Source organism: Mobula birostris, unplaced genomic scaffold (assembly GCF_030028105.1).
Source record: "Mobula birostris isolate sMobBir1 unplaced genomic scaffold, sMobBir1.hap1 scaffold_1640, whole genome shotgun sequence".
NCBI lineage: Eukaryota > Metazoa > Chordata > Chondrichthyes > Myliobatiformes > Myliobatidae > Mobula > Mobula birostris.
The window spans coordinates 7180-79268 of NW_027274683.1; the positions used below are offsets into that span (position 1 = coordinate 7180).

The following is a 72089-nucleotide window of genomic DNA, read 5'->3' on the forward strand; positions in this document are numbered from 1 at the left end:
TTATGCAATTGCTGTCTTAGATTCAGAATGTATGGGATTTGATGCCCAGTACCAGCAAGTAAAGGTTGGAACACTCCAAAAGAGAGCTGATATCCAGCTAAGTCCTCTTATCCAGTCAATGCAGATCGACCACATGGGTTTTCTCCATAATTTATGGGCCATGGAAATACAAATTACCAATGAACAGAATCAGTCCTGCTGTCACCCAACAGAAAAATTAGTCATAAAACTGGACGAGCTTTCAAGGAACAGTAAAGGCAATGGAGAAGCCTAATGTTCTCCTAGGAAAGAGCCATGCCTCAAAAGGAAAAGTCTGCGTTCCTGATTAATTTCCCTTCTGACCCACTGCACATGTTCCAACACAAGACCACTGTGGGATGAAAGGGTACAAGAGCGAGATATATCAGCTAGTTAACTGGTGTCACAGCAACAACCTGGCACTCAGTGTCAGTAAAACGAAAGAGCTGATTGGGGACTTCAGAAAGGGTAAGACAACGGAACACACACCAGTCCTCAGTGACAGATCAGAAGTGGCGAGAGTGAGCAATTTCAAGTTCCTGAGTGTCAATAGCTCCGAGGATCTAACCGGGTCCCAACATATTGATACACCTATGAAGGAGGCATGACAACAGCTATATTTATGACTGAGAAGATTTAGTATGTCACCAAGAGCACTCAAAAATTTCTATAGAGTACTGTGGAGAGCATCCTAATTGGCTGCATCACCATCTGGTATGGTGTAGGGGTGGGGGGGCTACTGCACAGGATTGAAATAAACTGCAGAGAGATGTAAAATTAGTTAGCTCCATCATGGGCACTAGTCTCCATAGTATCCAGGACATTTTCAAGGAACGGTGCCTCAAAAAGATGGTGTCCCCATTGCTCAGATAATGGCCTCTTCTCATTGTTACCATCAGGGAGGAGGTACAGGAGCCTGAACGCACACACTCATTGATTCAGGAACAGCTTCTTCCCCTCTGCTATATAAGCTAGTTAGCAAGTTATCTACTGGCACTCAGTAATTCAGTTCCGGCAATATGATGGCAAGGAATAACACAAAAGAAAAGGAGATAAAATAACAGGTGAATATAGCCCCACCCTGGTTTAGAAAAGGAAAGGGTTGGTAACAGATAAGAAGAGTGTGTGGCAGGGGGAAGAGGTGGATGGCGGAGAGGGGGAGGGGGGGAGAGGGGGAGAGGGGGAGAGGGGGAGAGGGGGAGAGGGGGAGAGGGGGAGAGGAAAAACAAAGGAGATGAAAAGGGAGAGGTGAGTTTGCAAACACAGAACGACGATCTGGAAATGGATACACACTGCAGAGAAGCCATGTTGGTTAATGGCTGGGGATAAGTAACGGTGAAACCATGTGGGCTCACCAAGTAAAATAGAACACACAGAAACAACATACAAAATGTGGGAGGAACTCAGCATGTCAAGCAGCATCTATAGAGGGAAATGAACAACCGACATTTTGCACCGTGACCCTTCTCCAGGACTGGAAAAGGGTAGAGGCCAGAATAAATGTAGGAGGAGGAGCACAAGCTGGCAGGTTACAGGTGAGTCCAGCTGGGGGGGGGAGGTAGGTGCATGTGGAATGGGGATGAAAGCGGATGATGTGAGAAACCTGGAGGTGTCAGGTGAGTCCAGGTGAAAGGAGAAGGTAAGTGTGTGGGGAATGGGAATGAAAGGGAAGGATGTGAGATGCTTGGATGTGACAGGTGGAAGAGGTGAAGGGCTAAAGAAGAAAGAATTTGATAGGAGAGGACAATGGACTGTAGGTTACAGGGAAGAAGGTGGGATCTAGAGGGGGGGTGTGGGACGAGAAGAGAGAGTTGAGAGGAGGGGACACAGGAACGTGGGGGCTGATTGAGTTCCTCCAGCATTTTGTGTGTGTTGCTCAAGATTTCCAGCGTCTGCAGAATCCCTTACTTTTACATTCACCACTTCACTTACACAGCATGATGCATAAGAACCCAATCAACTTCTGCTGACTTCTTTATGATGTGTAAGACGGCAGCCAGGGCATGGTTATTTTACAATGGCAGCTTGATTTGTACTGAATCTCTATTAAGTTACCCTGAGGTTCATTAAACACTCTATCAGGCATCTGTAAGTGGTGGTGATAATTCATTACAGGAAACTTGGCATTATAGAGCATATAAACATAGTGGAGTAAGGCAATATAGTGAACTGGAAATCCAGGGCCTCAGATAGTCATTCGGAGACAGAAGTTAACATCATATCACAGAAGCCTAATTAAATTTGGAATTTTAAAAAAGTGACACCATAATTCTAACCGTGAAATTACGGAATGATAAATCCTAACTGCTTCAGGAATGCTGTTTAAGGAAGAACATTTGCTAGTGTGGCCCATTTGGCAGCTCTGTACCACTTGTGCACTGTCCATCAAGCCCTGATGTGGCCAAAGCACAATTCTGCTCAAGCTGGATTAGTCATGGTATAAAACGCTGGCCTCACTAGCCACAGACACTTTACACGAATGAAAATAAAACATCATGAGTAACTCTGGGAGAGACTGTTAACAACAACAACAAAAAAAAAGGCACTAAATCACAACAACATATTAGATGTTGAGAGATTCAACAAAAGGATTCATTTTAAGAAGAACTTTGAAAAGATATGGGTAAATAGAGTCATTTTTGGCTCATCTAGTCCATGTTGAGCCATTTAAACTGCCCATTCCCATCAATCTGCATCAGGACCATAGCCCTCCATACCCCTACCATCTATGTACCTAGCTATCAAGATGAAGGCTATTTATTCCCCACATTCTTTGGTGTTTTGGCAAACCTGATCTAATTTGATGACCATTTAACAAGGAAGATGGCTGGAGTGACCACAGCGGCACAAGAGCTGTGTGTGGACCACACTTGCACCATACACAGAAACACCCAGAGCACTTCATATCTGCACCTGCAATTGAGAGGAGAGAGGAGTCCCACAGTCCAGCCTCTGCTTCACCTTCATACTCCACGTTACATAACTTGATTCGTCAAAACCCCATTCCCAGTACCTTCAGGCAATTACACCTGATGGTAGAGGAATCAAATGAGTTAGACAAGCTGCAGAGAGCATGGATTCACTCCTGCTATGATTAACTATGCTCCCCAAGGCCAGGTCAAACTGGCTACAGATTCTAATCAATCTGTGGACTGACAGAAGACCTGGGCACATTATCATCCACACCCAAGGCGACTTTAGTTCCCGTGTCACCACTTGCTGGGATTTTCACTCATCTTACACCCAGATCTAACTCCCAAAGGCTTCGTTTGGTCCAAGTTGATTAGGCAAGCATTAAATACAGACTGTATTTCTGATCAACTAAAGGCTGTCAGAGAACTTCCTGCACCACATGGGGTCTGGTGGGTTATTTATTTATTGAATTATTGATACATACATACAGACAGTACGGAATAGGCCCTTCCAGCCCTTTGAGCCACACTGCCCAGCAACCCCCGATTTAATCCTAGCCTAATCATGGGACAATTTACAATGACCAATTATCCTACCAACAGATATGACTGTGAGAGGAAACTGGAGCACCGAGGAGACCCATGGGGTCACAGGGAAATTGTACAAACTCCTTACAGGGAGTGGCAAGAATTGATCCCGGATACCTATACTATGAAGCATTGTGCTAACCTCTACACTACCATGCCGTCTCACTACACTACAGTGCAAAATTACTATTGTCAGAAAAGATTTGACTTGATTGGCAAATACATTATACAGAACCCTGTAATTACCGTGAAGCAGTTTGCTGAGTCACCAACTTTGTAATGCTTTCTTGCCTTCCTTATGCCTGTAGATGAAGTGACGGTGCCCTTCCTCATGGATCTAGACATGCAGGCAGCTAGAAGTGTGGCACTGTGTGCACTGAGTGCACTGAGCCGATTGAACCCCATGCACTGAACTGGAGTGGAGCTTTAGTTTACTATGCCTGCTACAAGGAGACTGCTACTAAACCTTCTTGAACAGTCATGGCAAAGTTGCCTTCCCACAATAGAATACCCAAGCTGGAGCTAGAACATAGAACATAGAAATTTACAGCACATTACAGGCCCTTCGGCCCACAATGTTTGTGCCGACCATGTAACCTACTCTACAGATTTCCTAGGATTTCCCTAGCACATAGCCCTCTATTTTTCTATGCTCCATGTAACTACCTAAGAGGCTCTTAAAAAGACCCTATTGTATCTGTTTCCACCACCACTCTCTGTGTAAAAAACTTACCCCTGACATCCCCTTGGTATCTATTTCTAAGCATCTTAAAACTATGCCCCCTCATGTTAGCCATTTCAGCCCTCGGAAGCATCCTCTGACTATCCACACAATCAATGCCTCTCATCATCTTATATACCTCTGTCAGGTCACCTCTCATACTCCGTCGCTCCAAGGAGAAAAGGCCAAGTTCACTCAACCTATTCTCATAAGGTATGCCCTCCAATCCAGGCAACATCCTTGTAAATCTTCTCTGCACTCTCTCTTTAGTATCCACATCCTTCCTGTCGTGAGGTGACTAGAACTGAGTACAGAATTCCAGGTGGGGTCTGACCAATGTCTTATATATCAGTAAGAAATCATCGCTCTTGTGGGACCATTTTTGCAATTGCTGCCTACAGAGGGGAATGAGCCATTGTCCTGCAAAAACAGGTCCATTTTTATCTTATTTCCGCATCCCATAATACTGTAAACAATGCACATATCAAAGAATGCAACCTTTGAATCCATTGTATCGACCCACTGGTCAATCTGGAACCTGGTGATTTTCCTTTGTAAGGAAGTGTCCAAGCCCAGAGTTTGCAAACTGGCACATTCTCAGGTCAGAATTACTCACTGAAGTTCAGGGTAGCCACCACAAAGGCTCAGTTGGGAAGCAGTAAGACCCATGTGGAAAATTGTTCAGCGCACCATTCCTGAAATGTGTGCAAGAACAATTGATATAATTCTCTGATTTGTGTGATGTTTTGAAAGATGATACCACTTTGTCATACAGTATTTTATGAATAAAGTGTATTTTTGAAAAAAATCCATCTACAGCTAATACCCTAAATTTCACGGTCCTTTCATCTGCCAATTTATCAATTGTAATCAAGTAGTTACTTAACAGAGCCCGTTTGTGAATAGCTTACAGCGAAGCTTGGTGCTTGTGCAATACTTAGCATGCCCGTACATGTTCATTTTGGTAGTGATCCAGCTTCACATTCAAACTAATTGCTCACTTGAATCTTTCCATCTTGTTTTTCCCAGTTACTTGCTGTGTTTCACTTGACCTCTGCAGCACTCACTTCATACTGTGACTTTCTCCTTCCCTCACACTGCCTGCTTCCCCAGCTCTCTCAAGTTCTCACGTTGGCTGTAGCTGCTTTCTTCACCTCATCTTTCTCTCTTATTTTAGTCAGTCAGACCAAAGAGTTGATTGTAGACTTTAGAAAGGGTAAGATGAAGGAACACACACCGGTCATCATAGAGGGATCAGAAGTGGAGAGAGTGAGCAATTTCAAGTTCCTTGGGGTTTATATCTCTGAGGACCTAACCTGGTCCCAACATATCGATGCGACTCTAAAGAAGGCAAGACAGCAGCTGTATTTCATTAGGTGTTTGAAGAGACTGGGTATGTCACCTAAAACACTTGCAAATTTCTACAGACGTATCATGGAGAGCATTCTGACTGACTGCATCACCGCCTGGTATAGGGGTGGGGCTTCTGCACAGGATCGAAGTAAGCAGCACAGAGTCGTAAACTCAGTCAGCTCCAAGATGGGCACCAGCTTCCATAGTATTCAAATCATGCTCAGTGAGCGATTCCTCAAAAATGCAGCGCCGAACACTAAGGACCCCCGTCACCCAGTACATGCCCTCTTCTCATTGTTACCATCAGGGTGGAGGTACAGAAGCCTGAAGGCACACACTCAACCATTCAGGAACAGCTTCTTCCCTTCTGCTATCAGCTTTCTGAATGGACATTGAAACCATGAATATTCCATATTTTTTTCTGTTTTACACTACTTATTTAACTGTTATATATATTTTTAACTGTAATTCACAGTTTTTTTCAATATTATCATGTATTGCATTGTACTGCTGCCGCAAAGTTAACAAATTTCATGACATAACACCGGTGATAATAAACCTGATTCTGATTCTGATCCTGTGCTTTGCTGGGGTGTTTTCTTTCGACCTCTCTCTCTTCTACCTATCTCCATCTACTGCTCTCACCCATGCACTCTCCCAAACTCGATTTCGATAAGCTTGCATTGAAATTTACACCTACCCATTCACCTCCTCCCTCACCTCAAATCAGGGCCCGAAACAGTCCTTCCAAGTGAAGCAGCATTTCAGATCTGCAGGGGTCATCTATTGTGTCCAGTGCTCCCAATAAGGCCTCCTCAAATTTGGTGAGAACTGTCATCAATTGAGGGTCTGCTCTGTCGAGCACCTCCATTCCATCCACCAAAAGCAGAACTTCCCTGTCACCAAATATTTTAACTCTGCTTCCCACCCCCATTATGACATGTTAGTCCATGTGCCAAGATGAGGCTGCCCTCAGGGTGGGGGAGCAACTCCTTATATGCCATCTCTGTAGCCTCCAACCTGATGGCATGAGTATCCATTTCCCCTCCCAGTAAAATTTTTTCCCCATTCTCTCCCCTCTTCTTCTATGACCCACTCTGGCTTTTTACCTCTTTTCATTTGCCTATCACCTCCCCCTGGGTCCCCTCCTCCTTCCCTTTCTCCTGTGGTCCACTCTCCTCTCCTATCAGATTCCTTCCCCTCCAGCCCTTTACCTTTCCCACCCACTTGGCTTCACCTATCACCTATCACCTTCCAGCTAGCCTCCTTCTGCCCTGCACCTTTTTACTCTGGTGTCTTCCCCTTCCATTTCAGTCCTGATGAAGGATCTTGGCCCGAAACATCAACTGTTTATTCATTTCCATTGATGTTGCCTGATCTGCTGAGTTCCTCCAGCGTTTTCTGTGCGTTGCTTTGGATTTTTCAGCATTGGCAGACTCTCTAATGTGATTCATCCAAATTTACGATTTTTTCTACCTATCTCTGTCTATTCCTTTCTGTTTTACCCACATGAAATAATCTCTGTGCCCATAGCTCTCTTTATTCATCCTAGATCTACATCACGGAGAAACCTAACGGATCAAATAGCAAAGAGACCTCAGGATTAAATTCCTCAGACATGCTAAGTGTACAGAATTCCACTGAAACAAGCCTTGTTTAAAATTCCAGCAAACACCATCCACTTGTTTCTCTCCCCATTCTAAAAATATTCAACAAGAACAGATATTTTCTTCTTCTCTCATCACACAGAATCTTAAAATCAAACCGCCCCCATTCACCACTCCTATTACAAGGGATAATAGCTGTTGAGAAAAACTCCATTTAATAAAACCTCTTCTCATTCACTCCTGATATCACTGGGCAACCATTTTTTTCGAAAGTGTTACTTCCTCAGAATTTTTTTTTGTTTATGGTAGACCGCTTGAAGCTGAACACAAATATAAATTTAAGACTTCTTGCATCAGATAGGAATTTGGAGAAACAAGAGATTAACTTTTATTGAATATAATGCATTTTATTGCATAACAGTGCTGATGCTTTGCAATAGTTCAACTAACAGCTAAAAATGTTTTGTTGATGACTTTCATTTGTAGTCAAAGTGTCTGAGGCTTCTTGCTTTAGTGTCCAACAATAATCAGCCAGTATTGATGGATTCCAGTTCCCCTGATACTGTTTCTCCATGACCGCAATGTCCTGGTGAAACTTTCACCATGCTCGTCACTGACAGCACCAAGACTTGCAGGGAAGAAGTCTAAATGGAACGCAGAAAATGAATCTTTAGTGGCAGGTTGCACCTCATGGTTTGGTATCTTTGAAGCATGCTGTCATCCAGCTGCACGAGTTGCTCTGAAGATGCCATGATTTTCAACAACATCCTTGAATGCCTTCCATGTGATTTTCTCCAGTCCCACTGGAAGTTATTTGAATTGCCTGTATTGATATGACCTGTTTGATTTGTGGACCAACCAAAATGCCTTCCTTAATATTGGCATCAGTTATTCTGGTTCCATTATTTGATCAGTTATTTTAGAGTACATTTATGGCACCATCTACAACTCTGATAGTCATTTTCCTGTGGACATACTCAGCAAACCTACAGAATAGTAACTTCAAAAGGATCAATAAAAGATCAACCAGAGTGCAGAAGACAACAAACTGTGCAATTGCAAATATAAATAAATAGCAATAATTAACAAGAACATGAGCTAATGAGATAAAGAGTCCTTAAAGTGAGATCATCAGTTGTGGGAAAATCCCAGTGGATGGGCAAGTGAGTGTAGTAATCCCCTTTTGTTCAAGAGCCTGATGGTTGAGGGGTAGTAACTGTTTTTGAACCTGGTGGTGTGAGATCTGAGGCTCTTGTACCTTCTACCTGATGGTGGCAGTGAGAAAAGAGCATGGCCTGGGTGGTGAGGATCTCTGATGATGGATAATGTGATTTCCTACGACAACATTTCACGTAGATGTGCTTAATGGTTGGGAGGGCTTTACCCGTGATATAGTTGGCCAAATCCACTAGTTTTTGTAGAATTTTCCATTCAGAGGCATTGGTGTTTCATGCCCCAAGGTCAAGGAGTTTAGAGCAGATCAACTGTGCTCGAAGCACCATTAATCTTACTATGACAGCCAATCCATGCACAACAGGATCACACAAATACCAATGAGGCAATGGATCAATTAATCTGTTTTTTAGTTGTGTTAGTTGAGAGAAAAATGTCGCCTTGATCAGAAGGGAGCACTCTCTGCAATGTAGTTGCCTTATTTCACCTTCCGGAGGGTGCAAATATGCCTCAGTTTATTGTCTTATTCCAAAAGGGAGTGTTTCCAAAGTTGTAGTGCTCCGTTAGCACTGGCATCGACCTGTATTCAATGTACAAACTTCAGACCCTCCTCAGCATTTAATGATATTTTGATTAAGCCATGAACCAGACCTCTTATATGTTGCAAAGCTTAGTATGTTAGGATGCTGGATTATCACGAGTTATATGTCGTCTATATATCCACAATTACCCTCAAGTCGCAATTAAGAGCTGATTGGATGCTTGCCTGAGCAGGCATCGACTGCTTCTGTGCTTCATGCATATATGATTGTTCAACACTTTCAAGATTCTGTCGTGTACCAATCAGCTAGGTCTTCTAATATACAGAAACAAACTACAACAAATTGAGGGGGAATCACATTATTAATACATTAATTAGTTTACTTGCAAGGGGAGATATATTTCCAATTGAAGTTTGTCTGGAAAAATAGCTTCAATCTTATTTTTCAACCAAAGCACTTTTACACATTTTATTAATAAGAACGGTAATTAGGTTGCTCCATTCCATAACATTATATTCCTCTGTTATCTCATTCTCACATGTGCTTTTAGAAGCTCTATCCTGTTTACTCTGTGGTCAAAATATCCTCACCAGCCATAAAATAAATCACTTGTCATAAAACAAAATAGCTTCCTCCCATAAAACACACACATACTTGTAAGTTTTCTCATCCAAACCAGTAAAGTACCTTGGGATCTCATGGACTCCATTTTGTCACATTAGATTTTACAAAAGCTACTAATTCATAAAGACTTCAGAGTTACATATATATTTCCATAAGTCCAATAGATTTTTGAACACAAAAGTTAGGAGATATAAGGGTTAAGTCGAAAAGACCTTAAGACTATAAGATATAGGAACAGAATCAGGCCACTTGGCCCATGGAGTCTGCTCTGCCATTTCATCATGGCTTATCCATTTCCCTCTCAGATCCAATCTTTTGCCTTCTCCCTTCATGCCCCAACTGATCAAAAATCCATCAACCTCTTCCTTAAATACACCCAATGACTTGGCCTCCACAGCTGCCTGTGGCAACGAATTCCACAGATTTACCACCCTCTGGCTAAAGAAATTGCTCCTCATCTCCGTTCTAAATGGACGTCCCTCTATTCTGAGGCTGTGTCCTCAGAACAGAGGGTGAAGGGATAGCTAATGTTGCAGTTTGGCCATGGTACAGAATAACATGTTTTTGCTTCTATTTCTGAGGTGGGGTGGGAGTGTGAATGTCAACATAGAAGGCTACAGCACAGGAAAAGGCCCTTCAGCCCACAACGTTGTGCCTTACCAGCTGAAAAGCAAATCAAAAATACCCAAACACGTACACCATGTCTATATCCCTCCATCTTCCTCACATTTATGTGTCTATCTAAGCATCTCTTAAAAGCCCCTAATGTTTTTGCCTTTACCACCATAACAAGCAGCACATTCCAGGCATCCACCACTCTGAGTAAAAAAAACTTATCCCTCACATCCCCCTTGAACCTATCCCCTCTCACCTTCAATGCATGCCCTGTGGTATTAGACATCTCAACCCTGGGAATCAGATACTCTCTGTTCACCCCATCTATGCCTCTCATAATCTTATAAACCTCTATCGGATCTCCCCTCAGCTTCCGACACTCCAGAGAAAACAACCCAAGTTTGTCCAGCCTCTCATGATAGCAGACGTGCATAGTTCTGGAAGACTGAGTACAAAGGATGGGATGGATATTTTGTGTGTATACCCCTGCCCATTCACCTCCATTCAGGACCCCAAACATTCCTTCTGGATGAGGCAACACTTCGCCTGCAATCTGCTGGGGTCGTCTGCTGTGTCCTTTGCTCCTGATGCAGCCTCTGCCTCTACATTGGTGAGACCCTTTGTAAATTGGGGGACTACTTTGTTGAGCACCTCTGCACCATTCACCGTAAGCAGGACTTCCTGGTGGCCAAACATTTTCATTCCAATTCCCATTCTGACATGTTGATTCACGGGCTCCTCTTGTGCCAAGATGAGGCTACCCTCAGGGTAACGGCATGACTCTATGTTCTGTCTGGGTAGCCTCCAACCCAATGACATGAATATCGATTTCTTCTTCTAGTGAACAAAATTTGCCCTCCTCCTTCCTCTATTCACCACTCTGACCTTTTACTTCTTCTCACCTGCCTATTACTTCCCCTGCATCTCCTCCTCCTTCCCTTCCTCCTATTGTCCACACTCCTCTCCGATCAGATTCCTTCTTCTCCAGCCCTTGACCTTTCCCATCTACCTGGCTTCACCTGTCACCTTCTCCTCCCCTACCTTTTAATTCAGGCATATCCCCCCCTCTCCCTCTCAGTTTCCACAGATGCTGTCTGACCTGCTGAGTTCCTCCAGCATTTTGTGTGTGTTGCAAACAGGACTAGCTCAGGTAGGCAACTCTGTCGGCACAGACAAGTTGGCCCATGGGACTGGTTACATTCTGTATAACTTTTTGACTCCAAACTGCAAATGCCTCAGCCTCGCTGACCACCTCGGAAAGATCAAGGTTTGAGAGTAGTATCAGAGGGGGTTTTTGATTTTCTTTTTACCTGGTTCGGCACCACATTATGGGGTGGAGGGCCTGCTCCTGTGCTCTACAGTTCTCTGTTCTACAACACAAAATGCTTCCAAAATCAGCTCAAATGATGGTTATAAAAGTGGTAGGGAATAATGATGAGACAAACGATAGACCAGGAACAAAGGCTGCTGCTGGGAGAGAAAAGGTTAAATCTCTCTGCAGATTCATAAGATGAAAAGCATCAGTAACTCTATGTCTCTCACAGCTCTTCTGTTCCTAAGTGCCCAGAGGAAACACTGCAAGTTTAAACAAGCAGTTATTAGGTGATGCAGCAGTCACTGCATCCTGTATCAGACAGTGCTTTCAATATATTTCCAGTAAATGAAACATCTTAATGGCAGCATAATCACGAACGATGACTTGGAGCAATTATTAAGGGGCACAACAACCATTATGCACTCGTGATGGGTCAGAGAGATTAATTTGTACAGCGCCATCAACCACTTAACGTTTTGACAGTAGTGGGATTGAAAACAAAAACAGGAAATGCCAGGAACACTCAGCACCCCTGGTAGCATCTGTGGAGTGAGGAGTACATTCAATCATCAGGAACAAGAAATCAAACCTGCTCTAAAATGCAGGGAGAGGGGAGGGCTGAGAGAAGGGAATGTCTGTACCAGGAGCAACACACACAAAATGCTGCAGCAACTTGGCAGGTCAGGCAGCATCCACGGAAAAGAATAAATAGTCCACGTTTCCAGCTGAGACCCTTCTTTAGGACTCAGAGGAAAGTGGGGGGTGACGTCTGAATTAAAAGGTGGGAGGAGGGGAAGGAGGCTCGTTGGAAGGTGAAGAGTGAAGCCAGGTGGGTGGGAAAGGTAAAGGCTGGAGAAGAAATAATCTGATAGGAGAGAAGAGTGGACAAGAGGAGAAAGGGAAGGAGGAGGGGACCCAGGGGTCAGGACAAGCCATGCAAGACTAAGTGACCAAAGCGCAGTGGTACCTTCCGGGAAAGGGTTGTGGAGGGCTGCAGACTACTGGTCTCCAGGCATAAAGAGAAGAATTACCGCGGGCACCACGGTAGTGTAGCAGTTAACATGACACGATTACAGCTTGGGGGGGGGGGGTTGTTCCAGAGTTCGAAGTTCAATTCTGGCGCCATTCTGTAAGAGTCTGTGGGATACGTGGGTTTTCCCCACGTTCTCTGAGTTTCTCCCACAGTCCAAATACATACCAGGATAGTTAATTGGTCATCATATATTGTCCCGTGATTAGGTTCGGATTAATTGGGGTTGTCCGGTGCTGCTAGGGCAGGGTGACTTGAAGGGCCAACTCGTGTTCTATCGCTAAATAAATAAGGTGAATGAGAGTGAAAACATAAGCTGAAGGAATGACACGTCACAGCCCTCAGGACTCAATAACCAATTCAAGAAATCGGATAACCGGCATGTACAATTTGCTTCAGTATTCACCAGCGAGAGGGACCTTGCCAAATGCGAGGACAGTGTAAAACAGGCTGATACGTTAGGGCATGTCAATGTTAAGAAAAAGGATGTGCTGGGGCTTTTGAAAAACATTAGGATAGTTAAGGCCTAGGGGCCAGACAGGATATAACTCATGGCACCATGGGAAGTGAAGGAAGAGATTGCTGCACTTTTCACAATGATCTTTGTGTCCCCAGTGGCCACAGGAGTAGTACCAGATGATTTGTTCATTCGTTACGTGCCCTGTCGTATGACGAGGGTGATCATGGTCTATATCCATGACCATGATTGCTGTTGGCAAATTTTTCTACAGAAGTAGTTTACCATTGGACACTTCTGGGCAGTGTCTTTACAAGACAGGTGACCCCAGCCATTATCAATACTCTTCAGAGATTGTCTGCCTGGCGTCAGTGGTCACATAACCAGGACTTGCGATATGCACTGGCTGCTCATATGACCATCCACCACCTGCTCCCTCGGCTTCACACGACCCTGGGCTAATCAGGTGCTACACCTTGCCTACGGATGACCTGCAGGCTAGCAGAGGGAAGGAGCACCTTACACCTCCTTTGGTAGAGAGGTGATCCAACCACCAGATGATTAGATGGTGTAAATGGTCTTACTTTGTTCAGGAAGGGAGTACAGATAAACTTGGGAACTATAGACCAGTGAGTTTTCCTTCAATGGTGGAAAATCATTGGAGAAGATCCTTAGAGACAGGATTTATGAGTATTTGAAGCACAGTCTGATTAGGGTAGGTCAGCATGCCTTTATGAGGTGCAGGTCATGAGTCTGATTGAATTGTTTGAGGATGTGACAAAGCACATTGATGAAGGCAAAGTAGTGGATGTGGTGTATTTGGGATTTTGGAAGACGTTTGATAAGGTTCCCCAAGGTAGCGTTATTCAGGAGGCATAGGATCCAGGGAAGCTTGGCTGTGTGGGTACAGAATTGGTTTGCCCATAGAAGGCCATACAAGACATGGAAGTAGAATTAGGCCATTTGGCCCATTGAGTCTACTCCGCTATTCAATCCATTTTTCCCCTCCTCAACCCTACTCCCTGGGCTTCTCCCCAAAACCTTTGATGTTGTGTTCAATCAAGAACCTATCAAGTTCTGCCTTAAATTCACCCAATGATCTGGCCTCCACTGCTGCCTGTGATAATAAATTTCACAACTTCACCACCCTCTGGCTAAAGAAATTTCTCCGCATCTCTGTTTCAAATGGACGCTCCTCTATCCTGAGGCTGCGCCCTCTTGTCCTAGACTCCTCTACCATGGGAAACATCCTTTCCACATCTAGCATGTCAAGGCCTTGCAACATTTGAAAGGTTTCAATAAGATCCTCCCGTCATCCTTCTAAAAGCAAGTACAGACCCATATAATAACCATCGTATAATAACCCTTTCATTCCCAGAATCATCCTTGTGAACCTCCTCTGAACACTCTCCAATGCCAGCACATCTTTTAGATGAAGAGCCCAAAACTGTTCACAATACTCAATCACAAACAAGAGAAAATCTGTAGATCCTGGGAATCACAACAACACACACAAAAACACGAGGAATTCTGCAGATGCTGGAAATTCAAGCAACACACATCAAAGTTGCTGGTGAACGCAGCAGGCCGGGCAGCATCTCTAGGAAGAGATACAGTTGACGTTTTGGGCCGAGACCCTTCGTCAGGACTAACTGAAGGAAGAGCTAGTAAGAGATTTGAAAGTGGGAGGGGGAGGGGGAGATCCAAAATGATAGGAGAAGACAGGAGGGGGAGGGATGGAGCCAAGAGCTGGACAGGTGATTGGCAAAAGGGATATGAGAGGATCAACTCAGCAGGCCAGGCAACATCAATGGAAAAAAATACAGTTGACATTTTGGGCTGAGACCCTTCAGCAGGACTGAAGAAAAAAATAAGAGGAGTAGATTTCAAAGATGGGGGGAGGGGAAAGAGAAACACAAGGTAATAGATAAAACTGGGAGGGGGGGGAATGAAGTAAGGAGCTGGGAAATTGATTCCTTAAAGAGATACAGGGATGGAGAAGGCGTATCTGATAGGAGAGGACACAGGCCACGAAAGAAAAAAGAAAAGGGGGGAGGAGCACCAGAGGGAGGCGATAGGCAGGCAAGGAGATAAGGTGGGAGAGGGAAAAGGGGGCTGGAGAATGGTGAAGGAGAGGAGGGCATTACCAGAAGTTAGAGAAATTGATGTTCATGCTATCAGGTTGGAGTCAACCTAGACAGAATACAAGTTGTTGTTCCTCCAACCTGAGTGAGGCCTCATCACGACAGTAGAGGAGGCCAAGGATTGACATATCCAAATGGGAATAGAAAGTGGAACTAAAATGGGTGGCCACTAGCTTCTTCTGGCGTACGATACTCAAGGTGAGGCCTCAACAATGCCTTATAAAGCCTCAGCATCACATCCCTGCTCTTGTATTCTACACCTCTTGACATGAATGCTAACATTTCATTTGCCTTCCTCACCACCGACTCTACCTGCAAGTTAACATTTAGGTCATTCTGCTCAAGGACTCCCAAGTCCCACTGCATCTCAAATTTTTGGATTTTCTCCCCATTTAGAATATAGTCTGCACATTTATTTCTTCTATCAAAGTGTATGATAGTTCATTGCCACTTTCTTGCCCTTTCTCCTAATCTGTCTAAGTGCTCCTGCAGCCTGTTTCCTCAACACTACCTGCCCCTCCACCAATCTTCGTTTTTTCCGCAAACCTGGCAGCAAAGCCATCTATTCCATCATCTAAATCATTGCTATACAGCATAAAAAGAAGTAGTCCCAGCACCAACCCTGCGGAGCACCGCAAGTCACTGACAGCCAACCAGAAAAGGATCCTCTTATTCCCTCTAGCTGTCTACCAAAAGGCAGTGGGTGGTAGGGTGGAGATACGTCTAATAAACTCTGTTAGCCCACAATTGATATATTGTGTTCAGTCTGGTCTCCTCATTAAAGGAAAGCTGTGGAAACTTCAGGAAGAGTTCAGAGGAGATTTACCAGGACACTGCCAGAATTAGAGAGCATGTCTCATGAGGAATAATCCAAAGAGCTTCTACAGGTATATTAAGAGCAAAAGGATAGTAAGGGATAAAATTGGTCCTCTTGAAGATCAGAGTGGTCGGCTATGTATGGAACCAAATGAAATAGGGGAGATCTTAAATGGGTTTTTTGCATCTGTATTTACTAAAGAAACTGGAATGGAGTCAATGGAATGGTTGAGCAAGCTAGGGCATTTCTCTCTGGACTTGATAGAGGTGTACAAGATGCATAGATCATGTGGGTAGCCAAAGACTTTTCCATTGGTGGAAATGGCTAATACAAGGGGTGGTGGTAAAGGCAGAAACACAAGAGGCACATGGATGATAGAAAAAAATTGAGGGTTATGTGGAAAAGAGGGGTTAGATTGATCGTAGGGGAGGTTAAAAGGGCCTGTACTGTGCTGTAATGTTCTATGTTGTACATATCAAAGCTGGTCAATACTGATGAAAGATCAGCTAATATCAACTGTTTTCTCTCCACAGATGCTGCCTGACTTGCTGAACATTTCCCGCATCCCCAGCACCTACATAGGAGCTATGCTCCTCATAGTTCCAGTATTGGTTTCTTACCCGCTTTCCTGTCTCCATTCATCTCCAATTGACATCTTTTCCAGACAAACCAACACTAATTAACAAGTGTTTTTCTCTCTCACAGCAGGCACCACTTCAGTCTTCCTTCATTCCCCAATCTATCTCGGGCATTCCCACTTGCCCCCTCCAGTTCCCACCCTTCTCTGCAAACTTTAAATATTTTGATTTCTAACATTTCCTAATTCTGGAAATACTGGCTCCAATGTCTGATCTTTTTTTTCACATTTTGGGAAATAGGAAATCAGAATCAGATGTAATATCACCAACATATTTTGTGAAATTTGTTGTCTTTGCAGCAGCAATACAATGCAATACATAATAATAGAGAAAAAACTGAATTACAGGAAGTATATATATTAAGTAGTTAAATTAAATAAGTAGAGCAAAAATAGAAATAAAAAAGTAATGAGGTAGCGTTCATGGGTTCAACGCCCATTCAGAAATCTGATGGCAGTGAGGATAAATCTGTTTCTGAATTGTTGAGAGCCTTCAGGCTTCCATATCTCCTCCCTGATGGTAGCAGTGAGAAAAAGGCACGTCCTGGGTGATGGGGGTCCTTAATGACGGATGCCCCTTTTTGAAGCATCGCTCCTTGAAGATGTCCTGGACACTACAGAGGTTACTACCCATGATGGAGCTGACTAAGTTTACAACTCTCTGCAGCTTACTTCGATCCTGTACAGTAGCACTCCCACCCCCACTGCCATACCAGACGGTGATGCGGCCAGTTAGAATGCTCCCCAAGGTAAATCTGTAGAAATTTTCAAGTGCTTTTGGTGATATACCAAATCTTCTCAAACCCCTAATGAAATATAGACACTGTCATGCCTTCTTTGTAGTTGCATTGATATATTAGGTCCATGTTAGATCTTCAGAGATATTGACAGCCAGGAACTTAAAATTGTTCACTCTTTCCACTTGGGCTCCCTCTATGAGGACGGGTGTTTGTTCCCTCATCTTACCCTTTCTGAAGCCCATAATCAGTTCTTTTGTCTTACTGACATTGAGTGCAAGGCTGTTGCTGCGACAGCACTAAATTAGCCGGTACATCTCACTCCTACACACCCTCTCGTCACCATCTGAGATTTTGCCAACAAAGGTTGTGTCGTCAGCAAATTTATAGATGGCATTTGAGCTGTGCCTAGCCACACAGGTTTTTAATTCCTGGCTTCATCTTCAATTAGCTGTAGTGGCCAACTGTCAGTAAGCCTTGGTTGCAAGATCTGAGACATGCATTTATCTATACAGTCCAAAACTCCCACCAAGGGAATGCAACACTTTCGGTAGGGTAGGCTTTAGGATACGACTTTAATCTGAAGCCTTGAATATTCTTTAAGGTGTATGTGAAAGATCCCACATCCTGCTGTTGCAGAAAAGTAAATGAATTTGCCTTGTATTAAGTGCAGTCGGCCAGGTTTGCATAATGGAAACATGAAGAAAATCTGATAAAACCTCACCGCAGAATCAGTCAGGAATGGAGTGGCAAAGTTAACAGTTTAGTCATTTAAACTACACTCATCCTGAACAACAAACACCCACTTTGGAGATTAAGGAATCTATTTAGTTACAGGCCAAATGCTCTTTGACACCAATGTTTCTAGTAATAGATTTGAATGAAAGCCAATAAATATGTCTAATTATACTCAGAACATGAATCCTTTCCAGTTAACAGTCATGTCCCAAATCATTGGCTTGATGCTTTATAGATCTGAAGTCGACCAACAGCCCACTTCTTCACAGATATGGACCTTTGTTAGATACCTGCTAACCAAAGTACACATGGCATTTCCAACTCCCAACTAAGACACAGTCCATGTTTGAGGATAACTGGGTTCGTGACCAAAAAATGAAATGGATTAGATTTTTACTTCAACGGAACTTCATAATACCAAAAGACTGAAGATAGATGAGCACTAATCATTGTCACCTCTCTGTAACCACTGCTTACTCGACGCTCTTTGACTGAAGCAAAACACAAAAATAAGATGAAGGAACTCAGCAGGTCAGCAGCATCTATGGAGGGAAATGGACAGTCAATGGTTCTGGTCAAGATCATTCATTAGGACTTGAGAGGAGGAAAACTTCTTCAAGGTGGGCAAACCTTGACGGAATTTTGCAGCCGAGTAGCAAAATAGATACACAAGAGTGCAAAAGAGCTGAAACCTGGAGTAAGGCATTAAAAGCTAAAGGAACTCAGCAGGTCTGCAGGTAAATGAAGTCGGTGCTTTGGGTCAAGACTAAATCTCCATTGATGCCACCTGAATCACGGTAGCACAGCACTTAGTGCCACACTTCGGGTCGAGACCAAGTGTCCAATGATGCTACCTGAACCATGGTAGTGTAGCGGAAAGCACCACACTTTGGCTTATGACCAAGTCTCCATTGATGCTACCTGAAGCATGGTAGTGTAATGGCTAGCGCCACGTATTACAGCCCAAGGCATCGGAGTTTGGAGTTCAACTCCGGCACCCTCTGAAAGAAAGTTTCCATGAGGATGTCGGCATCCTCCGGGTGCTCTGGTTTCCTCCCACAGTTCAAAGAGGTACTGGGTAGTAGGTTAATTGGTCATTGTAAATTGTCCTGGGATTAGGCCTGGGGTAAATAGATGCATTACTGGGCAGTGTGGCTCATTGGGCCAGAAGGGCCTGTATCTCTAACTAAATAAATGAAGTGCTTGATTCAGTTTCTTCAGTTTTTGCTGGCTTGCTCCTGATTCCAGCATCTGCAGTCTCTTGTGTCTCCTCTTTAAAGGTAGCAGACTGCACTACAGTGAAGAGAACTTAAACGCAAACAACAGGAATTCTGCAGATGCTGGAAATTCAAGCAACACACATCAAAGTTGCTGGTGAACGCAGCAGGCCAGGCAGCATCCGTAGGAAGAGGTGCAGTCGACGTTTCAGGCCGAGACCCTTCGTCAGGACTAATCAAAGGGTCTTGGCCTGAAATGTCGACTGCACCTCTTCCTACGGATGCTGCCTGGCCTGCTGCGTTCACCAGCAACTTTGATGTGTGTTGAGTGAAGAGAACTGCTGAACTGTTCGGGTTAGAAACCAACTGAAGTAGCAATAAGAACGTACCTGACTACCTTTGCACCTCAGATTGCAATCGTTGATCCAAACACTGAGCCGCAGTACAAACAGTAGGAAACACAGAACAGTCAAACACACACAAAGCACAGATAAGAGCTTTTATCTTCATCAAGATCCGTTGCACTTTGATCAGCTGAGTATTAAAGCCAGCTGATCAGGAACAAAATGTATATGGGGAGTCCAGATTGTATTATAGAATAACACAGCACAGGAAAAGATCTTGGTTACTCACTCGCTAGTCTCACGTTTCTCTTTCCCATCCCCAGATGTCAGTCTGTGGCCTCCTCTACTGCCACGATGGAGCCACACTCTAAGATTGCAGGAGCAACACTTTATATTCCTTCTGGGTAGCCTCCAAACTGATGGCATGACCATCGATTTCTTGAACTTCCGGTAATTGGCTGCCCACTCCACCATTCCCCATTCTTGATCCCTGTCACACTTCCTAATCTTACCTGCCCATCACCTCCCTCTGGTGCTCCCCCCTTCCCATTCTTCCATGGCCTTCTGTCCTCTCCCATCAGATTTCCCCTTCTCCAGCCCTTTATCTCTTTCACCAATTGACTTCCCAGCTCTTTACTTCACCCCTGCCCCTCCCAGTTTCACCTATCTCCTGCCACCTTGTACTCCTTCCTCCTCTCCCCCCAGCTTCTTAGTCTGACTCCTTCCCTCTTCCTTTCCAGTCCTGGAGAAGGGTCTCAGCCCAAAATGTTGACTGTTTACTCTTTTCCATAGATGCTGCCTGACTTGTTGAGTTTCTCCAGCATTTTGTGTGTGTTGCTTTGGATTTCCAGCATCTACAGATTTTCTCGTGTTTCCTTTTTCCCCTACCTTTGGTGTAATTTTTTTCTGCCCTCGGTTGGGTCTCAGGAATAAAAGGAAATGCTTTCACTTTACTCCAATGCCAGCCATGACTTAATGAGTTCAGCTCTTGCTGAGAGAGACTATGGCTTCAATGTCATCACCAGAGGTGAACACGAGATTCTGCAGATGCTGGAAATCCAGAGTAACACATACAAAGACCCGATGAAGTGCCTCAGCCCAAAAGATCGACTGTTTAATCCTCTCCAAAGATGCTACCTGACCTGCTGAGCTTCCCCAGCACAACGTGTGTATTGCTCTAGATTTTGCTTTAGATTTAGCATCTTCATTACCTCTTCTGACTGTTTATTCCTTTGCATAAATGCTACCTGACCTGCTAAGTTCCTCCAGCATTTTGCATGTATTATACCAGAGGTTGAACTCCCAATGTCAGGCCTAAGGGAGTATTAAATTATTAATCCACTTTAGGAGGAGACTTATTTGCCCTCGCAACAGATCCCAAAGTTAGTATTTCAATCATAAAAGTTCACCTTAGTATCCTAATATCCTGGCCAATCCTTGGCCTTGATAGAGTGGATGTGGAGAGGATGTTTCCTATGGTGAGGCAGTCCAAGACCAGAGGACACAGGCTGAGAATAGAGGGGTGCACATTTAGAATGGAGATGAGGAGGAATTTCTTTAGCCAGAGAGTGGTGAATCTGTGGAATTCGTTGCTGCAGGCAGCTGTGGAGGCCAAGTCACTGGGTATATTTAAGGCAGAGATCAATAGATTCTTGATAAGTCAGGGCATGATGGGATATGGGGAGAAGGTAGGAGATTGGGGCTGAGATGGAAAATGGCCTTAATATCTACACATTAAACAGAATTACTTAAAAAGCAGATTATCTGGTCGTTATCACACTGCCCTACACTCAGAGGCACACCTGTACACCTGCTTGTTAATGCAATTATCAAATCCGCCAATCATGTGGCAGCAGCTCAATGCATAAAAGCACACAGAAATGGCCAAGAGGTTCAGTTGTTGCTCAGACCAAACATCAGAACGGGGAAGGAATGACCATGGAATGATTGTTGGTGCCAAACGGGGTGGTTTGAGCATCTCAGAAACTGCTGATTTCCTTGAGATTTTCATGCACAACAGTCTCCAGAACAGGGGTTCCCAACTTTCCAACCTTCTCTTATGCCATGCGACCTTAGCATTAACCGAGGCGTCGAGGCATCTGCGGACCACAGATTGGGAACACTTGCTCTAGAGTTCAAAGAGAATGGTGCGAAAAACAAAAAAAAAATCCATTGAGTAGCAGTTCTGTGGGTAAAAATGCCTTGTTAACGAGAGAGGTCAGAGGAGAATGGCCAGACTGGTTCAAGCTGACAGGAAGATGACAGTAACCTAAATAACCATGTGTTACAACAGTGTGTGCAGAAGAGTATCTGCGAATGCACAGCATGACTAACCTTGAAGTGGATGAGGTACAGCAGAAGAAGACCACCAACATACACACCCAGTGGCCACTTTATTAGGTACAGGTGGTAGATAATAAAGTGGTCTCTGAGTGTAGTACGCAACTGTAAACTAGCCTCTCACTAAGAGCTCAAGAAAGCAAACAACGTAATGGGGTTATGTGCCATGTCATATGACATCATCATTCTGTGCCGTGTCGTATGACATGGGTGATCATCATCTTTCTATGACCATGACTGTCCTTGACAAATTTTTCTACAGAAGTGTTTTTTCATTGCCTTCTTTTGGGCAATGAAGTTATAAAAATGGGCCACCCTGGCCATTATCAATACTCATCAGAGATTATCTGCCCAGCATCAGTGGTCGCATCAGCAGGACTTATGATATGCACCAGCTGCTCATACAACCATCCACCACCTGCTCCCATGGCTTCACGTGTCCCTGATCTGGGGGCGGGGGCAGCGCTAAGCAGGTGCTACACCTTGCCCAAGGATGACGTGCAGGCTCGCGGAGGGAAGCATCATTTTGCACCTCCTTTGGTACAGATGTATCTCCATCCTGCCACCCAAATGGCCTCCACTGAGCTTTAACTGATCTCTGCATCTATCCACTTTGACTGTTTCTGCACAGATGGATATCTAAGCCCATGACTATTATAGGGACATCGTGCTTAGTAGGCCTATCCCATCCGTGCTACCAAAGGACTGCAACCTATGTCATGGAATCCAGTCAAAGTAATGCTGTAGAGGTCATAAACGTTTTCTCCAGCACAATCACAAACCATCTGTGGAGGGAGACAGCCAACAATTTTGAGTTGAGATGAAGGGTCTCAACTCAAAACGTCAGATGTCCCTTTACCTCCAAGGATGCTGTCTGACCTGCAGAGTTGTTCCAGCAGGGTGCATTTTGCTGCCAGTTCCAGCATCTGTAGTCTCTTGTCCTCCAAGAGGACCACAACCTTGTCGCAGGGTTTGGATGACTCGCACGGCTACTTTGGCTGGAGTTAGGGCTTTGTGCTTTGCCTCTTGGTAGGGTCACCCATGCCAAACACGTCAAAGGGTAGAGGCCAGACTAAGAGTGGTCCACCAGTCCTCCGGGTTCAGGGGTTCAGCACAGGGCTAACAACTGGTCAAACAAAACTGTTATGGAAACAGCAATGAAGAATCCTTCTATATCTGACTGTGACAGTAATCCTGACTCTCCACCCGGAACTCACATGACTGCATGTGCAACAGCAGCAAAAACTGAGCTACAGACATGATGACTCGGAGGCAGAGCTTAGGGGGTTAATGGCGCCAAAACAGCAACTCCTTTGTTTGCATCTTCGGAAACAGCTCTATTTCCATCTTTAATATCTCTATTTTTGCCTTTCAGGGTTCTTTTGAAGACCCTGACCTAGAGTTACACGCTGACTATGGTTCTTTGAGGAAATGGGACCCACTCTCAAGGGTTTCACAACTGGCTGTTGTTCGGTACACTAAGGGTATGGCCTAAGAGTTCGGCTCACCTTCAGAGGCCTAGGATCTCGGGGCTCCGGAGATGGCAGGAGATCCGTATGTCGTCGGGGGAGTCAGAAGACCCGAGATCTTTGGGCACAGAACTTGAAAAAAGTGACGCAACGGACTTTTAACATTGTAAACCAGTGAGCTGTTTGTTACATCTCCTCTCTCGCTGTGAAACGGAGACACCTCTTTCTCCCTTACTAGCGGGAGAGAGAGAGCCTGTGGTATGTCGAATGCCGGGTGAACAATGTAGACCTTGGAGTACTGTAGGTCTGTGTCTTTACTGTTGCTTTGCTCATGCTTGAGTGCTCGGTGGCCGGTGCCGATGCTTTTCTTTTGCCTGTGGGGGGAGGGGGGATTGTTGCTTGCTACCACTTACATGCGGGAGGGAGGGGAGCTGGGGGAACGGACTTTGGGGTTCTAACATTTAACTGTTGTTCATTCTTTGGGGCATTGCTCTGTTTTCAAGGATGATTGCAAAGAAAAAGCATTTCAGGATGTACATTGTATACATTTCTCTGACATTGAATGTACCTTTGAAACCCTGGAAACCTTTGATGAAGGAAGCCCCAAACACCGCCAGAGATGGAGGACCGTCATTGCTGACCTAAACACCAGAGCATAACAGGCACTAGGTAGGTAAGTACTCCCTTGTGTCTGCACACACAGTTCTAGTAAAGAACAAATGTAATGTTCCCTTACCAGAAAATAGCCAGCCCCGTTCAACCAGCATTGGAAAGTTATGACCCTGAACTCTCAAACCACTGCATTGAGGGATGTACAGAGTTTGTCAATGTCAGGGATCAGGGGCGGCACAGTAGCATAGTGGTTAGCACAACGTTTTACAGTACAGGGTCGACTCCCAGCAGTCTCTGTAAGGAGTTTGTACGATCTCCCTCATGACCAAGTGGGTTTCCACCGGGTGCTTCGGTTTCCTCCCACAGTCCAAAGACATACCAGTGGGTAGGTTAATTGGTCATTTTAAATTGTCCTGTGATTAAGCTAGGGTTAGATTGGAGGAATTGTTGGGCAGCGCAGCTTGAAGGGCCAGAAAGGCCCATTCAACAAATAAATCTGTTGGATTCACAAAGGAGAAGGAAACCTTTTACTTTCCAACTGCAAAAAGTTCATTTCCAGACACTTCTTTTGTCACTGCATGCAAACGTGATGTTCCCCAGTAAATGACAATTACTTCAATTTGGCCGAGATCATCTCCCACCATCTCCAATCATTCACCAGGATCAATTATCATTGTACAATACTTGGAATACAGACGTACAGAATGTTCCTTGGTGTCATCGCAACACACAATGTTGCAACAGGAGGCATCCATTTAGTCCTACAGGATTGTTCATGGCTGACTTGGGTCAACACTCATTAGGACAATATCAAGACTATCTGGGTGCTGAGAAGTTTTATTAGAATAGGACCAGCATTGAGTGACCTTGTGGAGAGACAAGAGGCATTTAATAGAGGAGATCTGATCTCAAAAGACACTGCGATTTCTCAGAGAGCGGATAAACTGGAGATAGCTAGTGCAATATCACATGGAAGAAGGAGACAAGCAGTGAGTTCTAACAACTTGGATCACGATGCACAGAAAGGTGACAGAAGCACATTCAACACAATCTTTTTTTACACCCATCTTCAGCTGCTGCAGTGGCACCATTAGTGAGGGATGGCAAAACTGCATAATTACAGCAAACCCCTCACCATCTGCTAACTTATGGTTCAGAAATACTGGCAGCACAATATCTGGCTCACAGAATGCTTATGCTCATGCCCCTCTGTATGCAATGGGACCCACATTCCCTACAGTCCCCTGTACACAGTGGGACCCAGCTACCCTACACCCCTCCCCCTGTACAGAATGGGACCCAGCTTTCCTACATTCCCTGCTCTCCCATGTTTCCCTCAACACGGCAAGGCCCTGATTTCATGTTCTGCTAAAGCACATTAGTTTGTGTTTCTTGCACTCCCTTTCAATTTCACTGGAAAATTTATCATCCAACCACAGAACACCTGAAAAAAAATCTGAACTGAAAGTACATGTTGGAATATTTGTTGCAATATTAATTTGAATCGCACTTATTACTGAAAGTTGCCACTCCAGCTCCACCAAAGATCCATGCGTGCCAGATTAACAGTTTTATTATACATATGCACCTCCAAGAAGACCTTACCATAGGGTTTGGAGGCTTGCGTGCCTCAATCACCTGGACAGCTATGTTGGCTGGAGTCAAGGCTTTCTGCTTTGGCTTTTGGTTGGGTCACCCATGCCAAACAGGTCAAAGGGTAGAGTACAGATTAAGAGTGGTCCACCGGTCCTCCAGGTTCATGTGTTCAGCTCAGGGCTAACAACCCTGACTGGTAAAACGAGCTTGTTATGGAAGCAGCAATAAAGAATCCTTCTATACAGACAGAGATGGAGGACCTTCATTGCTGCCCAAAACGCCAGCAGTAAGTAAGTATACATATGCAATATTACAACTTTAAAAGGGAAATTTGTAAAATGCAAACTTGGTAAGATTAATCAATTGTAACAAAATGCTGAAATCAGTTGCATGAAAATCACTTACCTTCTTTGTTACTTTTATGGCTTCGTAATTCCTCGGACTTGTGAAAGTCAATGCTGGCATAAGCATTCAACACAGGACTGCTGTTTGCTTGTGCGTAAAGCCTCTGCTGCGCAGTTGATGGTTCTGACTGGCTGCTGTCTGTACCCAGATCCAAATCTATGTAGTTCAGGCCATTCTCGAAGCCAATCGACATGTGACGAGACATCCCCGTGCATGGCTCCTCGGTGACACTCCCACCCCTGCCATCTTCTACTGGCCAGACGTTCTCAAAGGACGCCGAGCCACAGCGCCTGGCGTGGTCGGCGGAGGGCACAGGGGGAGGAGGTGCAGGGGACGTGGGCAGAAAGGTCTCGGAGCAGTGGCGTCGTCTCCCCTGAGGATCGACGCGGATCACCCTGGCTCCTCGGTGGCGGTCAGGGCTCAGTTCCGACACGCCAGCGGGCCCCAGGGTGCTTTTGGGAGAAGGAATGATGGTGTGATCCCCGCGCGGTGCCTTGCTGGGTCCCACATTGACGTACTCGGAGGCTGGTGCCGGCAGGTGCTGGAAAACACCGGCTCGGGATCCAGGACTGGGCAGAGTCCTGGTGGTGCGGGTCCCATCCCGGAACTCAATGCAGACGTACTCCCCCGGGCTCTGGGGCTCCGGGCTGTCACGCCGGCGTGGCAGGGTATTTGCTTTGGCCACGTCAATAGAGAGACCAGTCGGGCGGCACCCACCCTTTCTGCCCAGCCTGTGAGCCTGCTGGCCAGAGGCAGACACGGAGGAAAGACGCCGCCCTTCCACCTCCCCCAGGCTGTCACTGCTGCCTCCTGTGGAATAGGAAGAGGAGCAGGAGAGCTGGCCGCAGGAGCCGGCGGGGGCTGGCTGTTTGTAGGAGCGGGGCAGTGAGCGGAAGCCATGGCGAGAGGTGTCCGGTAGCTCGCCTTGCTCTGCGCGGGGAGGGAGTGGGGCATGGGGGCTCTCTGGAGGTGTACTGGAGGCCGAGCGGCTGCCGGGTGACATGTTCATGTAGTCCCCTACTCCATCTCCCAGGCCCAATTTCCGACCGACTGCTCGGGACCAGTCCTCAGGGGAGCAGCTCCCACTGGGCGACATGAGCATGTAGCCCCCTCCACAGCGGTCATCAGGCCGGGGGCCCAGAATCTGCTGGGGAGCCGAGGCACCCTTTGGGTTCATGGCCACGTAATCTCCTCCCTGGCCCTGAGCAGGCACCACTCCGGGCAGCATGGCCATGTACCCATTGTCTACAACATCCTTGCAGGCTCCCTCTGCTGGCTCAGGTGTTCTGGAGGTTCGCCAACTCCCCTTGCCTGCTAAGGCCTGCTTGCTCGGGCCGCGCTCCCCCAGCTCCTCCTCGCCCTGACTGCAAGCTCGCCTTAGCACCCGCCGTGGCAGGGCACCCGCCTCAGCTGGAGCTGGCCTGCACAGTGCCACGTAGTCCCGGGGAGGGCCATCCAGTGGGAAGCGCGCGGGGCTGGAGCCCAGCTCCCCCTCGCCATCAGACGAGGACGGCGGGGAGGAGGAGGCAGAGGGGGAGGAGAAGCCGCGGTCAGCAGTCAAGCCGAAAACCAGGCCTGCGGCGCATGGAGAGCGCCGGGAGTAGGGGTCAGGGGTAGACCTGGTCTGGCCTAGCGGTGGGTGAGCTTTGCTCATCCCCTGCCGGGAGGGGACCAGCCCAGTACCAGGGGAGGGGCTAGCAGGGACTTCATCAGCCGACGCAGGGCGGGAGGAGGAGGAGGAAGAAGAGGCTCCGCTGCCGTCACTCGAGGTCCGCGCTCTGGCCGAGTTGCTGCGCTGGGCTGGCGAGGTGGCTTTGCTCCTCCTGGTGGAGAAACCCACCTGGCTGGGTGGCAAGTTGGCCAGGTGGTACCGCCTGGTGGGCACAGATATGGGGTTGGAACTGGACGACTGGCTCTTGCTCCTCAGCCGAAACTCCTCGCTCATGGCCTTCATAGCTTCCAGGATGGTCTCGTGCATGTTCTGGGCGACCACCGAGTCGTCCACCTGCATCCAGAACTCGCCGGGCCCCGTGATGGCCGAGCGGCCCACCTCCACGAAGAAGAAGTTGTCCGAGTGGCCGCAGCGGCGGATGTTCATCAGCTGCAGCACCACGGCCGCGGCATCAGAGTTGAGCTTCACCAAGTTGATAGTCTTCTCGGTCAGGCACAGCCGGTAAATGCCACTCATGTTCCGTGACTGGCCCAGGCCCCGAGGGCGAAGATTGACCTGCCAGACCTCCTTGAAAGCTGGGCCGGGTGCCACAGAGTAGTTAGAGTCTCCATTCTCCATGTGGCCTTTACCTGGAATTAAAAAATAGGACTTAATGATATAGCACAGACTTCTTTCATCACATTTAATGGCAGACAGCAGCGTAGCAAAGCAATTCATAAACTATTTCAACAAAGACATTCAGAATATTGAGAATCACCCTTTGATCAGCTCCAACAGCAGCATTCCTTCTTTAAAGCTCCACCTGCTTCTCCTTGGATATGGGAACAGTAGTAGGAGGACCAGAATCAGAATCAGGTTTAATATCACCGGCATGTGTCATGAAATTTCCTCTATTTGTGAATTACAGCAAGTATATTTAAATAAGCAGTGCCAAAAAAACCAAAAATAAAAGAGGTAGTGAGTTAGAGATCATGGTTTCAATGTCCATTCAGAAATCAGATGGCAGGAGGGAAGAAACTGTTCCTGAATCGCTGAGTGTGTGCCGTCAGGCTCCTGTACCTCCTCCTTGATGGTAGCCATGAGAAGAGGGCATGTCCTGCGTGATGGGGCTCCTTAATGATGGATGCCGCCTTTTTGAAGATGTCCTAGATACTACGGAGGCTAGTGCCTACGATGGAGCTAAGTTAACAACTGTCTGTACCTTATTTTGATCCTGTGAAGTAGCACCCCCCCCTCCCACACCCATACCAGGGAAGTTTTGCAAGGGGATCCCAAGAAATCTTTAATTGGGAATAAAGAAGCACTATTAACTTTTCAATCTAATCCAGTGGTTCCTAACCTTTTTTATGCCATTGGCCAATACCATTACGCAAGGGGCCCTGTGGACTCCAGGTTGGAAACCTCTAATCTAATCTATGCTGAGTTTACCCTGGGTCTGCTTGATGGGACAATCACAGAAAACTCTACTCCATATTTTAGCCTCGGTCAATTAACTCCTACCTAACGTACTTCAAATCTAATTTCTAGTTCAATACCATTCAAGATACAAGACGGTTTATTGTCATTCTTCAGTACACGAGTGTGAGGGAGGACAAAGTGATTGTTATGCTCGGTCTGATGCAGCATAAAAAAAAACAATAATTTGGGGCAGCACGTAGCGTAGTGGCTAGCACAACACTTTAGAGTACAGTTGCCTCAAGGGAGTTTGTACGTTCTCCCCGTGACTGTGTGTGGTTCCTCCAGGCACTCCAGTTTCCTCACACAGTCCAAAGATGTATTGGCTGGTAAATTAATTGGTCATTGTAAATTGGTCTGTGAGTAGGCTAGGATTAAATCGGGGGATTGCTGGGCGGTGTGACTTGATGGGCCGGAAAGACCTATTCTGCGCTGTACCTCAATAGATAAACAATAAGTAAATAAATAAGCATAAAGCACAAGATTAAAAAACACAATAAATATAAAAGCAATCCTATTAAACATGAGATACAAATAAATGTTGTCATCATAAAGACGAGAGATTCTACAGTTGCTGGAAATCCAGAGCAACACTTCGGGTTTGGACCCTTCTTCAGTCCGGAGGACCTCCAGCATTTTGCGTTGTACACACGGACTGTTTCTATGTATGTGACGTGATGCTAGGTGATGTAGTGGTGGTGTGATAAGTTAATAGGTGGAGGTGTGATCAGCCTGGTGGCTTAGATGTAACTGTCTTTGAGTCTGGTGGTCCTGGCATGGATGCTATGTAGCCTCGTCCCTGATGGAGTAGGACAAACAGTACATGAGTAGGGTGTGTGGGATCCTTCATGATACTACTCTTAGTAACAAACGATGTAAGCTCAGTTAAATTGATTGTCAGCCTCTCTCAATGTTGGATAGTTTCTGTGCAGTGAAAGCTGCTACATGCAAGTGAAAATAAAGTCATAGTCACACAATGGAAATTCAGCTCATCATACCAGTACCAATTCTTTAAAACAGTTAATCTCACTTAGAGTCATAGAAAAGTACAGCACAGAAACAGGCCCTTCTGCCCATCTAATCTGTGCCAAACCATTTAAACTGCCTACTCCCGCCGGCCTACTCTGGGCCCATAGCCCTCTATTCCCTTCCTATCCATGTACCCATCCTAATTTCTCTTAAATGGTGAAATTGAGCTTGCATGCACCACTTGCACTGGCAGCTCCTTCCACACTCTCACATGTTCCCCTTCATGGTCTGCTTAAATTTTTCACCTTTCACCTTTAATGCATGACCTCTAGTTGTCATCCCTCCCAGCCACAGCAGAAAAAGCCTGCTTGCATTTACCCCATCTATACCCCTCATGATTTTGTATACCTCTGTCAAATCTCCCCATCTTCCGCGCTCCAGGGAATAAAGTCCCAATTGCTTCCTTTCTCCCTCTTAACCCCCTCCCATCCCTCAGATCATAAACCTATTCAACTCTGGATGATGATCACATAGTTCAAGCTCAGTGAATCTTCTGTGAAGGAGACTGACTCTCAGCATTGTCTGAAAGTCATGATGCTGGCCTTTCCAACTTGCTGAGTCACTCAGCAAATTTGTTTGTGCACCTTGTTTTGTGTGTGGTTTGAATCATCTAATCTCGAAGCACAGAAGCAAGCCATATGGCCTATCATGCCCCGTCAGCTTATTTCCTCCCAGCCCCAGATTCTTTGTCCTCTCCATCCCGATATTCCTTCAAATATTTACCAAAGCTTTTCTTAAAAGTTGCTGCTGCATTTGATTCCTCCAACCGTTTATTAAAGGGATGCATTACCAATAATGAAGTGATAGAGCCTAAGAAAATCTCCCTGATCTTTTATTCCCTTAAAACTGTATTCTTCTGTCAGTAGAAACACCATCAGTGGAACTAGTTTCGCCTTCTTTTCTCTACGAAAACATTTTGAACTACTTCAGGAAACTTCCCTAAGGCTTCTCTGCTCTTAAGCACAACAGCATTGTCACTTGTCTATAACCTCTAATCAACTAAAGGGATGGAAGGGTTCACAAAGTAAATTTATTATGAAAGCACACATATGATACCATATACAACCCTGAGATTCATTTTCTTGCAGGCATTCAGAGTAGAACGAAGAAGTACAATGAAAAACCACATACAAGGCACACACTCGACAAGTCAGGAACAGCTTCTTCCCCTCTGCTCCAATTTCTGAATGGACATTGAATCCATGAACACTACCTCACTACTTTTTTTATTTCCATTTCCGCACTACTTACTTAACTATTTTATACTTACTGTAATTCACATCTTTTGCTATTATTATGTATCGCATTATACTGCTGCTTCAAAGACAACAAACTTCACCACATATGCTGGTGATATTAAACCTGATTCTGATTGGCAACAACCAATGCGCAAAACACAAACAAACAATAAACAAACAAACAAATGAATAAATCAATAGCACTGAGAACAAGATTTGTGGAGTCCTTGAAAATGAGTCCACAGGCTGTGTTCAGTGATCAGTTCAGTGTTGAGGTGAATGAAGTTATCGACAAGTGTTTGGGAGCCTGATAACTGAAGGGTCATAAGACCAATAAACCACAAGACATAGGAGGAGAATTCGGCCATCTTGCCCATCAAGTCTGCTCCATCATTTCATGTTCTCAGCCCCAATCTCCTGCCTTCTCCCTGTATAAAGCCTCAACTGTTCCTGAACATGGTGGTGTGTGACCTAAGGCTCCTGTAACACCTTCCCAATGACAGCACTGAGAACAGAGCAAGGCCTGGATGGGCGGGGGGGGGGGGGGTAAGTTTTAAAAATCAAGGCCTGCTCAACTGGGCAGTAGAGATGGGAGGGCAGAGGAAGCAGTGAACACAAGGGTGATGGATCAAAGTTCAAAGTAAACGTGTTATCAATGTACATATATGTCACCATATATAACCCTATGATTCATTTTCTTGTGGGCATACTCAGTAAATCTATAGAATAATAAACATAACAGAACCAGTGAAAGACTGCCCAACTAGGGTGCTCAACCAGTGGAAACAAGAACAAACTGCGCAAGTACAAAAAGAAGAAAGAATAATAATAAATAAATAAGCCATAAATAGCAAGGACATGAGACGAAGAGTCCTTGAAAGTGAGTTCGTTGGTTGTGGGAACATTTCAATGATGGGGCGAGTGAAGTTGAGTGAAGTTATCCCTTTAGTTCAAGAGCCTGCTGGTTGAGGGGTAGTAACTGTTCCTGAACCTGGTGGTGTGAGATTAACAATGGAGGAAGACACCAAATATAGTCTCCCTTTTGGCTCTAAAGGTATATGCACTTGCTGAGGTACAGAGCTACTATACAGATCATATATCGTCACCATCCAATGCATTTGGTCGCGGGAAATTAGTTTGTAAAGCTTATGCGAATTTACAACTCTCGTTGCCTGGCCAATTTTCACCTTCCCAGCCCATGAAACCTCCAAGAGGACCATGACCTTATGGTTTGGAGGCTTGAGTGCCTCAAAGACCCAGAGACCTGTACTGGCTAGAGACAGGGCTTTTGTTTGGGTCGCCCATGCCAAACAGGCCAAAGGGTAAAGGCCAGACTAAGAGTGCTCCACCGGTCCTCCAGGTTGGGGGGTTGAGCACAGGGCTAACAATCCTGAATAGTCAAACAAAACTGTTACAGAAACAGCAATTAAGAATCCTTCTATATCTGAACATGATGGTATTCCTGGGTCTCAACCCAGGACTTACATGGCTGACAGTAGTGAAAATCGAGAGAAAGCTACTGACACAATGAATACCACCAGATTTGGAGGACCTTCATTGCTGCCCTAAACACCAGAGGCATAACGGGTAGTAAGTAAGTACGCAAATCCCAGCCCATGGAACACAAAACCCATTTTTACAGAATCCTTAAATGGCTGGACATAGACAGGGGTTAAATAGTGATTTTACAAAATACAATAATATCAGCTAACAGGAGCAGATAATTTACCCAACAGGTGTGAGTTAGTATTAACGCCTCAGGTGAACCTTGGGGCAAATAAAGAGCAAAGAACTGATTTCACCCTCAAACATATTCAGCTTCTGTAGACATATCTCTGATATTTGCCTCAACTTAGAGCAGGCAATTCTGAACTTTAATCTCCTCATACCCTCTGGATAAAGAGGGTTACCTTTCCCAGCTGGATTGTTTATTATTTATTTATTGAGCTGCAGCATGGAATAAGCCCTTCCAGCCCTTCGAGCCACACCGTCCAACAATCCCGTGATTTAATCCTAGCCTAATCACGGGACAATTTACAATAACTAATTGGTACATCTCTAGACTGTGGGAGGAAACTGGAGCACCCAGAGAAAAGCCATGCATTCCATGGGAGGGATATCGGAATTGAACTCCATACTTTGATGCCCCGAGCTGCAACAGCGTTGCACTAACCGTTCTGCTACCATGGTTTATTAGTGATCTTGCACTGACAGACCCACCCCCCACCCCCACCCGCCCAAATCTGGACTCCACTTTTCCTCAATATTTTTACTTTCTACCTTATCAACCCCATTCACGTTTGGTCCTTTATCAAACCACCTTTTAGCCTCTAGGAAAAAGATATTCAGACTATTCAGATTATTATTGGATCACCTCAGTTATTGCCAAGAGCCGCAGCTTATTCCAATGTACTTGACTTTTATAACTGCTTAGTTCTGGTATTTTCATTGCAAATATTTCTTCTTACACCACCCCAGTGCCCTTGTATAAACAAGATTTTCCCCGAAATTTCCTATTGACTTTATTGATGAGAATTCCACTTTCGGTCCACTTAAAAACTGAAGAGCCCCCCATGGGAAAAGTTTTTAAAAATCAGCCTGCACCTTGCGGTAAAAGATATAGTGGGAGTCAAAGCAGCAAGAGAAGATGTGGCTCAGACATTTTAACCTTGATTCAACATCTATGGCGCGTAGGAGTACTTAGATTAAACAAATACACATATATACATAAATACAAAGAGAGATTCTGTTCACAGCAAGTAGCAAAAGAAAGATTGGACCAAGAAAAATAACATTTACTCCCTCAAGTCTGATCTGCATGCTGACCAATACATTCAGTACATCTACTTGTTTTACTTCCGTAACCATTAACACTCGTCTAACATAAATTTAATAATCACAGATTTGAAGTTTATAGAAGGCCCCTAGTTTCAAAGCACTGTTCCAGATTTTCCTACTTTGAGGAAGAAGATAAATCATAAGGTTACAAGGATAGAGCTGAGGTAAATGGAACTGAGTGGAGGATCAATGATTCAAAGTTTAACATTCAAAATAAATGTTATTATCAGAGTACACATATGTCACCATATACAACCCCGAGAGTCATTTTCCTGCGGGCACACTCAGCAAATCTATAGAATCGTAATTACTGTATAACAAGATCAGTGAAAGATCAACCAGAGTGCAGAAGACAACAAATTGTACAAATGCAAATATAAATGACGAGAAAGTGAGATAACAAGATAAAATATCCTTAAAGTGAGATCACTGCTTGTGGAAACACCTCAATGCATGGGTAAGTGAGTGTAGTTATCCCCTTTGTTGAAGGGCAGTAACTGTTCTTGAACCTGGTGCTGTGAGCCCTGAGGCTCTTGTACCTTCTGCCTGAGAGCAGCAGCAAGAAGAGAACAAGTCCTGTGTGGTAGGGGTCTCTAAAGACAGATGCTGCTTTCCTATGACAGCATTTCATATAGATGTGCTCAATAGTTGCAAGGGCTTTACCCATGATGTAATGGGCTGAATCCACTACCTTTTGTGGGATTTTCTGTTCAAAGGCATTGGCGTTTCCAAACCAGGCCATAATGCAGCCAATCAATACACTCTCCACTACACTTCTATAGAAGTTTCTCAAAGTTTCAGATATCATGCCAAATCTCCACAGATCCCTAAGTCTAATTCAACTTCCCACATTCCAGGCTATAACTTTCTTCTGGGTGAAGAAATACTTTCTAACATCGTGTAGGTCAAAATAAGGAAAAATTCAAGGATGTGCTCGAAACCTGCCTGATGAAATACAACATTTTCACTAACTCCATGAACACACCATACAGAAACAGCATTCGGAATTACAAAGATAACTTAGGGTACATGCATCAGAAGGCCTGCGCGAATCCTGGAAAGAATGCACCATCTTACAGACTATAGACTCACCCGTCTAACCAGCACATCCTGCACCATCTATAGTTCACATTGGCCTTATCAGCCACCTCACAACCCACAAGACCAGAGGGGAAGCATGTCAACCTCAATCCTGTGAGACTCTCAAAGGAGATAAAGATATTAAAAATAAACCAAAGAAAGTCAGTCATTTTTTTATATAAACATGATAATCCTTGTTTCCAAATCTTGAAAAGAGGATTTTTAAAAAAGTGCTGCCCTTCGATAAAAAACACTTTCCACAATTAACCATGAGCTGGCCCCTAAATGAAAACATCTCTCCAAGACTACAACCTAGCTTAAAGCTGAAGTCTAAACATAAATTCACATTCCAACTCAGTCAGAGAACACTACAGGCAAACCACAAATCTAGAGTTACCACAACAGCTGATGATCAGAGTTTTTTTTTGTTGTGTAGCATAGGCAAGCAACGATTCTTTTAAGGGTATTTTTCACCCTGAATTAATTTAACAAATCTTTCTGAAATTCACACATAGAGTTTTCCATGGCTCACATAAAATAAATAAAGCAGATTTTCCCCAATTTTCCAATCTGAAAAGTTGAGATTTTCTGTCACCCAACAATTGCCAGACGCGATAGACTGGCGTCCTATCCGGGGGGGGAGGGGGGAGTCTCATACTCTCAGTTGCTTCACGCCATGAAAACCGGCATAAGCACCGGCCTGATGGGCCACAAGGCTCGTGACAGACTTTAATAACAATTGCCACAAGCAGTTACTAACTAGTCAATCAAATAGTTATATGACCACAAGACCATAAAACATAGGAGCATAATTATACCATTTGGCCCATCGAGTTTGCTACACCATTTTGTCATGGTTGATCCATTCTCCCTCTCAGACCTAATGTCCTGCCTTCTCCCAATAACTATGCATGCTCTGATGTATCAAGAATCTATCAACCTCTGCCTTAAATATACCCAATGACTTGGCCTCCACAGCTGCCTGTGGCAATGAATTCCATACATTCATCACTCTCTGGCTAAAGAAATTCCTTCCCACCTCCGTTCTAAACAGACGTTTCTCTATTCTGAGGCTGCGTCCCCTGGCCCTAGACTCCCCCATCATAGCAATCATCCTCTCCACATCCACTCAATCACGGCCTTTCAACATTCGATAGGTTTCAATGAGATTCCCCCCCCATATTCTTCTGAATCCCAGTGAGTACAGGCTCAGCCATCAAACGCTCCTCATATGACAAGCTTTTCAATTCCAGGATTGAGAATTCCAATTTTGAGAACCTCCTTTGAACCCTCTCCAATGTCAACACATCCTTTCTCAGATAAATCCCAAAACTGCTCACAATACTCCAAGTGAGACCTCACCACTGCTTTATAAAGCCTCAAACATTACATCGAAGCCTCAAATTTCTGGTAATGCCCTCCCCCTCCCGTCTCCTTCACCATTACCCATTCCCATCTCTCACCTTATCACCTTACCTGCCCATCACCACCCTCTGGTGCTCCTCGCTCTTCCCTTTCTTCCATGGCCTTCTGGCCTCTCCTATCAGATTCCCCCTTCTCCAGCCCTTTATCTCTTTCACCAATCAACTTCCCAGCTCTTTACTTCACCCCCCCACCCCTCCCGCGGTTTCACCTGCCACCTACTACCTTGTATTTCTTCCTCCCCTCCCTCCACCTTCTTACTCTGACTTCTCATCTTTTTTCTCCAGTCCTGATGAAGGGTCTCGGCCTGAAATGCTGACTGTTTATCCTTTTCCATAGATGCTGTCTGGCTAGCTGAGTTCTTCTAGCATTTTGCGTGCATTGCTCAACATTACATCCTTGCTCTTATATTCTAGTCTTCTTGAAATGAATGCCAACATCGTATTGGCCTTCCTCCTCACCAACTCAGCCTGCAAATTAACCTTTAAGGAATCCTGCACTGGGACTCCCAAGTCTGTGTGCCTCAGAGTTTTGAATTTTTCTCTCCATTTAGAAAATCGTCTACACTTTTATTTCTTCTACCAAGGTGCATGACCATATTCCCATCCTATTATTCTGTGATTACGCCCTCAAATCAGTGACGGAATGTAGCCTCTTCTCAGTTTTTAAAATCACTCTTGTCACTTGCTGAACTGGATCGAGACAGCTGGCTTCAGCCTCCAGACAAAATCTCACCATCTGCCCGAATATCCTGTCGCACTGATTTCTCCCGCTACTGTATTGTGTCTGGTTGGTGAGTGGAACAGAGGAGTGATATTCAGGTGAATTCAGCCAGGCACAAAGATTTCACAGTTGCTTTGTCAGTGTAATGTGGGCAGGTGGGGAGAGGCTACTTGGATACTTCCTGCACAAATCCAACAGCACACTTAAAAGCTCTTCGTAATGTTTTGAAATTCTAAAATCAGAAAGTGATTCAGAATCAGAATCAGGTTTAATATCACCAGCATATGTCGTGAAATTTGCTGTCTTTGCAGCAGCTGTACAATGAAATACATAATAATAGAGGGAAAAAACGGTGAATTACAGTGAGTACATATATGTATGTGTGTGTGTAATTAAATCATTAAATTATATTAGTGCAAAAATAGAAATAAAAAAGTAGTGAGGTTGTGTTCATGGTTTCAATGTCCATTCAGAAATCGGATGGCAGAGGGGAAGAAGCTATTTCTGAATCGCTGAGTGTGTGCCTTTAGGCTTCTGTATCTCCTACCTGATGGTAACAATGAAAACGAGGCATGAGCTGGGTGATGGGGGTCCCTTAATGATGGACATTGTTTTCTGAGACATCACTCCTTGAAGGTGTCCTGGATACTACGGAGGATAGTGCCCATGATGGAACTGACTGAGTTTACAACTCTTTGCAGCTTACTTCAATCCTGTGCAGTGAACCCTCCCCCCACCATACCAGACAGTGATGCAGCCAGTTAGAATGCTCTCCACCATACATCTGTACAATATTGCGAGTATTTTCGATGACATACCAAATCTCCTCAAACTCCTAATGAAATATAGCCGCTGTCTTGCCTTCTTTGTAGCTGCATCAATATGTTGGGTCCAGGTTAGGTCCTCAGAGATATTCACAGATATTAATGTGTCCTCTTCCTTTCCTTCCTACCATCCATCTTCCACTATCTGGAGACTCAGCCAGCTCCATCACAAGCACAAACCTTTCCAGTGAAGGTCACCTTCAACAGGCAGCCTTCATCACTAGAGACCCTTACCATCCAGGTCATGCTCTCTTCTCATGACTGCGAACAGGGAGAAGGTTCAGGAGCACAAAGGCGTACACATAATGTTTTAAGAACAGCTCCTTCCCCACTGCCATCAGAATTCTGAATGGACATTGAATCTGAAAACACTATCTCACTATTTTTGCTTTCTTGCACTATTTTTCATATATCTCTTATTGTAACTTACAGGAATGTTTATGTCTCACACCATACAAATTTCACGACATTTGCCAGTGATTCTCTTCCAAGAGGACCACAACCTTGTTGAAGGGTTTGGAGGCTTACGTGCCTTAATGACCTAGAGAACTATACTGCCTGCAGTCAGGGCTTTATGCTTTGGCTCTTGGTAGGGTCACCCATGCTAAACAGGCCAAAACGTAGAGGCCAGACTAAGAGTGACCCAACAGTTCTCCAGGTTTGGGGTTCAGCTGAGGGCTAACAACCCTGACTGGTCAAACAAAATTGTTACAGAAACAGCAAGGAAGAATCCTTCTACATCTGATGTGATGGTATTCCTGAGTCTCCATCCAGGACTTGCGAAACTGACCGTAGTGAAAACCATGAGGAAGCTGCTCACACAATGAAGGAAGCCCTGAACACCACCAGAGATGAAGGATATTCACTGATGCCCTAAACACCCGTGGAGTAACAGGCAGTAAATAAGTAGGTCAGTCAGTGATTCTGATTCTCAAGAAAACACTTGAATTTCTGTCATAAATCAGTAGAACAGTCACGGAGTGGGGGTCTCAGAATAAGGCTGCTGCTTTCCTAATGAATAGATCTGTTGTCTTAATCTTTTAAAGATATTTTATTCTATCCTTCCTTAGAGCTAATGTACAATTTATGTGAACACTGTAATTTTAAAAAATACTCTGCCCCTCCAGATTACTCCTCCTACTTTTTGAACTATAGGCTGCAGGCAACACCATGCATATTGGTAACTATTGTTAACTCTGTACATATCATTAAACAGTCCAAGCTTAGATGCAAAAGAAAACTCCCGCTGCACTGTCCCATCCCTCAGGACAAGACACAAAGTAAAGTTCCCTCTGTGTAGCTACACATTCCCAATGCAGCAGCAGGAGAAGTCCGATGGAGAATAAAGCTTCCTCTCTATACTGTCCTGTTACACACTCCAAAAGGCAGGAACAGCATCAGTTACAGATTGAGTCTCTCTCTGTACTCACAGAGCAGACACAGCACGAGTTAGATGCAGAGTGAAACTCCCTCTATACTGTACAATCATACACTCCAGGACAGCGACAGCACGGGTTAGATACAGAATGAACCACCTTCCAAACTGTCCCATCACACACTCCCAGGTCAGAGACAGTATGGATTAGATGCAGAGTGAAACTCCATATACACTGTCCCATTACATGGATAGTATATCACAATAGCACATCAATTCCTCCTATCTCCAGTGCTGAGCTTTTAGTCCAAAAGCAGCACTTACAACCTGCAGACAGAATGCAGATGAGTTGGCATGGAGACACTGACACCCATAAGAAACCAGTCAATACAAGCTTGTACCAGGCAGAGACAGGATCAATATCCAACTGCACAGCCTCAAAGATCAATCAATCAATCAGTTAGCGACAACATTCTCTGACTTATACAAAAAGCAACGAAATCAGAAATCAAGTTTGCCACATGGAAACAAGTGAGGGAGAAAATGAAATGAACTTTTAAAAAATGCATCAGAGAATGGTCAAATACATAAACAGCTATTTACAACATCAAAAGTCCATTCAAGTCAATGGACTGTTGTTCATTTCAGCCAAACACCACATCTTTCTGTTCATGTGTCATTAACTTCTCACTTCCCCTGAAGGCACCCACGCCACCTGCAGCAATGATTTGGGAGCAAGCACCCTATTTCCACCGATCTCTGGTTCAGGATGTTACATTACAATTATACGGAGCACTGGTGCAAATGTATCTGGAGTGTGAAGCACAATTTTAATCTCTTTATTGAAAAAATTGAGACCCTTGCTAAAGAGGGGACATGGAGAAGGTTCACCAGTCTGGTTCTCGAGATTGGTAGTCTATCATATCAGGAGCAGTTAAATAGCATCTATTCTCGAGGGTTTAGCAGAGTACAAAATCTCATTAAAATATAAAAAGTATTATTGGGGGCCAAACAGGGATAATTTTCAGAAAGAAATTGGAATTGCAGGAATCTAGAACAAACAAAATAAAGAACTACTGGAGGACCTTAACAGATCTGAAACATTAACAAGAGAAAATCTGCAGATGCTGGAAATCCAAACAACACACCCAAAATGCTGGAGGAACTCAGCAGGCCAGGCAGCATCTATGGAAAAGAGTACAGTTGGCGTTTCAGGCCAAGACCCTTCAGCAGGACTGGAGAAAAAAATTTGAGTAGATTTAAAAGGTAGGGGGAGGGGAGGGAAAAACACAAGGTGATAGGTGAAAATGGGTGGGGGAGGGGTGAAGTAAAGAGCCGGGAAGTTGATTGGTGGAAAAGATACAGGGCTGGAGAAGGGGGAATCTAATAAGAGAGGACAGAAAGCCATGGAAGAAAGAAAAGGGGGAAGAAGCACCAGAGGGAGACAATGGGCAGGCAAGGAGATAACGTGAGAGAGGGCAAAGGGGATGGTGAATGGTGAAGAATTGGGGGGGGGGTGATGAGAGGAGGTGGCATTACAGGAGTTTGAGAAATCAATGTCATGCCATCAAGTTGGAGGCTGCCCAGACAAAATATAAGGTGTTGCTCCTCCAACCTGAGTGTGGACTCATCACGACAGTAGAGGCCATGGATTGACATATCAGAATGGGAATGAGAATTCCTCATTCTCCAGCCCTGTATCTCTTTTACCAATCAACTTTACAACTCTTTACTTCACCCCTCCCTTCCCAGTTTCACCTATCAACTTGTGTTTCTTCCTCCCAAACCCCAAACTTTTAAATCTACTCATCTTTTTTTCTCCAGTCCTGCTGAAGGATCTGGGTCCGAAATGTTGACTGTACTCTTTTTCATAGATCTGAAACATCAACTCTCTGTTTCCTTCCACAGATGTTACATGAGCTACTGAGGTCTTCCAGCAGGCTATAGGGTGAATTTTCCCTGGCTGAGGGTCCTAGAAAAAGACCACTTACGACGGAGCTGGTGAGAAATTCTTTGGTTCATTGAAATCCTACATCCCAGACAACTGTAGGTGTCCAGTCATTGCACTAAAAGATAGCAGACATCAAGATATTAGAGCAGGGGTTCCCACCCTTTTTTATTCCAATCAGTCTTACCATCAACTGAGGGGTCCATGGACCCCAAGTTGGGAACCCCTGCAATTGAGGGATACAAGCACTGAGTAGGAAATCAGAGTAGAGGTGGAAGATCATCTAGAGTTTTGCTGATTGATAGACCAGCCTTGAGAAGTTGAATTGTCTATTTCTGGTTGTATTGATGTTTTGCTCTTAGATTCCCTTTTCCTTTATTAATGACTACTGTACATCCTTGATCCATATTTGTACAATCATATATGAACTATCCTTCACCCTAAGGACACTTTTAAGTTGCTACTTTGCCTTCCCTTTTCAATTTTCCATTTGGCAGTGGACAGGCTCAGAGACTTGAATGCCTTGGGTGGTGTGGACAGGGATACTTAATTGGGCTTTGTGCATGGTAGGTCGTCTCTCACCAATCTTGTAGAGTTTTTCAAGGAGGTTTCCATGAAAGTTGATGAAGGAAAGGCCGTGGATGTTGTGTACAATATAAGGATTTTTACAAGGCATTTAACAAGGTCTCTCATGGGAAGCTGGTCAAGCTGGCATTCAGAATATTGTGCTAAATTGGACTTGACATTGGATTTACAGTGGTAGGAGACGCCTCTCTGACTGGAGACGTAACTAGTGCAGTGCTGCAGGGATCACTGCCGAGTCCATTGTGGTTTGTCATCTATATCAATGATTTGGATGATAATATGGTTAACTGGATCAGCAAATTTGCAAGTGACACCAAGACTGAGGGTGCAGTGGGCAGTGAGGAAGACTGTCACGGCTTGCAGTAGAATCTACACCAGTTGGGAAAAAGGGCTGAAAAATACCAGATGAAATTTAATGCAGACAGGTGCAAGGTGGTGCATTTTAGGAGGACAAACCACAGTAGGACGTACACAGTGAATGTGATAGAACAAAAGGATCTGGGAATGCAGGTCCACAATTTCTTGAAAGTAGTGTCACAGTTAGATAAGGTCATAAAGAAAGCTTTTGGTTCATTGGCCTTCATAAATCAAAATACTGAGTACAGGAGACGGATGTTATGTTGAAGTTGGATAAGACATTGCTGCAGCCTAATTTGTAGTATTGTGCGAAGTTTTGGTCACCTTCCTATCGGAAACATGTAAACAAGATTGAAAGAGTACAGAGAAAATTTACAAGGATGTTGCTGGGTCTGGAGGGCCTGAGTTATATGGAAAGATTGAATAGGTTAGGACTTTATTCCTTGGAACGTAAAAGATTGAGAGAAGATTTGATAGACATATACAGAAGTATGAGGTGTATAGATAGACTAAATGCAAGCAGGCTTTAATCATTGAGGTTGGGTGAAACAAGAACTAGAGGTCAATAGTTAAGTGTGAAAGGTGAAATGTTAAAGGGGAACCTGAGGAGGAACTACTTCAATCAGAGGATGGTACGAGTGTGGATCAAAAGGCCAGCGTAAATAGTGGATGCAGGTTTGATTTCAACACTTAAGAGAAATTTAGAGAGGTACCTGGATGGGAAGGGTATGAAGCGCCCTGGTCCAGGTGCGGGTTGATGGTACTAGACAGAATAATAGTTTGTCACTGAATAAATGGGCTGAAGGACCGGTTTCTGTGCTGTAGTGATCTATGACTGTATCATTAGAATGCAGGCCACTAGCCAGCATTTAAATCAACAGCAGAGACTTTGATTGATTTAGTTATAAAAAAACAAGCAGGGTCTGATATGAACCAAGCCCAAGGACTTGTATTTTCGTCAAAGCCAACCGGATCAGAACACGAAACACATGGTCAAGTTTCATCAGGCTTGGGTTGGGTAACACCTGACAGCTGGCCTAGTTGTGTCTACGCTGGTTAAGGAATTAGAGAAACGCCAGTAGTCTGGTAACCGATTGTTTGGAAATCCTTGACGCTTCAGCATCTGGTTACCAGGTCCTCTTTCAAAATCACCCTCTAAATTTGCCAGGGTCCTGTGTCCTGGGTTCACGTTAAACTCACCAAGTCCTGTTTATAGCTCCCTTTAAAAACTCACCAAGAGTCCATTCTCATGCTCCTTTTGATCTCTCTGGAGCTTTGTCGCCTGCCCTACATCTAAACTTTTCTGTACTACTGGGTGACATTTACAAACTGTGAACTGAAAATGTGCTGGAGTATTAAAAGGACTAACGTGGGTGGCGGTGGAGATGTAAGGCATTCATTCCCTCTGCTAGCCTATAGGTCACCCTTGGGCAAGGTGTAGCCCCTGCACAGCCCCCTCATCCCCATCCCGCCCCCATCAGGGTCACCTGAAGTCATGGGAGTAGGGGTAGATGGCCAGATGAGCAGGTGGGGCAGAACACAAGACCTGGCTATGCGACCACTGAGACCAGACAGACAATCTCTGAAGGGTATTGATGATGGCACTGCCCAGAAGGTTGCAATGGCAAACCACTTCTGTAGAAAAAAATTTGTCAAGAACAAACACAGTCATGGAAAGGGCATGATCGGCCACATCATACGACATTGCACATGAACATCCAATATTCCAGAAATTCTGTCAGTCCAACATAAATGCTCTGAGTTACCAGATACCTCATCCTGCAGTTACATATGAAAGTCATCTGATTTGTTAGAAATATGAGGGAACTAGTGTAACAAATGGTATTGCCCCTATAACATCTTAGCTTGCTTCAGTGATAGTGATGGTCATTGTTACAACAGTTTAACTAAACCCTTTCCACCACACTGCAACAACCTGGCTATTTAGCTCAGGCTTCTGACTGCTGGTTTCGATCTTAGACCATAAGACATAGGAGCAGATTAAGGCCATTCAGCCCATCGAGCATGCCTGATTTATTATCACGCTCAACCCCATTCTCCTGTCTTCTGCCCTTAACCTTTGACACCCTGACAAATCAAAACCCTTTCAACCTCCACTTTAAACATACCCAATGATTCCACAGATTCACCGCTCTCTGGCTAAAGAAATTCTTCTTTAATGGTTGGATATACAGTCTTAGATGTTTAATATATCAATGTTTCACATCGCCAACCTTGAAGGGGGGCAGTTGCAGAATTAAAAAGTTCCCTAAAGTGTTGTCTACAGCATCCCTTAAACTAAACTTATTTTGGAAGAGAATAAACGAGTTTTTATTGTGTTTCCTGCTAAGCAAGATATGAAGGGACCTTCTTCACCCAGAGAGGTGAATACCTGGAAGACAGTGGTTGAAGCAGAGTCGGTAACAGCATTCTGGAGATGCTGGAAATCTTGAATAAACACATACAAGCTACTGGAGGATCTCAGCAGGTCAAACAGCGCCCATGGAGGGTAATAAACAGTCAGTGTTTTCAGCCGAGGCCCTTCACTAGCACTTCTTAATAAAGGTCTCAGCCCATAACGTCAACCGTTTATTCCGCTCATAAATACTGTCTGACCTGCTGAGTTCCTTCCAGCCCTTACAGACACGCAGCCCTGTAACCCCTGATTTAATCGGAGCCTAATTCCAGGGCAATTTACAATGACCAATTAACCTACCAACCGGTATGTCTTTGGACTGTGGGAGGAAACCAGAACACCCAGAAGAAACCCACGTAGTCACAGGGAGAACATACAAGCTCCTTTCAAGTAGTAGTGGGAATCGACCCCAGGTCACTGGTACTATAAAGCGTTGTGATAACCACTATACTACCTGGCACACCCCTACAGAGCAGAGCCAAATGACTGAACCAATCTTTGAGGTGTGGGGAGAGACCAAAGCAACTCGAGGAAACCTATACCCGTGTGCTCACAGGGGGAGCTTGCAAACTCTGCACAGGCAGCAATGGATCACAGGATTGAACCTTGGATGTGGGAGGTATGAGGACAAAGCATTAACTGCTGTACTACTACCATCAAACACCCTTCCTTCTACGGCAGGGGTTCCCAATCATCTTTTTGTGCCACAGGTCAATACCATTAAGCAAGGGGTCCCTGGGCCCCAGGTTGGGAACTCCTGATCTATAGAAAAAAAAGAGTCTATCTTTATTCCTTTCATCAGATCTCAGTCCAAAATATCAAACGTTCCTTTCAATAGATGCGGCCTGATCCAAAACTGCAGAGTTTCTCCAGCATTGTGTGTGTGTTCCTCTGGATTTCTAGCATCTGCAGAATCTGTTGTGACGATGTTCCAGTCCCTCATTGCTCAATGCGAACAATCTTGCCCCACACATCTCCTTTAAACACTCATCCCAAACCTTCTACATGTCCTCTAGAATTGACGATTCTGTTCTGGGGAGCTCTCTCTGCCTATCTCCCTCTCTCCTCTCCCCACCTTCTAAATGTCCTCCAGAACTGCCTATCTCACTCTCTCATGGGTTATAACTCTGGTCTCCCCTCCGCTTTGACTGCTGCATGGAAAACAACCCAAGTTTGTCCAGCCACCCCCAAAGCTCATACCCTCTAATCCAGGCAGCATTCTGGTGAACCCTTTCTGCACCCTCTCCAAAGCCTCAACATCCTTCCGATAACAGGATGGCCAGAACTGCACACAATTCTCCAAGTGAGACCTCATAAGTTCTGCACCCTTCCTTCTACAGCAGGGGTACCCAACCTTTTTTCTGCCATCACCAATGCCATTAAGCAAGGGATTTGTGGACCCCAGGTTGGGAACCCCTGCTCTGCAGTATAAAGTAAGATTGTCTCACAAATGTATAAAATGGTACACACAGAGAGGGAGACAAGCTATAAGCTAACGGGAAAAGGACAGAAAGTAAGCAGGGGAGCAGATAAGTGAAAATATTAAACCCAGAACAAAGAGTTTCAGAGGCACAAAGAGACTTGGCAGAATACCAGATGAGGAGGAGGATGAGAGAAAGGGAAAACTGAACCACAGAGGACAAGGTGTACATAACGAGGAGGTTGGTCCTGTGAACGAGGCAGACAGCAGACAGGAAACGGGGTAGTGATGGAGATAGGAAAGATGCGAGCACAGCAGAAACTGAGAAAGGTGTGCGCGTGTGAACAAGACTGAGTGTAGAGATGAGAGGTGGAGAAGGCGGTGTGTGGGTGTGTAGGAAGGAGATAGAGAAGACAGGGAAAGTGAGGACAGATGGGAGGGAGGGTCGTTGGGAATTAGCAGTGGTGCAAGTATGATGGGGGATGGAGAAAATGGGAGGCGGAAAGGAAGGTAGTGTGAGAGGGAGAAGGAGGGAGTAAATGGGGAAACTCGTCGAGAGGAAGGGAGGAGAGGGTTGGGAATGGGGAGACAGGAGGGGAGAAAGAAGGTGGTGAGGAGAGGGTGAAGGAGGAAGGAAGGAGAGGGAAGGAAGAGGAAAGTAGTGTGGCAGGGGAGGGGGATATTGGAAGGGACAGGGAAGCTGAGAGGGGAGAGGGAGATTGAAGAGGTGAGGCATGAGTCATGGAGGGGAAGAGGGGAGATGGGAATGGAAGACATGCAAGTATGGAATAAAGATGCAAGGAAGAGAAGGCAGGTGTGACGGATGGAGGTGGAGGGAGGGAGAGAGTGCGAGGGAGTGAGGGAGTGATGGAGGAAGGGAAGGTGCACGGGAGTGATGGAGGGAAGGTGGGTGCGGGGGGAAACAGGATGGAGGATGCAAGGAAGTGATGGAGGGAGGGTGGGTGCAAGGGAGAGACAGACGGAGTGATGGATGGAGGGAAGGTGCGAGTCATGGAGGGAGGGAGGGTGTGAGGGAGTGATGGACAACAGAGTGACAAAGATGTGAAGGACAGAGGTACCGAGTAACAAAGGTGTGAGGGACAAAGGTTAGTAGACGGAGGGATGATTTTTGAGTGCTGGAGGAAAGATTTGAGGGACAGAAGGACGGAGTGATGAAGGTGTGAGGAACGTTGGGATGGAGTAATGAATGTGTGAGGAATAAACGAACGGGAGTGACGAAGGTGTGAGTGATGGTGGAACAGAGCAATGAAGGTGTGAGGGATGGAGGGATGAAGGTATGAGGGTCACAGCGAAGGTTTGAGGGACGAAGTAATGACAGAGGAAAGGCGTTGTGAGAGTTTGATCAATGGAGGGGCAGTGTGATGAGGGGCGGAGGCGTGAGGGGAGCAGAGGGACAGAGCATGAAGTTGCAAGGGACAGAGGGACGGAATGATAAAGGTCTGAGCGATGAAGTGACAAATTTGTGAAGGACGGAGGGACGGAGGATGATGGTGCGAGGGAAGGAGGGCCGGGGGATGCGAGGGATCGGGGGTTCAAGGTACTGGGGTGGGGGAGGCGCGGGGACGGAGGGGGATGAAGGCGTGAGAGTCGAAGGGGATGTTTGAAAGACGCAGTAATGAGGGAGGCAATGAGTTACGAGGGTTTGTGTAACGATGACATTTTGAGATTTATGAGGGTTTGAGGGACGGAGGAAATGAGAGTTTGAGTGAATGATGAAGTTCGCACCGAAGTGCGCGGGAGCGGCGGAAAGATTCACGGTGCGCGGCTGTGGTGAGGCGGTGGGGGGCGTGCCGGCGCCTGACGGGCCGAAGCGTCGCGCTGATTTTTCTTTTTTGAACCGTACCTGGGGCCAGCAGCTCGACGATGGCCTGGTACCAGCTATCCTGCTCCTGCGGGCTGTCGGCCGCCACGGAGAAGCACTCGTCGCGGGTGTAGATGGCCAGCAGGTACTTGCTGCGGGAGTCGGCGCGCTTGTTGACGTTGAAGCAGCTGTGAAGCGGCAGCGCGCGCTTCGGACCCGCGCCCCCGCGTCGGAACTTCTTCTCGCTCTCGTAGTACTCGAGCCGGGCCGCGCCGCGCTCGCTCGCCGCCCGCAGCACGAAGTACCTGCGGTGCAGGCTCTTGCACTTGCGGAGATTCCCGCACTTCCTCACGTCGCCGTCCAGGCAATCCTCTGCAGGGTTCGCCATTGCAAAAAAATATATCACATGCAAAAATAAAAAATCAGTCCTTCTCCCGCCCCGTGTCCCGATTTCTCCTTCACATTCCTCGCTCTGCTTGCCTCTTGGTTTTGCTCCCGATTAATTTGTGCGCACGACACACCCACCCCGTACTGCAAATAAAACTTTGCAATAATGTTTTTTTCTCTCTCTAAATCGCTGTCCCTCGCCACCTCCCCACACAAACGATCTGCCACCCTGCTCCTGGTTTGCTGTTAATTTCTGAAGAAGCGCCTCTGACCGGTCCGTTTGCAGATTTATACACATACAGACTATATTTCGGGTGCATGTGGATTTTTTTAACTGCTGGGGTAGATTTGCATTTCTAAATAGGGAGCCAGGACCCACAGACACACACATAGAGAGAAAAATAAAGTCTGCGCAACCTGGGTCCTAGCGTCCGCCGTGATACAAAAGAGATACTCTGAAGAACGATCTCTGCGCTCCCAAAAATGCATAGTTCGCTGATTCGGTAACTCTCATATATGGAGGGAGTTCAGCTAACTCACTTTGACTGCCCAGGTACCCTCTAGGCCAGGGGTTACCGACCTTTTTTTTATGCCATGGACCAATACCATTAAACAAGGAGTTCGTGGAAGAGCTCTAGAGATTAAAAGAAACTCTTCTAACTTTTAATGAGAGATTCTCATTAAAACTTGCAAAATTCTGATGAAGCGTAACTGGAGAAAAGCTGTTGATCACATTTCCTCTGGCCAGAACTGCCAGGCCAGCGCCTGGTCCTGCAGAATAGCAATACAAAGCCAAGTCTTTGTAGTTCTCTACCCAAGTCACTGAGTCACTGTTCAAGATGGAGGGTTTTTTTTGGGGGGGGGGCGAATATTTCACGGCTGAGTCAAATGACCACCCGTGAGATTATTGAATGGGAGAGCAGGTACAACGCGCCGAGTGGCCCATTCGAGAATGTGTTGCCCAAGCCCATCACTCCCACTCGTGTGCACTCCCCGCGCCCCACTACTTAGATTCGTTCAGACTCCCCCCTGTATTTTAACTCCCTGCAGCCCGGCAACCGTCTGAGATCGCTGCACCCCTTAAAGGGTTCGCAGACTTTTTAATGCCATGGAGCCGTACCATTAACCGTGGGATCCGTGGATCCCAGGTTGGGAACCCCGATTTAAAGTCTCTCTCTCCCGCACCCCTGCGCATCCACTGCTAATGTTGAACCACCATTGTCGGGATGTTCTCGGCTACCCCACTCCCATTTCTCACACGTTCAACGTTAACATACAGTGAAACGACCGACACAACTCAGGGATGTGCTGGGGGCAGCCCGCAAGTGTCGACACACACTCCGGAGCCACCACAGCGTGTCCACAATATTCAGCGGAACAACACAGAACACAACAAGCAACAAAAGAACAACAGCAAAACAAATCCTGTTTCTCCCTGCTATCTACCCACACGGACAGACAGACACTTACACACACACACAGACACGTGTATACACACACACACACACACACACATGTACAGACAAACATAGACTCTCTCTCTCTCTCTCTCTCATGGATAGTCCCTCCAATTGCAGGACAGACCTCCAGCTCCCAGGCCCTGGAACTATCATTTTGAACCTCTCTTTTCTTTCTCTCTCTCTCTCTCTCTCTCTCTCTCTCACTCACGCACCCACTGTCTCCATTTTTCTTTCTTTCTCTCTCTCTTTCCCGCTGTCATTCCCCCCTTTCCCTCCCTCCCTCTCTTGCTCTCCCCCTCTCTTGCTCTATATCTCCCTCCCCCTCTCTCCCCTCTCTTCCCCTGTATCTCTCTCTCTTTATTTCCCATCACTCTGTAAAGCCAGCAATTGCTCACCCATTGTAGCATCTCACAGGAGCCGAAGAACAGTGCTTAGGACGGATTGCCAGATTGAAGGCACGTGTTGTTGGGGTTGTTGATGCCGTTAGGTGTGCCAGCTAAGAGACAAAGTCAGCCAGCATCTGACCCACTCAGTTCCTCCAGCAGCTTATCTATTTACACAGGTTCCAGCACTGTCGTCACTTTTGTCTCCACCTCTTTGAACTTTGAACTTTGTGTCGGTATTAACCAGGATCCCACCGACAAAGACCTCAATCTGTGATGTGATGAGCTAAGGCTTAAGAGGGAAGTGGACTGTTAATCTTTCAGATCAAGACTCTTAAGTCAAGATGAAGGGTCTCAGTCTGAAATATCAACTGACTATTTCCTTCCACAGATGCTGACTGACCTGCTGAGATCCTCCAGCATTTGGTGTCAGGCTCCCAGCATTTGCAGCCCCTAATGTCTCTACATTGGGTAGTGAGGTGGAGATAAGTCTCTACCAAAGGAGGTGTAAGCCACTCCTTCCCTCCACTAGCCTGTAGGTCACCTGCTTAGCCCCCCACCAACTCCAATCAGTCATGTGAAGCCATGGGAGCAGGCGGTGGATGGTCGTATGAACAGCTGGTGCAGATCACAAATCCTGGTTCTGCGACCACCGACAACAGGCAGACAATCTCTGAAGAGTATTGATAATGGCTGGGGTCACCCGTCTTGTACAGACACTGCCCAGAAGAAGGCAATGGCAAACCACTTCTGTAGAAAATTTTGCCAAGAACAATCATGATCGCCTATGTCAGACAACACGACACAGAATGAATGAACATGTCTCCACAAGGCACTAAACAGACTGGTGACACTGGTGTAGCCAGGCCATCCCATCTCTTAACACAGATCCTAACGACAGGACCTGAGGATTCCTCAGGAACATAGGAGTGAAAGCCATTCAGCCACTCCAACCTACTGCTCCACTGATCATATAAACCCTATGTGTTGCAATAAGCAACCCCATCCCAGATCTGAACTTATCAATTGTTCTCAGTCCCCCCCCCCCAAACCCTCCTATCAGGGAGCGAATCAGGTTAGGTGAGACCAGAACTATAGAACTAGAGGTCATGGGTCATAGGTTAAGGGTGAAAGATGAAATATTCAAGGAGAATCTGAGGGGTAATTTCTTCACTCTCAAGGACCCTTCATCCCATGTTTTCCATATTTATTGCTTATTTTCTCTTTTGGTATTTGCACTTTGCACTTGTGGGTTTTTTTGCACACTGGTTATTTGTGCATCATGTTGGGTGCAGTCTTTCACTGATCTGATTGTGTTTCTTGGATTTACTGTGAATGCCCACAAGAAAATGAGTCTTGGGGTTGTATATGGTGACGTATATGTACTTTGATAATAAATTTAACTTGGACTTTGAGTGTGTGTGTGTGTGTGTGTGTGTGTGTGTGTGTTTATGGAGTCTGCAGATTTCTCCCTGTGACCAAGTAGGTTTCCCCTGGGGTGCTCCGGGTGTGAGGTGACTGGGTTAACGTGAGTTGTTCCCATTTAGGTGGGATTGGAATGTGTAGACAAGAGGTAACAGGAAAACTTAGTCAGCAAAGGACTGTTTTGTGGACCAGCATAGACTTGATGGGCCAAATAGCCTCCTCCTATATTGTGACATAATATATTGCCATCTCAAATAAGACAATAAGCTGCTTAAGTGCCTATTCTATCAGAAATACAGAAACATTTCCCGTTTAGTTGTGCTAACACAGGGAACAATTGAGAGATGTTTGGAAGTTTGGATGATGCTGGGTGGTCCAGACTGATTTGAAGGTTTCTATGAAAAAAAGTAAAAAGTTGGGGTTACACCTTTAAAAGCTGGAGGGGTAGGACAAATAAAGTTGGGGCTGAGGAAACTGAAGAACATGGGAGGGAAGAGAGGTGAAGAGAGAGTGAAAGGTTTGCAGGGATGTCGGCCAAATGCAAGAACTAGCTTGGACAGGCAGCTTGGGCAGCATGGAGTAGTTGAGCCGAAGAGCCTGTTACCATGTTGTACATCTGTATGACGAAGTTCTACGTTGTCTCTTCCCCTCCCCCACCGCCACTTGGCTGGTAACAGTCCAGGTACCTCTTCATAGCACTGCAACTATTGGAAACATGCAGAGTGTATAATCAGAGACTCCCACAAAATTACAAGATGCAAACTTCCCTTTTGAATTTGTTTCTTACTAGGCATACAGCACAGGAACAGGACATTTGGCCAACAAGATTGTGCCAAATCAGCTAAAAAGCAAAACAAAAACGGCCCAGCACTGATCCCTCCTACCTACACCATGTCCATATCCCTCCATCTTCCTCACACCCATGTGCCTGTCCAAACATCTCTTAAAAGCCCCCAATATACTTGCCACTACTACCATACCAGGCAGTGCATTCCAGGCATCCACCACTCTCTGAGTAAAAAACTTACCCCTCACATCCCCCTTGAACCTGCTCCCCTCTCACCTTCAATGCATGCCCTCTGCTATCAGACATTCCAATTCTGGGAAACAGATTCTATCAGTTCCGTTCTATCTGTCTCTCATAATCTTATAAACCTCCATCAGATCTCCCCTCTGCCTTCTCAGCTTCAGAGAAACCAACCCAAGTTTATCCAGCCTCTCCTGATAGCAGATGTCCTCTAAACCAGGCAGCATCCTGGTAAGCCTCTTCTGCACCCTCTCCAAAGCCTCAACATCCTTCCCATAGGCGCCCAGAATTATATGTAATACTCCAGATGCGGCCGAACCAGTGTTTTAAGAAGTTGCAAGATTTTGCTGGGATACAAGACCCACAGTTGTGTTCTGATGAAAGGTCATTCATGGACGTTAACTGTTCGCTACTTTCTTTCCATAATTGCTGCGTGACCTGCTGAATATTTCCATTGTATTTTTCTTTTTTGTTGATGCATTTGTGAAGATTTACCAGCCTCCTTGCTTGCATTGTCAAATCGTTCAGGTAAATCCATCCAACGAGCCTGGGAATGAGAGGGGCACTAGGACCCAGCGACACCGCCCTGTCTGCAAATATAAGCAGCAGGGAGGGCAGTGTCTGCCACGCCAACCAATCTGGCTCCCTGTTGCATTCCTAATGGTCCAAACCTGCTGAGCTTGGGCCAATGGCAGCTGCCCTTGGAAATCCAGCCAGACACTTCCACACAGTTATCAAACTGGGCACGTTACTTTTCAAAAGAAGAGTGGGTGTTTCACCTTGGCCCATTTACACACGCCAGGCTATAAGCAACGCAGTGCACTCATGTGCAATGGTTGTAGGGACAATCCACAGGCGCTTCTGATGCAGCGTCTCTGATCTGCAATGTTGTCCCGTCTTCCTCTCCACGGATGCTGCCTGACCTCCAGTGTCCTTCAACGTTCCCAGTTTTATTTCAGGTTTCCAGTGTCTGCAGCTTATCGATTTCCAATCCACACTGATAGGCAGAATGCAAGGATACCTGAAGAGTGGGGCCGGTCTGTCACTGTATAACACTGGGGTACAGTACTGGTGGGGCCGGTCTGTCACTGTATGACACTGGGATACAGTACTGGTGGGGACGGGTCTGTCACTGTATAACACTGGGGTACAGTACCAGTGGGGACGGGTCTGTCACTGTATAACACTGGGGTACAGTACTGGTGGGGCCGGTCTGTCACTGTATAACACTGGGGTACGGTACCGGTGGGGATGGGTCTGTCACTGTATAACACTGGGGTACAGTACTGGTGGGGCCGGTCTGTCACTGTATAACACTGGGGTACGGTACCGGTGGGGATGGGTCTGTCACTGTATAACACTGGGGTACAGTACTGGTGGGGCCGGTCTGTCACTGTATAACACTGGGATACAGTACTGGTGGGGATGCGTCTGTCACTGTGTAACACTGGGGTACGGTACCGGTGGGGACGGGTCTGTCACTGTATAACACCGGGGTACGGTACCGGTGGGGACGGGTCTGTCACTGTATAACACCGGGGTACAGTACTGGTGGGGACGGGTCTGTCACTGTATAACACGGGTACAGTACTGGTGGGGATGGGTCTGTCACTGTGTAACACTGGGGTATGGTACCGGTGGGGATGGGTCTGTCACTGTATAACACTGGGGTACAGTACTGGTGGGGACGGGTCTGTCACTGTGTAACACTGGGGTATGGTACCGGTGGGGATGGGTCTGTCACTGTATAACACTGGGGTATGGTACAGGTGGGGACGGGTCTGTCACTGTATAACACTGGGGTACAGTACTGGTGGGGCCGGTCTGTCACTGTATAACACTGGGATACAGTACCGGTGGGGATGCGTCTGTCACTGTATAACACTGGGGTATGGTACAGGTGGGGACGGGTCTGTCACTGTATAACACTGGGGTACAGTACTGGTGGGGATGCGTCTGTCACTGTGTAACACTGGGGTACGGTACCGGTGGGGACGGGTCTGTCACTGTATAACACCGGGGTACGGTACCGGTGGGGACGGGTCTGTCACTGTATAACACCGGGGTACAGTACTGGTGGGGACGGGTCTGTCACTGTATAACACGGGTACAGTACCGGTGGGGATGGGTCTGTCACTGTGTAACACCGGGGTACAGTACCGGTGGGGATGGGTCTGTCACTGTATAACACTGGGGTACGGTACCGGTGGGGACGGGTCTGTCACTGTATAACACTGGGGTACAGTACTGGTGGGGACAGGTCTGTCACTGTATAACACCGGGATACAGTACCGGTGGGGATGGGTCTGTCACTGTATAACACCGGGATACAGTACCGGTGGGGACGGGTATGTCACTGTATAACACCGGGGTACGGTACCGGTGGGGACGGGTCTGTCACTGTATAACACTGGGGTACAGTACTGGTGGGGACAGGTCTGTCACTGTATAACACCGGGATACAGTACCGGTGGGGATGGGTCTGTCACTGTATAACACTGGGGTACAGTACCGGTGGGGACGGGTCTGTCACTGTATAACACTGGGGTACGGTACCGGTGGGGATGGGTCTGTAACTGTATAACACTGGGGTACGGTACCGGTGGGGATGGGTCTGTCACTGTATAACACTGGGGTACGGTACCGGTGGGGACGGTTCTGTCACTGTATTACACTGGGGTACAGTACTGGTGGGGACGGGTCTGTCACTGTATAACACTGGGGTACGGTACCTGTGGGGACGGGTCTGTCACTGTATAACACTGGGGTACGGTACCGGTGGGGATGGGTCTGTCACTGTATAACACTGGGGTACGGTACCTGTGGGGACGGGTCTGTCACTGTATAACACTGGGGTACGGTACCGGTGGGGATGGGTCTGTCACTGTGTAACACTAGGGTACGGTACTGGTGGGGATGGGTCTGTCACTGTATAACACTGGGGTATGGTATCGGTGGGGATGGGTCTGTCACTGTGTAACACTGGGGTACAGTAGCGGTGGGGATGGGCCTGTCACTGTGTAACACTGGGGTACGGTACTGGTGGGGATGGGTCTGTCACTGTGTAACACTGGGGTACGGTACCGGTGGGGATGTGTCTGTCACTGTATAACATTGGGGTACAGTACTGGTGGGGATGGGTCTGTCACTGTATAACACCGGAGTACAGTACTGGTGGGGATGGGTCTGTCACTGTATAACACTGGGATACAGTACTGGTGGGGATGGGTCTGTGACTGTATAACACTGGGGTATGGTACTGGTGGGGATGGGTCTGTCACTGTACAACACTGGGATACAGTACGGTGGGGATGGGTCTGTCACTGTGTAACACCGGGGTACGGTACCGGTGGGGACGGGTCTGTGACTGTATAACACTGGGGTACAGTACTGGTGGGGGTGGGTCTGTCACTGTATAACACTGGGATACAGTACCGGTGGGGACGGGTCTGTCACTGTGTAACACCGGGGTATGGTACCGGTGGGGACGGGTCTGTCACTGTATAACACTGGGGTACGGTACCGGTGGGGATGGGTCTGTGACTGTATAACACCGGGGTACAGTACCGGTGGGGACGGGTCTGTCACTGTATAACACTGGGGTATGGTACCGGTGGGGACGGGTCTGTCACTGTATAACACTGGGGTACGGTACCGGTGGGGATGGGTCTGTGACTGTATAACACCGGGGTACGGTACTGGTGGGGGTGGGTCTGTCACTGTATAACACTGGGATACAGTACCGGTGGGGACGGGTCTGTCACTGTGTAACACTGGGGTATGGTACTGGTGGGGATGGGTCTGTCACTGTGTAACACTGGGGTACGGTACCGGTGGGGACGGGTCTGTCACTGTATAACACTGGGGTACGGTATCGGTGGGGACAGGTCTGTCACTGTATAACACTGGGGTATGGTACCGGTGGGGATGGGTCTGTCACTGTGTAACACTGGGGTACGGTACCGGTGGGGATGGGTCTGTCAGTGTATAACATTGGGGTACAGTACTGGTGGGGACGGGTCTGTCACTGTGTAACACTGGGGTACGGTACCGGTGGGGATGGGTCTGTCACTGTGTAACACTGGGATACAGTACCGGTGGGGACGGGTCTGTCACTGTGTAACACTGGGGTATGGTACTGGTGGGGATGGGTCTGTCACTGTATTACACTGGGGTACAGTACGGTGGGGATGGGTCTGTCACTGTATAACACTGGGGTACGGTACCGGTGGGGACGGGTCTGTCACTGTATAACACTGGGGTACGGTACTGGTGGGGATGGGTCTGTCACTGTGTAACACTGGGGTACGGTACCGGTGGGGGTGGGTCTGTCACTGTATAACACCGGGGTACGGTACCGGTGGGGATGGGTCTGTCACTGTATAACACTGGGATACAGTACCGGTGGGGACGGGTCTGTCACTGTGTAACACTGGGGTACGGTACCGGTGGGGACGGATCTGTCACTGTATAACACTGGGGTAGGGTACTGGTGGGGATGGGTCTGTCACTGTATTACACTGGGGTACAGTACGGTGGGGATGGGTCTGTCACTGTATAACACTGGGGTACGGTACCGGTGGGGACGGGTCTGTCACTGTATAACACTGGGGTACGGTACTGGTGGGGATGGGTCTGTCACTGTGTAACACTGGGGTACGGTACCGGTGGGGATGGGTCTGTGACTGTATAACACCGGGGTACGGTACAGGTGGGGACGGGTCTGTCACTGTATAACACTGGGGTATGGTACCGGTGGGGATGGGTCTGTCACTGTATAATACTGGGGTACGGTACCGGTGGGGATGGGTCTGTGACTGTATAACACTGGGATACAGTACCGGTGGGGATGGGTCTGTCACTGTATAACACCGGGGTACAGTACCGGTGGGGACGGGTCTGTCACTGTGTAACACTGGGGTACAGTACCGGTGGGGACGGGTCTGTCACTGTGTAACACTGGGGTACAGTACTGGTGGGGATGGGTCTGTCACTGTATAACACTGGGGTATGGTACCGGTGGGGATGGGTCTGTCACTGTATAATACTGGGGTACAGTACCGGTGGGGATGGGTCTGTCACTGTGTAACACTGGGGTACAGTACTGGTGGGGACGGGTCTGTCACTGTATAACACTGGGGTACAGTACCGGTGGGGATGGGTCTGTCACTGTATAACACTGGGGTACAGTACCGGTGGGGATGGGTCTGTGACTGTATAACACTGGGATACAGTACTGGTGGGGATGGGTCTGTCACTGTATAACACTGGGGTACAGTACCGGTGGGGATGGGTCTGTCACTGTATAACACTGGGGTATGGTACTGGTGGGGATGGGTCTGTCACTGTATAACACCGGGGTACAGTACCGGTGGGGACGGGTCTGTCACTGTATAACACTGGGGTACGGTACCGGTGGGGATGGGTCTGTCACTGTATAACACTGGGGTACAGTACCGGTGGGGATGGGTCTGTCACTGTATTACACTGGGGTAGGGTACTGGTGGGGACGGGTCTGTCACTGTATAACACCGGGGTACAGTACCGGTGGGGATGGGTCTGTCACTGTGTAACACTGGGGTACAGTACTGGTGGGGATGGGTCTGTCACTGTGTAACACTGGGGTACAGTACTGGTGGGGACGGGTCTGTCACTGTATAACACTGGGGTACAGTACTGGTGGGGACGGGTCTGTCACTGTATAACACTGGGGTACAGTACTGGTGGGGACGGGTCTGTGACTGTATAACACTGGGGTACGGTACTGGTGGGGATGGGTCTGTCGCTGTATAACACTGGGGTACAGTACCGGTGGGGATGGGTCTGTCACTGTATAACACTGGGGTATGGTACTGGTGGGGATGGGTCTGTCACTGTGTAACACTGGGGTACGGTACCGGTGGGGATGGGTCTGTCACTGTATAACACTGGGGTACAGTACCGGTGGGGACGGGTCTGTCACTGTATAATACTGGGGTACAGTACCGGTGGGGACGGGTCTGTCACTGTATAACACCGGGGTACGGTACCGGTGGGGATGGGTCTGTCACTGTATAACACCGGGGTACAGTACCGGTGGGGATGGGTCTGTCACTGTGTAACACCGGGGTACAGTACCGGTGGGGACGGGTCTGTCACTGTATAACACTGGGGTACGGTACCAGTGGGGATGGGTCTGTAACTGTATAACACTGGGGTACGGTACCGGTGGGGACGGGTCTGTCACTGTGTAACACTGGGGTATGGTACCGGTGGAGATGGGTCTGTGACTGTATAACACTGGGATACAGTACCGGGGGGGACAGGTCTGTCACTGTATAACACCGGGGTACGGTACCGGTGGGGACGGGTCTGTCACTGTATAACACTGGGGTACAGTACAGGTGGGGACGGGTCTGTCACTGTATAACACTGGGGTACGGTACCGGTGGGGATGGGTCTGTCACTGTATAACACTGGGGTACAGTACCGGTGGGGACGGGTCTGTCACTGTATAACACCGGGATACAGTACTGGTGGGGATGTGTCTGTCACTGTATAACACTGGGGTACGGTACCGGTGGGGACGGGTCTGTCACTGTATAACACCGGGGTACGGTACCAATAGGGACGGCTCTGACTGGTGTAAATGGGTCAGCACGGACTCAATGAGCCTAAAGGCCTGTTTCCATGCCCACTCTTCTCCAAGTGATCACAGATGATCCTCCTGTGTTGAAAAGAGGAAAGTGTGTTCACACAGGTCAGAGGTGCTGAGGCAGAAAGTGAACCCTCATCCAGCAGCACCAGATGCATGACGCCATTCACACACCCACACAGTACACCACAGAAGCATGCAAATTTTACAACAGCCTGCGAGGGTGGTCGTTGCATTGGCCACAACACTATTGCATTGTCAAGACACAAGAGACTGCCGATGCTAGAGCCTGCAGCAGCAAGTAAGTCGCAGGGGCAACTCAGCGGGTCGGGCAGCATCTCTGGAAGAAGCTTGATAGGTTTTTGATTAGTCAGGGCAAAGGTAGAGAATGGGATTGAGAAGATAAAAAACAGTCATGATGGAATCGTGCAGGAGACTCGATGGGCCAAATGGCCTAATTCTGCACCTATGCTTTATGGTCTTATGAAAATGGGCAGTCAACGGTTTGGTCCATTAACTAACGTTGGACTAGCAGATTGAAGGGAGACAGAGTCAGTAGAAACTGGTGATTGGAAGGGGCGGAGCAAGAGCTGGGACGTGATGGGTAGATCCAGGTGAAGAGGAGTGATGGGCAGATGGAGGAGGTGAGAGTGGGAATAGTGACTGAGGCTGGGAGGTGATGGGTGGATCCAGGTGAGGAGGGGAGATGGACAGATGGAGGAGGGGAGAGTGGGAATAGTGACAGAGGCTGGGAGGTGATGGGTTGATCTGGGTGAGGAGGGGTGATGGACAGATGGAGGAGGGGAGAGAGGGAATAGTGACAGAGACTGGGACGTGATGGATGCATCCAGGTGAAGAGGGGTGATGGACAGATGGAGGAGGGGAGAGTGGGAATAGTGACAGATGCTGGGAGGTGATGGGTGGATCCAGTTGAAGGGGGGTGATGGACAGATGGAGGAGGGGAGAGTGGGAATAGTGACAGAGGCTGGGAGGTGATGGGTTGATCTGGGTGAGGAGGGGTGATGGACAGATGGAGGAGGAGAGAGTCGGAATAGTGACAGAGGCTGGGAGGTGATGGGTGGATCCAGGTGAGGAGGGGAGATGGACAGATGGAGGAGGGGAGAGTGGGAATAGAGACAGAGACTGGGAGGTGATGGGTTGATCTGGGTGAGGAGGGGTGATGGACAGATGGAGGAGGGGAGAGAGGGAATAGTGACAGAGACTGGGACGTGATGGATGGATCCAGGTGAAGAGGGGTGATGGACAGATGGAGGAGGGGAGAGAGGGAATAGTGACAGATTCTGGGAGGTGATGGGTGGATCCAGTTGAAGAGGGGCGATGGACAGATGGAGGAGGGGAGAGTGGGAATACTGACAGAGGCTGGGACGTGATGGGTAGATCCAGGTGAAGAGGAGTGATGGGCAGATGGAGGAGGTGAGAGTGGGAATAGTGACTGAGGCTGGGAGGTGATGGGTGGATCCAGGTGAGGAGGGGAGATGGACAGATGGAGGAGGGGAGAGTGGGAATAGTGACAGAGGCTGGGAGGTGATGGGTTGATCTGGGTGAGGAGGGGTGATGGACAGATGGAGGAGGGGAGAGAGGGAATAGTGACAGAGACTGGGACGTGATGGATGCATCCAGGTGAAGAGGGGTGATGGACAGATGGAGGAGGGGAGAGTGGGAATAGTGACAGATGCTGGGAGGTGATGGGTGGATCCAGTTGAAGGGGGGTGATGGACAGATGGAGGAGGGGAGAGTGGGAATAGTGACAGAGGCTGGGAGGTGATGGGTTGATCTGGGTGAGGAGGGGTGATGGACAGATGGAGGAGGAGAGAGTCGGAATAGTGACAGAGGCTGGGAGGTGATGGGTGGATCCAGGTGAGGAGGGGAGATGGACAGATGGAGGAGGGGAGAGTGGGAATAGAGACAGAGACTGGGAGGTGATGGGTTGATCTGGGTGAGGAGGGGTGATGGACAGATGGAGGAGGGGAGAGAGGGAATAGTGACAGAGACTGGGACGTGATGGATGGATCCAGGTGAAGAGGGGTGATGGACAGATGGAGGAGGGGAGAGAGGGAATAGTGACAGATTCTGGGAGGTGATGGGTGGATCCAGTTGAAGAGGGGCGATGGACAGATGGAGGAGGGGAGAGTGGGAATACTGACAGAGGCTGGGAGGTGATGGGTTGATCTGGGTGAGGAGGGGAGATGGACAGATGGAGGAGGGGAGAGAGGGAATCGTGACCGAGTCTGGGAGGTGATGGATGGATCCAGCTGAGGAGGGGTGATGGACAAATGGAGGAGGAGAGAGTGGGAATAGTGACAGAGGCTGGGAGGTGATGGGTTGATCCAGGTGAGGAGGGGTGATGAACAGATGGAGGAGAGGAGAGAGGGAATAGTGACAGAGACTGGGAGGTGATGGGTGGATCCAGGTGAGGAAGGGTGATGGACAGATGGAGGAGGGGAGAGTGGGAATAGTGACAGAGGCTGGGAGGTGATGGGTTGATCTGGGTGAGGAGGGGAGAGAGGGAATAGTGACAGAGACTGGGAGGTGATGGGTGGATCCAGGTGAGGAGGGGAGATGGACAGATGGAGGAGGGGAGAGAGGGAATCGAGACCGAGGCTGGGACGTGATGGATGGATCCAGGTGAAGAGGGGTGATGGACAGAAGGAGCAGGAGAGAGTGGGAATAGTGACAGAGGCTGGGAGGTGATGGGTTGATCTGGGTGAGGAGGGGAGAGAGGGAATAGTGACAGAGACTGGGAGGTGATGGGTGGATCCAGGTGAGGAGGGGAGATGGACAGATGGAGGAGGGGAGAGAGGGAATCGAGACCGAGGCTGGGAGGTGATGGATGGATCCAGGTGAAGAGGGGTGATGGACAGATGGAGGAGGAGAGAGTGGGAATAGTGACAGAGGTTGGGAGGTGATGGGTTGATCTGGGTGAGGAGGGGAGAGAGGGAATAGTGACAGAGACTGGGAAGTGATGGGTGGATCCAGGTGAGGAGGGGAGATGGACAGATGCAGGAGGGCAGAGAGGGAATAGTGACAGACACTGGGAGGTGATAGGTGGATCCAGGTGAGGAGGGGTGATGGGCAGATGGAGGAGGGGAGAGTGGGAATAGTGACAGAGGCTGGGAGGTGATGGGTGGATCCAGGTGAGGAGGGGTGATGGACGGATGGAGGAGGGGAGAGAGGGAATAGTGACAGAGACTGGGAGGTGATGGGTGGATCCAGGTGAGGAGGGGAGATGGACAGATGGAGGAGGGGAGAGTGGGAATAGTGACAGAGGCTGGGAGGTGATGGGTTGATCCAGGTGAGGAGGGGAGATGGACAGATGGAGAAGGGGAGAGTGGGAATAGTGACAGAGGCTGGGAGGTGATGGGTTGATCTGGGTGAGGAGGGGAGATGGACAGATGGAGGGGGGGAGAGTGGGAATAGTGACCGAGGCTGGGAGGTGATGGGTTGATCTGGGTGAGGCGACGTGATGGACAGATGGAGGAGGGGAGAGAGGGAATAGTGACAGAGACTGGGAGGTGATGGATGGATCCAGGTGAGGAGGGGTGATGGACAGATGGAGGAGGGGAGAGTGGGAATAGTGACAGAGGCTGGGAGGTGATGGGTTGATCTGGGTGAGGAGGGGTGATGGACAGATGGAGGAGGGGAGAGAGGGAATAGTGACAGAGACTGGGAGGTGATGGGTGGATCCAGGTGAGGAGGAGTGATGGACAGATGGAGGAGGGGAGAGTGGGAATAGTGACAGAGGCTGGGAGGTGATGGGTGGATCCAGTTGAAGAGGGGTGATGGACAGATGGAGGAGGGGAGAGTGGGAATAGTGACAGAGGCTGGGAGGTGATGGGTTGATCTGGGTGAGGAGGGCTGATGGACAGATGGAGCAGGGGAGAGAGGGAATAGTGACAGAGACTGGGAGGTGATGGGTGGATCCAGGTGAGGAAGGGAGATGGACAGATGGAGGAGGGGAGACTGGGAATAGTGACAGAGGCTGGGAGGTGATGGATGGATCCAGGTGAGGAGGGGTGATGGACAGATGGAGGAGGGGAGAGTGGGAATAGTGACAGTGGCTGAGAGGTGATGGGTTGATCAGGGTGAGGAGCGGTGATGGACAGATGGAGGAGCGGAGAGAGGGAATAGTGACCGAGAATCGGAGGTGATGGGTGGATCCAGGTGAGGAGGGGAGATGAACAGATGGAGGAGGGGAGAGAGGGAATAGTGACCGAGGCTGGGAGGTGATGGGTGGATCCAGTTGAAGAGGGGTGATGGACAGATGGAGGAGGGGAGAGTGGGAATAGTGACAGAGGCTGGGAGGTGATGGGTTGATCTGGGTGAGGAGGGGAGATGGACAGATGGAGGAGGGAAGAGAGGGAATCGTGACCGAGTCTGGGAGGCGATGGATGGATCCAGCTGAGGAGGGGTGATGGACAGATGGAGGAGGAGAGAGTGGGAATAGTGACAGAGGCTGGGAGGTGATGGGTGGATCCAGGTGAGGAGGGGGGATGGACAGATGGAGGAGGGGAGAGTGGGAATAGTGACAGAGGCTGGGAGGTGATGGGTGGATCCAGTTGAAGAGGGGTGATGGACAGATGGAGGAGGGGAGAGTGGGAATAGTGACAGAGGCTGGGAGGTGATGGTTTGATCTGGGCGAGGAGGGGAGATGGACAGGTGGAGGAGGGGAAAGAGGGAATAGTGACAGAGACTGGGAGGTGATGGGTGGATCCAGGTGAGGAGGGGAGATGGACAGATGGAGGAGGGGAGAGTGGAAATAGTGACGAGGCTGGGAGGTGATGGGTTGATCCGGGTGAGGAGGGGTGATGGGCAGATGGAGGAGGGGAGAGTGGGAATAGTGACAGAGGCTGGGAGGTGATGGGTGGATCCAGGTGAGGAGGGGAGATGGGCAGATGGAGGGGGGCAGAGTGGGAATACTGACAGAGGCTGGGAGGTGATGGATGGATCCAGGTGAGGAGGGGTGATGGACAGATGGAGGAGGGGAGAGTGGGAATAGTGACAGAGGCTGGGAGGTGATGGGTTGATCTGGGTGAGCAGGGGTGATGGACAGATGGAGGAGGGGAGAGAGGGAATAGTGACAGAGACTGGGAGGTGATGGGTGGATCCAGGTGAGGAGGGGAGATGGACAGATGGAGGAGGGGAGAGTGGGAATACTGACAGAGGCTGACAGGTGATGGGTCGATCTTTGTGAGGAGGGGTGATGGACAGATGGAGGAGGGGAGAGAGGGAATAGTGACAGAGACTGGGAGCTGATGGGTGGATCCAGGTGAGGAGCAGTGATGGACAGATGGAGGAGGGGAGAGTGGGAATAGTGACAGAGGCTGGGAGGTGATGGGTGGATCCAGTTGAAGAGGGGTGATGGACAGATGGAGGAGGGGAGAGTGGGAATAGTGACAGAGGCTGGGAGGTGATGGGTTGATCAGGGTGAGGAGGGGTGATGGACAGATGGAGGAGAGGAGAGAGGGAATAGTGACCGAGAATGGGAGGTGATGGGTGGATCCAGGTGAGGAGGGGGGATGGACAGATGGAGGAGGGGAGAGTGGGAATAGTGACAGAGGCTGGGAGGTGATGGGTGGATCCAGTTGAAGAGGGGTGATGGACAGATGGAGGAGGGGAGAGTGGGAATAGTGACAGAGGCTGGGAGGTGATGGTTTGATCTGGGTGAGGAGGGGAGATGGACAGATGGAGGAGGGGAGAGAGGGAATAGTGACAGAGACTGGGAGGTGATGGGTGGATCCAGGTGAGGAGGGGAGATGGGCAGATGGAGGAGGGGAGAGTGGGAATAGTGACAGAGGCTGGGAGGTGATGGGTGGATCCAGGTGAGGAGGGGTGATGGACGGATGGAGGAGGGGAGAGAGGGAATAGTGACAGAGACTGGGAGGTGATGGGTGGATCCAGGTGAGGAGGGGAGATGGACAGATGGAGGAGGGGAGAGTGGGAATAGTGACAGAGGCTGGGAAGTGATGGGTTGATCCAGGTGAGGAGGGGAGATGGACAGATGGAGGAGGGGAGAGTCTGAATAGTGACAGAGCCTGGGAGGTGATGGGTTGATCTGGGTGAGGAAGGGAGATGGACAGATGGAGGAGGGGAGAGAGGGAATAGTGACAGAGACTGGGAGGTGATGGGTGGATCCAGTTGAAGATGGGTGATGGACAGATGGAGGAGGGCAGAGTGGGGATAAAAACAGAGTCTGGGAGGTGATGGGTGGATCCAGGTGAGCAGGGGAGATGGACAGGTGGAGCAGGAGAGAGTGGGAATAGTGACAGAGGCTGGGAGGTGATGGATGGATCCAGGTGAGGAGGGGCGATGGACAGAAGCAGGAGGAGAGAGTGGGAATAGTGACAGAGGCTGGGAGGTGATGGGTTGATCTGGGTGAGGAGCGGTGATGGACAGATGGAGGAGGGGAGAGAGGGAATAGTGACAGAGACTGGGAGGTGATGGGTGGATCCAGGTGAGGAGGGGTGATGGACAGATGGAGGAGGGGAGAGTGGTGATAGAGACAGAGGCTGGGAGGTGATGGATGGATCCAGGTGAGGAGGGGTGATGGACAGATGGAGGAGGGGAGAGTGGGAATAGTGACAGAGGCTGGGAGGTGATGGGTTGATCTGGGTGAGGAGGGGTGATGGACAGATGGAGGAGGGGGGAGAGGGAATAGTGACAGAGACTCGGAGGTGATGGGTGGATCCAGGTGAGGAGGGGAGATGGACAGATGGAGGAGGGGAGAGTGGGAATAGTGACAGAGGCTGAGAGGTGATGGGTTGATCTTTGTGAGGAGGGGTGATGGACAGATGGAGGAGGGGAGAGAGGGAATAGTGACAGAGGCTGGGAGGTGATGGGTGTATCCAGTTGAAGAGGGGTGATGGACAGATGGAGGAGGGGAGAGTGGGAATAGTGACAGAGGCTGGGACGTGATGGGTTGATCTGGGTGAGGAGGGCTGATGTACAGATGGAGCAGGGGAGAGAGGGAATAGTGACAGAGACTGGGAGGTGATGGGTGGATCCAGGTGAGGAAGGGAGATGGACAGATGGAGGAGGGGAGAGTGGGAATAGTGACAGAGGCTGAGAGGTGATGGGTTGATCAGGGTGAGGAGGGGTGATGGACAGATGGAGGAGAGGAGAGAGGGAATAGTGACCGAGAATGGGAGGTGATGGGTGGATCCAGGTGAGGAGGGGAGATGGACAGATGGAGGAGGGGAGAGAGGGAATAGTGACCGAGGCTGGGAGGTGATGGATGGATCCAGGTGAGGAGGGGTGATGGACAGATGGAGGAGGGGAGAGTGGGAATAGTGACAGAGGCTGGGAGGTGATGAGTTGATCTGGGTGAGGAGGGGTGATGGACAGATGGAGGAGGGGAGAGAGGGAATAGTGACAGAGACTGGGAGGTGATGGGTGGATCCAGGTGAGGAGGGGTGATGGACAGATGGAGGAGGGGAGAGTGGGAATAGTGACAGAGGCTGGGAGGTGATGGATGGACCCAGGTGAGGAGGGGTGATGGACAGATGGAGGAGGGGAGAGTGGGAATAGTGAGAGAGGCTGAGAGGTGATGGGTTGATCAGGGTGAGGAGGGGTGATGGACAGATGGAGGAGGGGAGAGAGGGAATAGTGACCGAGACTAGGAGGTGATGGGTGGATCCAGGTGAGGAGGGGAGATAGACAGATGGAGGAGGGGAGACAGGGAATAGTGCCAGAGACTGGGTGGTGATGGGTGGATCCAGTTGAAGATGGGTGATGGACAGATGGAGGAGGGCAGAGTGGGGATAAAAACAGAGGCTGGAGGTGATGGGTGGATCCAGGTGAGCAGGGGAGATGGACAGATGGAGCAGGAGAGAGTGGGAATAGTGACAGAGGCTGAGAGGTGATGGGTTGATCTGGGTGAGGAGGGGAGATGGACAGATGGAGGAGGGGAGAGTCTGAATAGTGACAGAGGCTGGGAGGTGATGGGTTGATCTGGGTGAGGAAGGGAGATGGACAGATGGAGGAGGGGAGAGAGGGAATAGTGACAGAGACTGGGAGGTGATGGGTGGATCCAGGTGAGGAGGGGAGATGGACAGATGGAGGAGGGGAGAGTGGGAATAGTGACAGAGGCTGGGAGGTGATGGATGGATCCAGGTGAGGAGGGGTGATGGACAGATGGAGGAGGGGAGAGTGGGAATAGTGACAGAGGCTGGGAGGTGAGGAGTTGAACTGGGTGAGGAGGGGTGATGGACAGACGGAGGAGGGGAGAGAGGGAATAGTGACAGAGACTGGGAGGTGATGGGTGGATCCAGGTGAGGAGGGGTGATGGACAGATGGAGGAGGGGAGAGTGGGAATAGTGACAGAGGCTGGGAGGTGATGGATGGATCCAGGTGAGGAGGGGTGATGGACAGATGGAGGAGGGGAGAGTGGGAATAGTGAGAGAGGCTGAGAGGTGATGGGTTGATCAGGGTGAGGAGGGGTGATGGACAGATGGAGGAGTGGAGAGATCGAATAGTGACCGAGACTAGGAGGTGATGGGTGGATCCAGGTGAGGAGGGGAGATAGACAGATGACTGAGGGGAGACAGGGAATAGTGCCAGAGACTCGGAGGTGATGGGTGGATCCAGTTGAAGATGGGTGATGGACAGATGGAGGAGGGCAGAGTGGGGATAAAAACAGAGGCTGGGAGGTGATGGGTGGATCCAGGTGAGCAGGGGAGATGGACAGATGGAGCAGGAGAGAGTGGGAATAGTGACAGAGGCTGGGAGGTGATGGATGGATCCAGGTGAGGAGGTGCGATGGACAGAAGGAGGAGGAGAGAGTGGGAATAGTGACAGAGGCTGGGAGGTGATGGGTTGATCTGGGTGAGGAGCGGTGATGGACAGATGGAGGAGGGGAGAGAGGGAATAGTGACAGAGACTGGGAGGTGATGGGTGGATCCAGGTGAGGAGGGGTGATGGACAGATGGAGGAGGGGAGAGTGGTGATAGAGACAGAGGCTGGGAGGTGATGGATGGATCCAGGTGAGGAGGTGTGATGGACAGATGGAGGAGGGGAGAGTGGGAATAGTGACAGAGGCTGGGAGGTGATGGGTTGATCTGGGTGAGGAGGGGTGATGGACAGATGGAGGAGGGGGGAGAGGGAATAATGACAGAGACTGGGAGGTGATGGGTGGATCCAGGTGAGGAGGGGAGATGGACAGATGGAGGAGGGGAGAGTGGGAATAGTGACAGAGGCTGAGAGGTGATGGGTTGATCTTTGTGAGGAGGGGTGATGGACAGATGGAGGAGGGGAGAGAGGGAATAGTGACAGAGACTGGGAGGTGATGGGTGGATCCAGGTGAGGAAGGGAGATGGACAGATGGAGGAGGGGAGACTGGGAATAGTGACACAGGCTGGGAGGTGATGGATGGATCCAGGTGAGGAGGGGTGATGGACAGATGGAGGAGGGGAGAGTGGGAATAGTGACAGAGGCTGAGAGGTGATGGGTTGATCAGGGTGAGGAGGGGTGATGGACAGATGGAGGAGAGGAGAGAGGGAATAGTGACCGAGAATGGGAGGTGATGGGTGGATCCAGGTCAGGAGGGGAGATGGACAGATGGAGGAGGGGAGAGAGGGAATAGTGACCGAGGCTGGGAGGTGATGGATGGATCCAGGTGAGGAGGGGCGATGGACAGATGGAGGAGGGGAGAGTGGGAATAGTGACAGAGGCTGGGAGTGATGAGTTGATCTGGGTGAGGAGGGGTGATGGACAGATGGAGGAGGGAGAGAGGGAATAGTGACAGAGACTGGGAGGTGATGGGTGGATCCAGGTGAGGAGGGGTGATGGACAGATGGAGGAGGGGAGAGTGGGAATAGTGACAGAGGCTGGGAGGTGATGGATGGACCCAGGTGAGGAGGGGTGATGGACAGATGGAGGAGGGGAGAGTGGGAATAGTGAGAGAGGCTGAGAGGTGATGGGTTGATCAGGGTGAGCAGGGGTGATGGACAGATGGAGGAGGGGAGAGAGGGAATAGTGACCGAGACTAGGAGGTGATGGGTGGATCCAGGTGAGGAGGGGAGATAGACAGATGGAGGAGGGGAGACAGTGAATAGTGCCAGAGACTGGGTGGTGATGGGTGGATCCAGTTGAAGATGGGTGATGGACAGATGGAGGAGGGCAGAGTGGGGATAAAAACAGAGGCTGGAGGTGATGGGTGGATCCAGGTGAGCAGGGGAGATGGACAGATGGCGCAGGAGAGAGTGGGAATAGTGACAGAGGCTGAGAGGTGATGGGTTGATCTGGGTGAGGAGCGGTGATGGACAGATGGAGGAGGGGAGAGAGGGAATAGTGACAGAGACTGGGAGGTGATGGGTGGATCCAGGTGAGGAGGGGTGATGGACAGATGGAGGAGGGGAGAGTGGTGATAGAGACAGAGGCTGGGAGGTGAGGATGGATCCAGGTGAGGAGGGGTGATGGACAGATGGAGGAGGGGAGAGTGGGAATAGTGACAGAGGCTGGGAGGTGATGGGTTGATCTGGGTGAGGAGGGGTGATGGACAGATGGAGGAGGGGGGAGAGGGAATAGTGACAGAGACTGGGAGGTGATGGGTGGATCCAGGTGAGGAGGGGAGATGAACAGATGGAGGAGGGGAGAGTGGGAATAGTGACAGAGGCTGAGAGGTGATGGGTTGATCTTTGTGAGGAGGGGTGATGGACAGATGGAGGAGGGGAGAGAGGGAATAGTGACAGAGACTGGGAGGTGATGGGTGGATCCAGGTGAGGAGGAGTGATGGACAGATGGAGGAGGGGAGAGTGGGAATAGTGACAGAGGCTGGGAGGTGATGGGTGGATACAGTTGAAGAGGGGTGATGGACAGATGGAGGAGGGGAGAGTGGGAATAGTGACAGAGGCTGGGAGGTGATGGGTTGATCTGGGTGAGGAGGGCTGATGGACAGATGGAGCAGGGGGAGAGAGGGAATAGTGACAGAGACTGGGAGGTGATGGGTGGATCCAGGTGAGGAAGGGAGATGGACAGATGGAGGAGGGGAGACTGGGAATAGTGACAGAGGCTGGGAGGTGATGGATGGATCCAGGTGAGGAGGGGTGATGGACAGATGGAGGAGGGCAGAGTGGGAATAGTGACAGAGGCTGAGAAGTGATGGTTCATCAGGGTGAGGAGGGGTGATGGACAGATGGAGGAGAGGAGAGAGGGAATAGTGACCGCGAATGGGAGGTGATGGGTGGATCCAGGTGAGGAGGGGAGATGGACAGATGGAGGAGGGGAGAGAGGGAATAGTGACCGAGGCTGGGAGGTGATGGGTGGATCCATTGAAGAGGGGTGATGGACAGATGGAGGAGGGGAGAGTGGGAATAGTGACAGAGGCTGGGAGGTGATGGGTTGATCTGGGTGAGGAGGGGAGATGGACAGATGGAGGAGGGAAGAGAGGGAATCGTGACCGAGTCTGGGAGGCAATGGATGGATCCAGGTGAGGAGGGGTGATGGACAGATGGAGGAGGAGAGAGTGGGAATAGTGACAGAGGCTGGGAGGTGATGGATGGATCCAGATGAGGAGGGGTGATGGACAGATGGAGGAGGAGTGGGAATAGTGACAGAGGCTGGGAGGTGATGGGTTGATCTGGGTGTGGAGGGGTGGACAGATGGGGGATGGCAGAGAGGGAATAGTGACAGACACTGGGAGGTGATGGGTGGATCCAGGTGAGGAGGGGTGATGGGCAGATGGAGGAGGGCAGAGTGGGAATAGTGACAGAGGCTGGGAGGTGATGGGTGGATCCAGGTGAGGAGGGGTGATGGACGGATGGAGGAGGGGAGAGAGGGAATAGTGACAGAGACTGGGAGGTGATGGGTGGATCCTGGTGAGGAGAGAGATGGACAGATGGTGGAGGGGGAGAGTGGGAATAGTGACAGAGGCTGGGAGGTGATGGTTTGATCCAGGTGAGGAGGGGAGATGGACAGATGGAGAAGGGGAGAGTGGGAATAGTGACAGAGGCTGGGAGGTGATGGGTTGATCTGGGTGAGGAAGGGAGATGGACAGATGGAGGAGGGGGAGAGTGGGAATAGTGACAGAGGCTGGGAGGTGATGGGTTGATCTGGGTGAGGAGGGGAGATGGGCAGATGGAGGGGGGGAGAGTCGGAATACTGACAGAGACTGGGAGGTGATGGATGGATCCAGGTGCGGAGGGGTGATGGACAGATGGAGGAGGGCAGAGTGGAAATAGTGACAGAGGCTGGGAGGTGATGGGTTGATCTGGGTGAGGAAGGGAGATGGACAGATGGAGGAGGGGAGAGTGGGAATAGTGACAGAGGCTGGGAGGTGATGGGTTGATCTGGGTGAGGAGGGGAGATGGGCAGATGGAGGGGGGGAGAGTCGGAATACTGACAGAGACTGGGAGGTGATGGATGGATCCAGGTGCGGAGGGGTGATGGACAGATGGAGGAGGGGAGAGTGGAAATACTGACAGAGGCTGGGAGGTGATGGGTTGATCTGGGTGAGGAGGGGTGATGGACAGATGGAGGAGGGGAGAGAGGGAACAGTGACAGAGGCTGGGAGGTGATGGGTTGATCTGGGTGAGGAGCGGTGAT

At 48.3% G+C, this 72089-nt stretch overlaps 1 protein-coding gene across 2 annotated transcripts; it reads right to left on the minus strand.

Annotated features, from left to right (window-relative positions):
* Window positions 1-7632: 7632 nt before the first annotated feature.
* LOC140192549 (insulin receptor substrate 1-B-like) lies at window positions 7633-50549 on the minus strand. 2 transcript variants are annotated; one of them, XM_072250114.1, is made up of 4 exons: window positions 50458-50549; window positions 48258-48587; window positions 26012-28312; window positions 7633-7843 (listed from the first exon to the last, which is right to left on the minus strand). In XM_072250114.1, exons 1-4 carry the CDS (start codon window positions 50459-50461, stop codon window positions 7710-7712), a joined length of 2769 nt encoding a protein of 922 aa, XP_072106215.1. In that variant the 5' UTR covers window positions 50462-50549; the 3' UTR covers window positions 7633-7709. The 2 variants fall into 2 exon arrangements, with proteins under 2 accessions (XP_072106215.1, XP_072106214.1); XM_072250113.1 differs by lacking the exon at window positions 50458-50549 and having other exon boundaries at window positions 48258-49012.
* Between the last annotated feature and the right edge of the window lie 21540 nt (window positions 50550-72089).

Coding starts and splice junctions, on each gene's coding strand:
- LOC140192549 (XM_072250113.1), bottom strand. CDS start 48,603: ATGGCGAACCCTGCAGAGGATTGCCTGGACGGCGACGTGAGGAAGTGC. Junction 28,313..48,257: donor CGTCGAGCTGCTGGCCCCAG/GTACGGTTCAAA, acceptor TTTTAATTCCAG/GTAAAGGCCACATGGAGAAT. Junction 7,844..26,011: donor CCATAAAAGTAACAAAGAAG/GTAAGTGATTTT, acceptor CGTTCCATTTAG/ACTTCTTCCCTGCAAGTCTT.